At 31.8% G+C, this 68,193-nt stretch overlaps 2 protein-coding genes and 1 pseudogene across 2 annotated transcripts; all 3 read right to left on the bottom strand.

The window, feature by feature from the left end:
• Nucleotides 1-10,827: 10,827 nt before the first annotated feature.
• On the bottom strand, nt 10,828-11,670 carry LOC107929657 (putative invertase inhibitor). Its single transcript, XM_016861147.2, has one exon. It carries the CDS (start codon nt 11,631-11,633, stop codon nt 11,037-11,039), a length of 597 nt encoding a protein of 198 aa, XP_016716636.1. The 5' UTR covers nt 11,634-11,670; the 3' UTR covers nt 10,828-11,036.
• A 2,242-nt stretch (nt 11,671-13,912) lies between these two features.
• LOC107929630 (10 kDa chaperonin 1, chloroplastic) lies at nt 13,913-15,895 on the bottom strand. The gene is made up of 7 exons (XM_016861125.2): nt 15,566-15,895; nt 15,393-15,451; nt 15,249-15,299; nt 14,696-14,761; nt 14,561-14,608; nt 14,410-14,439; nt 13,913-14,132 (listed from the first exon to the last, which is right to left on the bottom strand). Exons 1-7 carry the CDS (start codon nt 15,648-15,650, stop codon nt 14,064-14,066), a joined length of 408 nt encoding a protein of 135 aa, XP_016716614.1. The 5' UTR covers nt 15,651-15,895; the 3' UTR covers nt 13,913-14,063.
• Nucleotides 15,896-49,547: 33,652 nt separating this feature from the next.
• Nucleotides 49,548-51,639, bottom strand: LOC107929652 (E3 ubiquitin-protein ligase ATL4-like; annotated as a pseudogene).
• Between the last annotated feature and the right edge of the window lie 16,554 nt (nt 51,640-68,193).

Raw genomic sequence — 68,193 nt, 5'->3', positions numbered from 1 at the left:
CGATGGATAGTGTGATGGATCTCTGACTAGCTTTCAACCCAATCAAGCTTCTGATAATCTGTAAAGTAAGAGAAAGATAATCACATAAGCAATGAATGCTTAATAAGCTCGTATAAACTTTAAACATAGCATTCCATTTCAATAATGAACATTATAGGTTAAGTATAAACCTATACCAATGCCTCAATATTTATCAAACCATAATCCTCAACTCACAATGGAATAAGTCTATCAACACCATATATTTATCATCCTAACATAGTAGGATTTCATAAGACTTGAACCCTTCCATTTATTTACTTTCCATTGCATTTACTTACTTTAACTTAAATAACAACATCAGTTCATTAATGAGCATATTGTTCATAAACTAGGTATATTCATCCATAACATACGTAAACTTTACACATACAAGTACATCTTTCAACTCATCATTCCCTTTTATTTCATCATATTTCATTTTGACTATAAACTTAGCATTTTCATTACCTTTTCATACTCGTTCTCTTTTCATAATACAAGACATAAGCATAACATCAACCATGACAACGAGCTAGTGCATTTAACATAGCTCTTTTGGAATCAACTACATTATAAACCATTTCATAAGAAATTACATACTTTAATTTATACCACCTTTTTATGTACATAAGCATATTACCAATTGAACACTTACCGTCTCAATGTATTTCATTAAGGCTAAGCATGATATAATTCAATTCAACAACACATGTTAGTTCATTTAAACATAATTCATGTGAATTTAACATGGATAACCTTTATACCTGAGCATGATTCAATTGGATTTATCACCCATCATAACATAACATGATTTTCATGTAACTCACAATTTCAATGTATTTTATACATACATGTCTTGGTTCATACTGAAAACATAACTTTCCATTCATTTTTCATGCCCATTGAATCATTTAGAATACCGTTGGATACCCAGGATAGCTCACACGAAGTGTGCTAACATATAATTGTAGTCTGTCAATTCCTTTACATATATGCTCACATGAGCTGTGGATTAGTTTGCTCACACAAGCTGTGAAAATGGGTCTACTCACACGAGCTGTGGGTTGGAACATAGCTACATGATGCTGCTCACACGAGCTGTGGAGTATCTGCAAGATATGTAAGAACTCAGCCATCAGTAGGACATTCAAGACTAGCACCTGAAACATGTAAACCCTAATGAAATTTCATTTGTATCCTATGAATTCCTAAGATTCAAATAAGGCTCTATAATCATCGTACGTCGTTGGATTTACGTTGTTTCATAACATGATAGATTGTATAATAACATATATATATATTGATTCATTTTCAATAAAATCATATAATAACATTCAATTTAATCAACATTATACACAATACAGTTCATACGAACTTATTTGGCTAAATTGCATAAATATCAAAGTATAGGGGCATTTTGGTAAATTTCTATTCTCTTTGATTTTTCACCCGATCTTGATCTAAATTAATAATTTCATTCAATATATTAATTTAGACAATAAAAAATGTATCTTATGCAATTTAGTCATTTTTTGAAATATTTACAAAATTACCCTTAAGTTTTACTTTTATTCAATTTAGTCCCTGAGCCTAAAACATGCAAATTAACCATTTTTTTTGAAATTTCACACTAGTAAAATATTCATAGCCTATATTTCAGAAATTTTTGCAAAAATTTCATATCAAAACCTTGTACTTTTACTATTTTAACAATTTAGTCCCTAATCGAAAAATTCATCAAAATTACTTAACAAAATACTTTTAAATAAAAAATAATATTTCAAATTCATAATTTAACAACTAAAATCACATATATTCATCAATGGCAACATTCAATATCTTTAACAGTTTCAAAATCAAAGGAACGGGCTACCTAGACCTAGTTGCAACATTCTTAAAAACATAAAAATCATTAAAAACGAGACTAAAATGACATACCATGCTAGCTTTTCATGTTTCTAAAATTATAATATTTAACAATGGCTTATTTCTCCATTAACAATCGGTGAAGAAGAAAATGTAAAAGATGATAAACAATTTGGTTTTATTTATTTTAATTTAATTATCAAATTATCATTTTAACCTTGGTTAATAATTAAATAAAACATAAAAGTCATGGTCATATTTGTCCACTAACTCCTTAAATGGTTTAATTACCATCTAAGTCCCTTTTCCTTTATTCCATAAGCCATTTAATCACTCAAATCAAATAGTGATCAAATTTTACATCTTTTACGATTTAGTCTTTTTTAATTAATTAACTATCAAAATGTTAAATTTCTTAACGAAACTTTAATACCACCTTAATGACGCTCCATAAATATTTATAAAAATATTTATGGCTTGATTTATAGAAACAAGGTCTCTATACCTCATTTTCTAAAACCACTTGACTTAAGGGTTTTACCACTTAAACTTAATAAATCGTTCAAATAGCATAAATTACCATATCAAAAACCCTTTTTAAAATCATATTCGACTCGTAAATATTAAATAGTAACATTTATGAACTTACTCTTCAGATTTGGTGGCCCTAAAACCACTATTTCTGACATCACCAAAAAACGGGCTATTACAAAATAACATATAATCAAACATATTAAAAATTTGAATTCTATAAGGGCCTAATTGTGAAATCTAGGTATGTAATAGGATCGAATTATAAAAACTTAAGGTTTAGAGGTTACTCATTTTGTCTTGTTTTGAAAAAAAAAACTTTTTATCTATGATAGTTGAAATGCATCTTTCACATTATTTACCTTAAGCATTAGATGTTTTTAATTCCTTATACCTGACTAATGACTCATTCGGGATCGTATCATTTTTATTAATCACTTATAGGTGACACCTAACATTTATTTCCAAAAAGACTTGGGGTTGGATAGCTTAGACAATGTATCAGTAGAACTCAAGATCTTGAAAATGTATCATTTTTGCATTTAATTACACCTTCTTGATATCATTATCATCTCATTCACTCTCTTCCTTTTGGACAATAACACCTTCGACCCTCTTCATTGGAATAGATGACCCATTTGTAATTTTCCTCCAAACTTCATAGTCGTTAGCTTGGATGAATAACTTCATTCTTGTTCTCCAATATGAGTAGTTAGTGCCATTGAATAAAGGAGGTCTCATGGTGGAATGTTCTTCTCCCAATATGGTGGAATTTTGCTCCAATACCATGAAACAAACTTCTTGACTTGTGGCTTCCATCTTGGATAACTTGAAGATCTTTTCTCTTAGTGATAAAACTGTCTCTAGAGTTCTAACTCTGATACCAATTGTTGAGATCGAGATACACCAAGAAGGGGGTGAATTGGTGTTTAAAAAGTTTTCGAGGAATAGCAAAAATCAAACAACTCAAGAAATTAGAGTGGTTCGACCTCAATTGCCTACATCCACTATCTTAGCTTTCCTCAACTAAGGATTTCCCAAATCCACTAGATTTTAACCTTTAAGGATAAGGTCTAACCTTACAAAACCCTATCTTTTCAAAGGTAAGATAGAACCACCTCCCCTTAAGGTTTTCTACCCAAAACCTTAAGTAACACCTCATAAATGATAGAAAAATAATGATGAATAAGATGATACCTCTAAAAGGTAGATAAGCAACAATTAAGCATTCTCACACAAAGTTACAACACTTGAAAGAATGATAGAAAACTTAACCCTAAAGTGTGTACAAGAAATATTTAGTGAAAGATTGAGAAAGACTGAAAATTGAGTTCATGAAGGTTAGGTACTTGTTTCTTGTCTTTGTTTTGTTCAATGAGGAGCCTTGACCTTGTATTTAAGTCCTCTAAAAACCTTTTGCACGTTTGTAGCCATTAGAAACAAATTAAAGTCGTTGCATCCATAAAACCAATATTAAATGCTGTCTACAGCTTCATTGTATCGGTAAAAGGAATCTTGTATTAGTATAAGTCTTTCCAAAATATAATTGTTAGGCTCGTTCTACCAGTAGAAGTTCTTCTGTATCGATAGAACTCTGAGGGTTTCATTTGGCATCAATAGAACTAATAAAAGTATCGGTAGAAGTGTAAGGGATGCTGAACTTTGGCTACTATCTTGACTTATTTTGGTAGAAGTCCTCAAAGTATCGATATAACTTTGGTTGTATCGATAGATCAGACCAGGATATTGGTAGATCTCCCAGGCCAAAACTACCTTGCATACTGGAGTGCGTTCTACCGATAGAAGTCTGGGTTGTATCGATAGAACCTAGAGTTCTATCCGGTAGAACTCCCAATTCTTCCAGTAGAATTCTGTAGCTTTTTCAAGATCTTTTCATCTTGAGTTCTACCGATACTTGTTCACCTATATATATAACCATCCAATTGCTGGTTGATATATGCAAAGCAAGGCATATCTTATTGAATTTCATTTAAAAAGAAGAAGAATATCTTTGGACTCTATTTTTGCTCGACATTTTAGGTGTTTATATTATAAATGGAATTAAGATTGACAATCAGCATAATGTTTTGGTGGGATACCTTCAACTTGCTTTTACAGCAAACAACTACAGATATTTCAACTTGCAATAATTTTTTCTTTCTATTGCATATGTTTCTTACGTTTCAATTGCTTGTATTGTTTTCTTGTTATCCTCATATCATTGTCACCTTTAAGCTATTGAAATTATTGAAAGGGCAAACAATTAGTAAGCACTATTTCCATTGATGCCAGTAAAAGAATAGAGAAAATTGTCTATGTTGGGGATCGATCCGTATAAGCAACAAACAAGAATGAAAAGAAAAAAGAAAAATCGGATATACAAATATTTACGTGGAAAAACTCCTCCAAAGAGGATAAAAAAACCATGGAAAAAGGAGACTTCACTAAAATGAAAAATGCAGAAAGAATAGTACAAGATAAATAAATAAAAAATAATCCCAAACCTAAAACTTGAATACAAAACTCTCCCTAAAACCCTTCTTCAAATCTCACGTAAAAGATATTTTGTTAACTCTCTAAACGGGGTTACAAAAACCTTTTAAATAGTCTAATATTAAATTCCTAATATGACTAAAATATTCCTTGATTAATCAGAGTTCAACTAGGAAAAGATAGCAGAGTTTAACTGGGAGAAGAAACTTGGTATTTGTTAGAACACGTCGCGATGTTGAGAATTGCCTCGCAGTGACATCGTCTCTACTTCATCATTTCAAACGTTGTCGCATTGTCCCAATGCTCATCGTCGTGACGTCAAGCCTATTTTGTGCCTTTTTTGGTTACTTGCCAATCGTCTTTTTAAGTGCCTACAAAGAGTCTGAGAAATGCAAAACACAGCCTACAAATCTCCATCTTGACTCGTATTTAACACGCCTTCTTTGCCAATGCCTATCATGGGCCTAACTTGATCTTTAAGGATATTACTCGAGTCCAAGAAAAACTTGAACTTTGAAACTGAAAGACTTTTTGTTTTCTAAAGTGCCAAATCAAAGTTGACTTATGTCTGCTTCCTATAAACACAATGCTCTGTCTTTCCAACTTCTACACCCAGAAGAGAACCTCTCTTATTCAAAACAGTCATACATTTTTCGCTTGTATGACTATGTCGTTTGTGCTTCAAACGATTCAACTTCAAATCTTAACAGATGAGGAAATTGTTGCTTTACCGGTCACTGTTGAACCCTGCAAAACATAAAGACTGTCAATTTTTCGACCTCTCATCAGAATATTTGTTCCTCAAGATACTTTAATTCTGTTTGACTCGATGGTGATCCTACAATCCTTCAAGTCTAAATTTCCCAAAGAGATGAGATTATTTTTCAAGTCAGGCATATGTCTAACATCTGACAATGTCCTAATGATTTCGTCATTCATTTTGATCTAAACGATGCCAAAACTGATTAATTTAAAGGGTGAATTATTCCCCATAAGTACAACTCTACCTTCAACTAGACTATATGTGGAAAATAATTCCTTGTTTGGACACATATGGAAAGAGCATCCCGAATCCCAAATCCACTCGAATGTAAGTTTAGACCTTTCAGTCGTAGACACCAACAACCAATCATCACCATTATCCTCGGCCACACTAGCATCAGCTACCTCAGCATTTTGTTCCTCATCGCTCTTAATAGCCCTCCTATTTTTATTTTTCAACTATAACATTCTGCCTTTATGTTACCTAACTTCTTGCAATAGTTACATGTTTTGTCGCGATTCCTCAACTTCGATCTTGACTTAGATTTGTTCTGACTTGAATCCTTAGACTGTTGCCTACCTCTAGCAACCAAAAGCGAGGCTTGAATACTAGACTTGCTACCCGAACCTAACTTATTATCAAGTTTTTCCTTGCTCAACAACTTTCCCTTCATATCCTCAAACGAGAGTCTCTCTTTACGATGAATCAAGGTTTCCCTAAAAGTTTTATATGAAAGGGGTAAAGAACACAACAATAGAATAGCATGATCTTCATCGTCTATATTGGCCCTCGACATTCTTCAAGCCATTCAGGAGAGTAAAAAATTCAGTGATGTTAGCTCTAATAAACTCACCTTAAGCTATACGGAATGTGTATAATTGTTGTTTCAATACCAAGCGATTTGCAAGAGACTTTGTCATATAAAGAGCTTCTAATTTTCCCCATAAGGCTACTATCTTTTTCTCTGTAAGCACCTCCTATAACATATTGTTCATGAGGAATAATTGAATTGTTGACACAACCTTCTCATCAAGATCCTCTCATTTTGATTGATTTGTATCCGCAGACTTTTGCCTTGTAACGGCCTTCTTTAACCGTACTGAACCAAAATTTTCGTCATCCAGACATGCTATAAACTAAAATTTGTGATCCTATTAAACTTCTCAATATTGTATGTAACGACTCAAAAGTCAGTGGTATTGGAAATGGTGGTTTCAGAACCCCATTTTCAGATATTTGAGTCCATAAATATTAATTATCTAATATAAAGTTCAATTAAAGTTTGGTCCTCTAATTTTGTCAACCTGATAGGTAATTAAGGTACCAGTATTTCGATCCTAAAGTCAATGGTATTAGGAAATGCAGTTTCAGGACCTCGTTTCCATAAATTGAGGCCATAAATATTGGAACCAAAAAGTACAATTGCTAGTAAAAGTACAAAGACTAAATTGTAAAACTAGTAAAAGTACAATTGCTAGAGTAATCTCTAATTAAAACATGGACAAGGGAATTAAGTGGCAATTAGACCACCATGTTATTTATAATGATAGTTTAGTGATGATTAATTGATAATTTTTATTAAATTAAATAAAACATTATAATAAAATAAAACATAAAAAATATAATATAATAAGGTTAGTGGAAGAAAACCAAAAAGCATTCTTCCATCTTTTTTCAAACTAATTAAACAGGAGAAGAAAAATTAGGGACGCACGGGTTAGGATTTTCAAAATTTCAAGCTTCAATTGGTATGTTTAATTTAGTCATTTTCTTGTATATTTTATGTTTTCAAATCTTGGGAACTCAAGCTAGCTGACCCATGTTGTATTTTTTGTTATTTTTAAGTTTGAGGATGCTACCATTGTTGAGTAATTTAAGTTTTAGGGACCAATTTGATAGATTTCAATTTTAGTATTGAAAAGGACTAAATTATTAAGCTAATTGATGATTTTGTGCAATATGGACTAAATTGCACAAAATCCAAAATATTTGGTGGAAATGAAAAATAAGAAGTCAAATTAAGCCTAGAGTGAAATTGGTATAAAAATTTGAGGTTTAATTTGAAAGTTACGTTAGTCCCGATTTCAGGGACTAAATTGAATAAAATAAAAAATTCACATAAATTAGCAATTGAATGTGAAAATGATTGTGATTTGGTGTATTTATGTTATTCTATAGCTAACATCAACTTAGATTTCTCAAAACGAAAAGGAAAAGATAAAGTCATTGACAAATAGCTTGAAGTTTACAGTTTGTGTTTCTATAACCCGAACTATTTGTAAATTGTTTCATATTGAATTTTTTGTGCATGGTAAGAACATAAGGTGAGACACTTTGTGTTTATGAGATGTATTGGATTGATTTGAATTGATTTATGTTCATGTGGACTAAATTGAACAAATGTGAAATATGTGTATATTTATATAAATAAGAAATTGAATAGATGTTGAGCTGACCAATGATATCATATGTTTGAATAAATGATGGAAACGGAAGGGTTATAATTGGAATGTTGATGTTGGATAAGTCCTCAAAAGTTTAAGTGATTGAAAGATCTATAAGAGATGCAAAATTGATACTGAAATGACAAATGGTTAGTAAATAGAAGTGATATGATGAAAAGGAATGCATATTTGTAGTATGTGTTGATATAATGTTAGACGCGTTTATTAACTATAAGAAGTTGTTGATCATATGCTTAGATATTGTTAAGTTATAATTGTTTTGATCCTAGAAAATGAGAAATGGTTAAATGACATATTAAATTGCATAACATCATGCATTTTCAACTCATGTTACTAAAATATATTATGTTATGCTATAGTGTTTGGATTATAGAAATACTACTGAGTTATACTCAACGTACGATTTTGTTTTTTGTGCACTAGTTATGTACTTCTTTATTTGATCGGCAACTTTAGCATCTAACGACAATCCTAGATTCAAGAGTTGGTGATGTATTCATTTTGGTCTAGGCATGTACTTAAGATGTCTAATGGTTATAATAAATATGGAGTATTTTGGTTGGCATTTTGGAATTTTTGTCTATAAATGTATTAGAAATAGTTATCTTGTTATCTTGTTAGGTAACTTGGATTATATGTTTAACATTTTAATGGTGGAGAAAACGATATGTTATGTGATCTGCTTTGTTTGATGCTTGGTTATGGAATGATGATTTGGTAAGCTTGGTGACTAAACATGAAATTGTTTGAATGGTCATTTGATGTTTGATTAGATGATAGTGAAAGTGTCATTTAAGGTCTATTGAAATGGTATATATATAAGTGCTCTTTTGGTTGTTCTTAAAAGGGTTGAACTTGTTGAGGTGCCTTAAAGGCATATTGGTTAGGTATTAGGTTGACTGTTAAAGTGATATTTTTGACGTGTTGGAAATGAATAGGTAAGTATTAAGTTGATGATTTTTATGTTTATAATTGTGTTTAAGAGGTACCATTTGAGCTTAGGTGATTTTGGTATGAAATAAACATTTTAAAGATGGAATTTTACCATTTCTGGACTTAATATCGATATTTTGGCATTTGGTATCGATACTTGACTAAATGAATAATTTTAAAAAAAAAATAGAATGCCAAAATGGTATCAATATTTATATAAGTATCGATACTTTTCATTACGTATCGATACCCAATAAATAAATATCGATACCAACTCTAAAATTTTGAAATTTTACAATTCAATCTCATTTCATGCTAGAATTTCACAATTAGACTCGTATAAATCTCAATTTACTATATTTTATGGTATATGAATTGTAATTATATAAACTGTTTATAAGTTTGAATTATTTGACGTAGGTTGCTCTAGCAATGAATGTGACATCCTGTTATTCAAATCTGGCGATTGGGTCGGGTAAGGTGTGTTACATTGTATCTCATTGCCATCTCTAAACGAGTTGATTGTGAACTTTGAACCAAGCTCTGATACTAGTTTGTTGGGCACCGACCATTATAAGTAAAAAATAAAAACGAAGAGAGAAAATAAAATTTGGGCATACAACTATTTACACGGAAAAATCCCTCCGAAGAGAATAAAAAACCATGAGTAAAGGAAACTTCACTAAAACGAAAAATATCATAAGAGGAGTACAAGATAAAGAAATAAAAATAATCTTGAACCCAAGACCTGATTACAAAGCTTTAAAAAATCTCCCCAAAACTCTTCATCAAATCTCAGGTAAGAGATATTCTATTAACTCTCTAAATAGGATTACACAAGCCATTTAAATAGGTGAATATTAAAGTCCTAATATGACTAAAATATTCCTAGATTAATCAGAGTTGAATTGAGAAAGATAGCAAAATTTAACTAGAAGAAACTCGGTATTTGTGGAAACACGTTGCCAAGTCGCCACGTTGAAATTCGCCTTGTCGCAACATCATCTCTGCTTCACGGTTTCAGGCATTGTCCATCGTCCCGACGCTCCTCATCGTGACGTTGAGATGACGGACCCGTTTTGGGCCTTCTCCGTTTGCTTGTCGATCGTTTTTCTAAGTGCCTACAAATAGTCCGATAAATGCGAGGCACACCCTAATGTCTAAGCACTTTGTTGTTGCAGAAGCTACAAATTTGGTAGGTATTAATTTATTATCGTTAAAGCTATCTAAAGATGGAATTGGTAGGCTTTAGCCACTGTTTCTTTTTCCTTTTATCTTTCATGTTTTATTTTATGATTCATGTTTGAGGTTGGTGGTTATTCTTTTTATCAATCTTATTTTTAAGATTCCAACATATTACCTTACCATTGCACCTTAATATTTGCTGGTATTGTTCATTTGTTTGTGATCCAACTTTTTTCGTATCTAATCTTGAATATGTAATCATAAAAAAGATCAATAATTTGAAAATTCGAATCCAAATTAACTCAGCTCAAAATGATAATAACATGGAATGATTTGAATTTGAAATAAAAAAATGAATTACCTCTAACCAAAATTAATTAAGACACGAAATTGTTTGAACTTGAAGTGTCTAAAACTTAAAATGATCAAAAATCCTAATGACCCCATTTAAAAAATTGAATTTTGAATTGGAATTACTAGTTCAAAACAACTCGAACTTATAATTACTTAAATCTAAAATGATACAACTTACTTAAAATTAAATCAATCTCAATTCTAGTTTAAGCAGGATGAAAGCACAAATATAATTCATTTATTCTTTGGATTAATGTGATCAACATTAAAACTACATCATCAAGAACACTAACTACCAGAGTATTAATTGTAAACTTCAAGACAAAAATAAATTACTAGTTACTCTTCAATCTTCAAAGTTGGCTTCAATGAAAGCTTCCCTAAAAACTTTGTCGAAGAATATTAGAAAAAACACAAAGAAACAATTAAATTGAATCACCATTCAAGCGAATCATGTTAATAATGGAAAGCGAAATAGCAGACAACATGAAGGCATCGTTGTTCCTCTTCGTCAATGGCGAAACCACGCCTTCTTTTTCCTTGAACCCATCTTCAGAAGTTGTAGTAGCATCCATCACCGAACTCACATCAATGTTAGCATCGTCGTAGTGCTTGGCCTTGTAATCTTGGAGGGCCTGTGTGGTTGTAGGGATAGCATCGGAATAAAGATCAAAGCAATCGTGCAAGCATGATCTGACGAAAGGGTCCATCTGTTTTCGGTTCTTCAACAGTTCCTTAATGTGAGACCTTGTGTTGGTTACGTTGCGGCCGAGTAGGGTGATGGAAATCTTGCCGAGTTGGCGAAGGTCGTTGGCGCAGTGGCTGTGGGGAGCTGCTTGAAGAGAGGTGACGCAGAAATTGTAGCTGAGGTTTGGGTCGCTTTGGGCGCATTTCTTGCAGGTCTTGCGTATGAGACTGTCATTGGTGGCGGTTAAGCCATGGGAGGTTGAAATAGAGACAAAGAAGAAGAAAATGCGGAGAAAGAGAGGGATGACAAAGGAAGAAGACAAGGTTTGCCTCATATCTGTTTATTAAGTTTGGTCGTAAGGTTTTGTAATCTTTGTTGCTGTTGGTCTTGGACATCATGATACTTACATATATAGCGAAGGGTGCTATTAATTTGGAATGTCAGATTTTAATATTAATTTTTTTTATAAAAATCTATTTTGTACTCGAATGAAATTTAAAATTTAATTTATTATATTTTAAAATAATAAATTTATTTGCTCGTCACGTAATTATACCAACTTTAAAAGAAATCATTATAAGCTTAGTAAATATAATTGTAAGCAAATTTTGACAAAAATAAATACTAATGACGACAACAATTGAATTGTAAATAAAATATAAGAGTGTAACTTTTAACTTTTTAAATGGTTGAATAAAATCTCAAATTTTATTAAAGTACATTTATCAACCAAGTATTTTTTTATATATAATATTTAAATTAAGCATAATTTATTATCTTTAAAATAGAAAATATTACACGCTTATATGTTTGAAGTTGTATCCTTTAAATTATCACAATAATAACAATGTTTAGTTAACTATATAATTTATATTTTGATTTTTAATAATTACCTTAAATTAAAAACATTGGTAAAAAGAAAATAGATATTTTTGGGTGGAGTAGCTGTGAATTTACATCTACATTACTTGTAAAATGGTTTCTAATACATGCTTTTGTTGGCTTCCCAAAAATGGTTACTGAAGATTAAAGAATGAGATTGCTCCAAATTATGCAAGTAGCCGCCCCCAATTAATTGGTGTTCCTACGCTATTATTACAAATCAATCCCACCTTTGCTTACAAGTAAATCCATATTGCTTTTCTTCATAATTTCTTCCACTACTATTGCCACTACGGACTTGAAGGAGGCTCATCAAGATTCAACATATTCACGCTCAAATCTTGTGTTAAATTGGCCAAGTCATCCGTTCCCTTGACCAAAAATGTGTCCCAACTTCTACTACTCACCCTTCACTGGTTAGAGTCTAAACAATCTTTAATTGGGTGATAATTCTCACTGAATCTTTTCAAAAACTGAGCCACTAGTAATGCATAAGTTCGACGATCAGCGCAATGACTTTGCAAGGCATAATCCCATTCGGACCCCCAAAGTTCCATTCTGTCAATCCAATTTTCAGCATAAAACCCCCAACCCAATTCATTGTCTCGTCTCGTAATAACCCTCCAGCAGAAGCGATTTAACTGCTCCATCAATATTCAAAATGCAAATTCCTGCATGCCATCGTTTCTAACCGAGTTCATAGCTTTGCTGATGTCACTTGCAAATTTCTGAGCATAGCTTAAGATTTGCACCACAGAGTAAGTATGACCTTGGATATTAAACTTATTTAGACACTTTCACAAGCTCTACAAGGCAGTTACAAACAAAGACACCCCTAGGCAAGAAAAAGTTTGCTAACTGAAACTTACCACAATTTTGCTGCAACCTGCAGTGAGAAAAACTCTCGTTGTCATTGTTCAACCAGGAGAGCCAGCCAAAGTTCTTTCGCTGCCAAACACTAGCAGAAAATAGGGCCTACGGACTCCACTTCTGCCCCACACATTGTGCAAGCTGCATTATCGATCATCGACTTCCGGAACCAAACTGGTTCATATTCAAACGATTCAAGAAAATCAACCACAGAAGAATCTAACACGTTCTGTACAAGTCAGCTGCCATATCCAATCGACTAGCATTTCCATATCCAATTGAGTCGCCTGTTTTGCGAGCATGGCATAAGCCGACCCACCAAAAATTTTCCATCGCTTCAAAACCCCAGCAACAAGTATCTTGAACGTGCTGATGATCATGAACCGAACGATCTCCAATCAGGCCCGCGACTCCCATTGACCCTCACTGTTAATATAGTCCACCACTCTATTTGCTCTTATCTCGGGCGCCCAAAATAAAGAATCTAATAAAAAACTCAGGTGCCAAAAAATCTTATGTTTGAAGTTAGTACAACACTTGCAAGAAAGTCTTTCAAAATTAATTTTTTTTTACCCAAAAGTTTTAGGAGTTTACATAACGTATCACTTGTAGAATGCCAAAGTTTTTAAGAAATTACATGAAGTGTCACTTTTTACATGACATACTTGTAGAACAAGAAATTACATGATGCATAACGTTTCAAGTTATTTGTTAGAACAGGAAAATATCTTCCAGAATTTGTTGAAAAATCAATAGATTCAAAATAGTTGATGGATTTCACAACTCCCATGGAGTCGAATTTTAATGATTTCATATTTTTCCCCCAAAGATTTTATGGAGGCATGTTTAAGAACACCAAGCTTTCTTAACATTTAAACAATTATTATCATCTCCAATAAGTTACTAACATAAATGTAGCAGCAGCTGAAGAACATTATAATTGCAATTAAAAACCGCTAAATTCTGAAATACAATTGATTCTTCATCTTAGAACAAAACACCAGAAAAAACTTCAATCAACTTCAGCTAACAAGTCACTCTCTTTACAAAACACATGCTTAGTATCTGTTCCCAAATCCACCTGCAAACAACACAATAGCATTTTAGAACCCTCATGTGCAGTGCACCCAACTTTTTGAAATATAACATTACTATTATGTTAGTCAAAGAAACCTACGGCCGATGAATGAACCAGAGATTATGCCTAAAAAGCCATTCATCGCTATAACAGATACCATCATTTTAATAGTTGGTCATAGTCTTACTGCTAAACTTGCAAGTTACCAGAATTTCTTTTCTAACTAGGCTGAATGTCGACATATAAGACATATTTTCATCAAAAAGGAATGCTAACTAACCTCATAAGCATTTATATCCGAGAAAAGAACCTGCATAAGTATAGGAATTCTTTTAGATTGTATTAGAAGAATAACTACATACGAAAATGGCAGTATTTTGACAGGCATCACTTAGCATAAGATTGCTCAGAAAATTCCTGAATTCGTTTACCTTCTTTCCAGTTTCCACGTTTCCTACTTCCGCACCGACCGAAACTATCTGAAGTGGAAATCATAAAATGAATTAAGACATCTCAAGCATTCATTTGAAAAGGGGAAAAAGATATTGAACAAATTGTCATCATACCTCCCCCATGAGGTACCTCTCAAACTTGACAGCTGATTTGGGCAACAAAACTCCACCAGCTGATTTCTGTGGTATAAAAATTGCAATTCATTTGCTCAACAATTGGCAACAATAGGGGGACAAAACAGAAGATATTCATCACTTGACACTAACACAAAGTAGATAATCTGTCAAAGAGAGCTAATGATTTACAAGTTTATACACCACAGCCTAGAAATGTGCATTCATCCACCAATAAGTCATCATGTAAATATACTTCTATGCTTAAAAGTGCTTCACTGAGTTAATGTCAAGAGTTAACAAGATACAAACTCACTTAATAAAACTACTTAACAATCTAAATATAGAGTAGTAAAACCAACATCAATTAAGAATAGCAACGTTATGTAACCCAATTTTCATATAAACTCAGAGAACAGGAAACAAACAATTCTCATAGTTGCATTTAAAGGAACAAGCTTGAAACTAAAGAAACCCGGATTTGGGATAACCCAACCAGTTAGAACAAGCAACTTCAGTACTAAACAGAAATGGATAAGTAACCAATATATACCTCGGGTAATTCTTGGAGACGGATAAGAACTCTGTCAGCTTGAGGAACAACCTGAAAAAAAAAAAGTAAATTTAGAACATGTGTTTACAAATACAAATTAAATCGTCTTTAGCTAACTCAGATTATGAAATTAAACAAAAATACCTTGGTGGGCTCCCATTTAGTGGCCACAGCATTGATTCTAAGTGAATTTCTTCGAGTCCCTGCTTGAAACCCAAAGTACAAAGAGAAACCGATTAGGAAAAAAAATCTAAACAATACAAAGGGAGAGATTTTGTAGAAAAGAGAGCCTAAGGCTAAGGCTAACGTAAACTAACCGGGAAGTTTGTGGGTTGAAAGAGAAGAGAAGGTAGGCTTGTTTGAAGTGAAGGTTTTGGGTAGTGCCAAAAATGTAGACGCCATGGATAAGAAAGCTGCTTTGAATCGACGATAGAATCAAAGTAAGGAAGCGTTTGGCTACACAAAGCAACTAAATCTAAAGCCCCGATTCGCTTCTTAGGGTTTTATAAGCTTACATGTCATGTTTTCGTCACATCATCCATGCCTGACCCAAGTTCTAGAGACTTCCTCACATTTTTTTTTCCTTGATGGCGAGGTAATGGAAAATTCGAAAAAAAAAATCGTTTTTTTAAATTATTTAGTAAATTATTTCGCTTTTTTTAAATTCAAAGAAATATATGTTTTTAGGAAGAGAAACCAACAATTCGTTTCAAAAAATATATCTTTTTGAAAAGCGCTTTTAATATTTTAATTCCGCTAATTTTCTATTTCACATTGTTTAAAGTTTTTAAATATATTATTTTTCAGTTTTTTTATTTTTAATTCATTTTTAACTAATAATCCTTTTATTTATATAATTAAAATAATAAATATGTAATTATATAATAAAAATATATATTATATTTCATTATGTTAAAAGTATTTTTAATTAATAACTCCTTTATTATATAAATAAATTAATAATTATATAATAAAAATATATTTTATTTTTAAAAAAATTAACTAGTTTTTTATATATATTTTTATTTATATAAAATATTTATTTTCTTCACCTAAATTGTAGGTATGATAATTTCTAATATTATAAAATTAAATAATCATTTCAAATATTATTATTTTTTATATGTAAAATATTTCAAATATCATTGTTTTTTCATCTACATTGTAAGTATGATATTTAAAATATTTTTATATGTGAAATATTTCAATTAATTATCCAAATATCATTATGTTTATATGTGAAATATTTCAAATAATTATTTCAAATACACATACAAAAATATATAATACTAAAATTTACTACACTCATGATATGAGTTGAAAAATAAATATTTCGCATATAAAAATTATATTTACTAAAAATAATGATATTTGAAATAATTAATTGATTTTATAATATTAGAATATACTATACCCACAATGTAGATAAAAACAATTATATTTGAAATATTTTATATATAAAAATAATAATATTTGAAATAATTATTTGATTTTATAATATTAGAAATCACCACACCCATAATGTAGGTGGAGAAAATAAATATTTGACATATAAATATTATATATAAAAAAGAAATATATTAAAAAAATTAGTTGATGTTTTTTAAAAAATAAAATATATTTAACATAATGATAAATATAAAAATATATATTTATTATTTTATTTATATAAATAAAAGAGTTATTAATTAAAAATATTTTTAACATAATAATATATATGTTGGGGAACCCAATTAAGTAATGAAGAAGTAAAAAAGTAACAGAAGAAATTGAGAATTTGAACAAACAAATTTAACGTGGAAAAACATTTCCAAAGAGAATAAAAAACCACAAGTACAGATAATTTTACTGTAATGGACAAAAAAAACAAAGAGTACAAAATATTGAGATAAAAACTAAACCCCTAAACCCGAAAATAAAGAACCCTCAAAATATAAACAAAATTCTCCAAAGTGTTATAAGTTCTAATCTTTAATGGGTATTTTTTCTAATGTTGGAAAAGAGTCTATTTATAAGCTAAATTTGTAGGTCGGATAATAATAAAATAATCTAAACTAATTAGAGTTCCACTGAAACAAATAAACAGAGATTATCTCTCAAATTTGATTGAAATATAAGACATACTCAACAATATATAACATATATTTTTATTATATAATTACATATTTATTATTTTATTTATATAAATAAAAGATTTATTGATTAAAAAGATGAATTGAAAATAAAAAAACCTAAAAATGGTATATTTATTAATTAAAAACATTAATTAAAAATAAAATAAAAACTTGAAACAATATGAAATAAAAAATACAAATGTTGTTAGAAAAGGAATTGAACCTGAGACTCAAGGATGGAATTATTATTATTTGACTGTATAATCAAAGAAGCTATCATGTTAAAAGAAAATGCATTTCGTAGAAAGCATTTTTAAAAAAAAACCATTTTCTCAAGATGTGTTTTCGATTTTCCTTTCAAAAAAATGACTTATTTTCTTAAATTTCGAAAAAAAAAACCTAATTAGCTAGTTAACTTTAAAAAACGGCTTTTTTTGCTAATTCTCCCCAAGGTAATATTTCTTTTAAAAGAATGTAAGGTAATATTATTTTTGTAAGATAAGTGTGATAATTGAATTTAAGTGTTACTATTTGTAATTATATAAGAGTGATATATTTGCATAATCATTGTAATTTACAGGTTCCGCTAAATTGAGTATGATTGGAGTACTTCAATTACACGTTCCAATTATTAGGAAAGTGAGAATTTTTAACACCCCGTCACCTGACCTGGCCGTTGGGTCTAAGTTATGAGATGTCACAAACCTTACCGAAGTAACCACAATCAAGTACGAGCAATTTATAGCAATCAATAGTTAAAATTCAGCTAAAACATACATTCAATATGGGGTGGAATCAATTTCGATCATGCATGAGCTTATGTAAGCTCTAAAGCTAGCTCGACATAGGGATAGGACTTAATTGCAAAGAATGCAAAATTTTAGGACAACGTCGTGACGTGAGGGAGTTTCTAGTCACAATGTGACTCATTGTTTTGGTCTCATCGCAACGACGGGGTTCCTCGTCACACCATGACCTAAACACATTCTCATCTCAACAACCTACAATTGATGTCGCAACATGACTTTCTCATCGTGACAACGTTCGAACGACGTCACTCTTTGTTTCTACAATATTCAATCTTCAAATCTACAAAATTTTACCACTTTAGTCAAAATCAAATCAATGCTAACTAGCATGCATCTTAAACTTAATTTATACATCAATTCAAATTCTCATACTCATGCCATTTTCACCTAATATACTAGACCTATTAGCAACCCTATGCTTCATGATATATACTAGAACATGACTTCATGATATATACTAAAACATGACCAAATTCATGTTAACATAAACATACCAAATACTTGTCCAATTCATATCCAAATACAAATCAAACAATCAGAACTTACCAATGATTTCATATCCAAACATTAAGATATGTATATATACACACCTTTCTACCATCAAACACTACCTACACCATAATGAAAACATATCCACCTTGACACAATTCTTACCACTTTTACTTACCAAATATGCTATCATATCTCATCAAATTTACCTATATCAAAACTTACCATTTTCAATTAGGCCTCAACTATTCACACCACAATTACATAATAGCTTGCAAATAACTACTTAATACATATAACATCTTCCAAATCAACACTCCTAACCATGACCAAAATACCAAAAACTTTCCTAGGTACATGCCATATATACAACCAAAATAAGTTCACCAAAATAGTTGAGATTGGGATTCTGAGATTGATGCTAAACTCGATACTCGAAGATTCGATAAATACCTAACCTACGCACGAAAAACAAAACAATGCGCTGAGTATAAACTTCAGTGGTATTTCTATAATTGAAAAATATAACATAATATAAATCATGTAAATTTATGAATCATTGGTCATGTTCAATATAAAGTAACAAGCCATAATATAACATTTCCTCATATTCATTATTGATGCGTGATATTCGTGACAGGTTTTAAAAATTTATAAATGAATCGTTCTTGAGACTAACTTATTATCACGATTAAGGCAAGTGTACCTATCGAACAGTAGTATAGTTCAGCAAAACCGGATTGTCGAACCTAAAGGAACTACGAGTACTAGTATTTACTTCCTTTTTATTATCTAGCCTAAAAATCAAGAGGTTTGGTTATCTAAACTAATTACTAACTAAGAATGCATAGAAAGAAAATTTGGGAAAATACTTTTTAGAAAATTCGATTGATTAAGACAATACCTAAGGAAAATTCCACCTAGACTTCACTTGTTATTTGACTCTGAATCAGATGATTTATTCATTTGACTTGATTCGTAGAAATCCCTAAGTTATATTATTATCTCTCTCGAGACTAATAACGTCTAACCCTAGGTTGAATAATTGAAATCTCTTTCTAATTAACACCCTAGAATTGCATTAACTCGATCTATAGATTCCCTTATTAGGTTTCACCCTAATCCGACAAAATCTTGTCACCCTATCTCTAGGCGCGCAATCAACTCCGCTTAATTACGACAAATTTACTCTTAGACAAGGTCTATTCCTCCTCTGAATAAGAGCGTTAACTTGAATCAATATCCTGAAATATTAAAATAAGAATTAAGAACACATAATTAAGAACAAATCAAATATTTATCATACAATTCAGACAATAATAACAAGATCCATCTTAGGTTTCATTCCCCTTAGGTATTTATGGGTTTTAGTTCATACTTATGAAGGAAAACATCTCAAAAGCATAAAGATAACAAAACATAAGAAAACCCAAAACTCCTGAAGGAACTTGAAAGGAGATATTTAGTCTTGATGATGAATCCGGCTTCTGAGATGGATCAATCGGCTTTCCTTGAGTAATTCCTTGCTTCCTACTCCACGTCCCCCTTCTAAGTGCCTCCTCAGGTGTTGAAATAGGCTTTAGAATAACTGAAAACCCTCAAAAGTTGCCTTTTTCGAATAGGATTATACTTGGGCTCGGTAGAGACACGCCCGTGTGACACCCCTGTGTGCGATTGCTCCAGCCCGTGGTCAAGGTTGTTGAATAAGAACGGGTGTGTAGTCTACCCATGTAAGTCGTGCTTCGATCCTGCCAAATGGACACAGCCGTGTGACACCCCCATGTGAGGAAATCCAGGCCGTGTTGATTTCCCACGTGGGTCTATTTTCTCCGTTTTTGGCCTGTTTCTCGCTCTTTTTACTCTTCTATGCTCACCTAAGTATAAAACATGAAATTAAAGGATTAGGAGCATCGAATTCACCAATCCTAAGGAGAAACCATCCATAAATGTGCTAAGCATGGGATAAAAATATGTATAAATTATGGTTTATCAAATACCCTTACACTTAACCATTTGCTTGTCCTCAAGCAAAATCCTCAACTCATAATTAAAATAAATTCTTCTCAATTTATAATCCCTATCAATAATATCTCAAAATAATTCACAAGTATTCATACATTGAAATTTCAACTAAAAGTACATCAAAGTTTCAAACATTCCAAGTTGAGTATTTTATCACGAAAACATAGGTGTCTCCCATTATCTAAGTGATTACCTTTGATCAAAATATCACAGAGTTTAACATCCTCACTAAATATTCACTCAAATCACTCAAGGTGTTTAAGGACATCAATTAAAGCACTCATTAGTCAATATGAAAAGTTATTACCATAGGCTTGCTTGAAAATCAAATCTCCACCACTATATATTGAGCTAATATATCAATCAAAAAGGTCTTTAAAGGGATGTAACGTGGCTTTAGTTAGGGGGTGTGGTCACAAGTTGAAGGAAAAGGTTAGAATCAAGATTGAATTAAAAAATTACCTAGCTAGAAAAATAAGTAGTCATCAGTTGAATACAAGTGAGTTTCTTCTCAGAATATGGAATTAACACTCAAGCTCAAAAACGACGAATTACTATTAATATGTGTTGAAGTATTTTTTTTAGAACAAGTCAAATGCATAGAATAACAAAACATAGCTAAGCAATTAGTTCAAATCAAATCTCGACAAAAATAGGGATCAAATTAGGGAATTTCAACAATAAAGGGTTATGGGTTAATATTGAGGGTAAATCAATTAATGGCTTGTTAGGCTCAAAGGGGTTCACTAAGGTTAATTATGAAGGTAGGCTTTTGTGGAGTGAGTGGGTTAAACCTAAGTGCCTTTATCATCTTGACATATCAAATCAAATGGTGTGGTCTTGACATGCAAAATCAAGCAAGTTCTAGAATAACAAATCAATACGACGCACTCATAATAAAAGTGAGCATGAAAGGAGTAAAATATGCTCTAAAGGCTCAAGATCTCACAAAAATTATGGCTTTTTGATGTTCAAACTTGTGAATTTCAACTCAAGATAATACATAAACTTAGGGAAACAACCTAAAAGTTTTTAATTATTCAAAAATCAACTTATCATGCTTGATTCCCTAATGTCTTAAAGTTTAAACAATCAATGCATAAATGCCTATGTTTTAATTCAAGATATATCAATAAAAATCATAACTTAATTAAAATTCATTTTAATAGTGATATGAGTGATTCACGTGAAAATAAGACAACATTCAGGGATTTCTAATGATGATATGAAAGACCCCCTACACTTAAGATGTACATTGCCCTCAATGTACAAAGATAGATATATTAAAAAATATAGATAAATAATCATAAGATAGAGAGAGAAGTGAAACTTCCGGAATGATGGATGAACTCCTTGATTTGGAGTTATAAAGAATAATCGGCTAAGGCAAATGATGAGAGTTGAGGAGGATACTCTGGTGGTGGTAGAGGTTCATTAGTTCATAAGTCATGCGCCAAAAGAATATTATATCTGGTGGTCGTTATGGACATGGTTTAGCAGGACATGGCAGTCGTGGAGAACCTTTGCCAGTGGAGTTTTTAGTTCCTATGCGATGATGAGCTTTGGAGCTTTTTATAACTGTGATAGAATCAGAAACTTTTTAGGAAATATAAGGAAGCATAATTACTCGTAATGAAATAGCCGAAACTAAAAATTATAAAAACTCAAGATAAAATAGTATTAAAAGAAAATAAAAAGTAATTTCAAAATATAAAGATAAAAATAAAATAAATAATAGGTGTTTATAGAGAAATTGGGGCACACGACCGTGGGGCACGTCTGTGTGCCTTCATTTTAGCCCGTGCGTTTCGTGGTTTTTAAATTTAGGCGCGTCTGACATTTGCCCCACGCCCGTGTTCCTTGGGCGTGTAGGCGCACACGACTGTGTCTTACTTCGTTTGCTTCTCCCACGCTAGTGTTAGGTTGACAGTGTCGACCATGGGGGCTGGGCACGGACGTGTCGAACACCCATGCTAATTTGACAGGTCCGCCCGCGATTTCACAATACGATCGTGTTGCACGCCCTTGTTGGTTTGGCAGTTTCATCCATTGCCTTATCACACAGTCGTGGCGACTTATCGCATCTCATGTTGGGGAAAAAATTTTACCTTATTTTTACATGACCGTATCGCACGGCCATATCTCCTCCTGTGGTATGTGCACGGCCTAAAGCACGCCCGTGTACCTGGCCGTGTGGATGGGGAAACCTTGTGTTTCAAGACTCAGTTAGTAGGTTAAATGTGAAAAACTAGAATTTAAATAAATCATTACTGTTAGTGCTCGGGTTGCCTCCCGGGAAGTGCTTATTTATAGTCTAAGCTTGACTTACCTCTCTGGTGTGTGATCATGGTGGCTCGAAGAGTTTACACTCCTCATCCCTACTATCAAATTTATCAATATAAGGTTTAAGACGAGTATTGTTTAACTTAAATGTGCCGAATTTGGGATGAATTACCTCGACTATACCATATGGGAAAATACTGAGTACCGTAAGAGGAATTTCTTCATTAGGTTCAGAAGTGGCAATGTGAGGATCTGCTGCATCTAGTAGTACTTTGTCCCTAACCTTTAGTTGATTTGGTGAGGTAATGAGCTTGTCCTCGCTTTGTTTATTGTGTGTTCCCGGTTTATGTGTCCGCCATTCATCTAGCTTCTCGATTTGTAACCTTTGTTCTTCATGGATTGGTTCTTTGTTGTTGCTTTGCTCATGTATGTTCTTTGAACCCATTTCCTGTAAAGAAGGTTGCACCATATAGTTAGTTTTAGCAGAATGATTTGGGCAATCACCTTCAATTTTCGATGTGTTATTCAAATTACGAGCTTGAAGGGTGATTGTTTCGTCTCCCACACGAAGTGTGAGTTCACCTGTACCAACATCAATAATGGTTCTAGCAGCCGCTAAAAAGGGTCGTCCTAAAATTGAAGGTGCGTTACTATCCTCTTCCATGTCTAGAACAACAAAGTCTACTGGATATATAAATTTATCGATCTTAACAAGAACATATTCAATGATACCCCTAGGAAATCTAATAGTTTTATCAGCCAATTGAATGCTCATCCTAGTTTGTTTGGGTTTCCCAATACCTATCTGTTTAAACATTTTTTAAGGCATAACATTAATGCTTACCCCTAAGTCAGCCAATGCATTATGAACATCTAAACTACCAATTAAATAAGGAATCGTAAAACTCCCTAAATCTTTCAATTTGTTGGGTAGCTTATTCTGTAGAATGGCTGAGCAAACTGCATTCAACTCTACATGTGACGCCGCATCCAATTTTCGTTTACTTGTTAAAAGCTCCTTTAAGAATTTGATTGCGTTTGGCATCTGCGAAAGAGCTTCAATAAACGGTAAGTTAATATGTAATTTTTTTAATAATTTAAAGAATTTACCAAATTGTTTTTCTGTGCTGTCTTTCCTTGTCACGTTTGGGTATGGCACACGAGGTTTGTATTCTTTACTTACAGGGTTCTGGTCATTGTGGTTCACCTCACCCTTACCTTTACTTACCCCAGTTTCTTACCTCGGTTCTGGTTCAGGTACAACTAACCCTTCCGCATCTTGAATGGTAATTGCATTGATTTGCTCCCTTGGGTTAGATTCAATGTTACTCGGCAGATTACCTTGTAGTCATTCAGAAATTAGTTTGGCGAGTTGGCCTATCTGAGTTTCGAGCCCTTGGATTGATGCTTGTTGATTCTTAAGGGCTATCTCGGTATTTTGGAAATGAGTTTCTGACACCGAGATAAATTTTGTCAACATCTCCTCAAGGTTCGACTTTTTTTCCTGCTGGTAAGGTAGTTGTTGAAAACTAGGAGGAAGTTGTGGCCTTTGATTTCCTTGACCGCCCCACGAAAAATTGGGATGGTTCTTCCAACCTGCATTATAAGTGTTACTATACGAGTTATTTTGGGGTCTAGAGTTATTGTTACCCATATATTGGACTTGTTCCTCCTCGATGCTAGGGTTGAAGGGTTGATATTCTGTGCATGCTCCTCCTCCATTTGAATCGCACCTCATCACTAGATGTACCTGAGTAGAACCACATAAACCGTCATTTTTTTTATTTAAGAGTTCTACTTAGTTAGATAGTATAGTAACCGCATCGAGGTTGAAAACACAGGCTGCTTTCTTCAGCTTTGTCCTCATAACTTGCCACTAATAGTTATTCAGTGACATCTTCTCAATAAATTCGTAAGCCGCCTCAGGTGTCTTATTATTGATAGTTCCACCAACGGCTGCGTCAATCATCTGCAGAGTCGAAGGGCTCAGGCCATTGTGAAATGTTTGGACCTGTAGCCAGAGTGGTAACCCATGGCGAGGGCATCTTCCCAAAAGGTCCTTATATCTCTCCCATGCATCGTAGAGTGTTTCTAAATCCATCTACACAAGAGAGGAGATATCATTACGTAATTTGGTTGTTTTAGCCGGCAAAAAATATTTTAATAAAAATTTTTCAGTCATCTGTTCCCAAGTAGTGATTGATCCTCGTGGTAATGAGTTCAACCACTGTTTAGCCTTATTCCTTAACGAAAAGGGAAACAACCAAAGGCAAATGGCGTTATCAGAAACGCCGTTAATTTTAAAAGTGTCGCAAAATTCTAAGAAATTTACCAAGTGAGCGTTGGGATCCTCGTTCTGCAAACCATCAAACTGAACAAACTGTTGGATCATTTGAATGGTGTTAGGTTTCAGTTCAAAATTGTTTGCAGCAACAACAAGCCTAACTATGCTCAATTCAGTTCCTATTAAATTAGGCTTAGCATAATCATACATAGTGCGTGGAGTAGGATTCTAATTTACTGGATCAGCAGCAATCGCAGGAGGTAGTAGATTTTGTTGGTTTTCAACCATCTCCTCGGTTGTGGTTGAAGTGTCGTCCTCTTGCTCATCCTCTGTGTATCTTAGGCTTTGCCTTATTTCTTTTCAGTTTTTGCGAACTGTGCAGTCGATCTCACCGTTAAAAAGTAGTGGTCTTGACGGGTTTCTTCTGGTCATAAACTAGAAAAACTTGTCAAAAGAAAATAAATGAAGAATTAGAAAAGAAAATAAAATTTTAAATTGCAATAAAAGTAAAATGGCTAAAGTAATAAAAATCGAGTGTTCCTAATATCCTGGTTCCTCAGCAATGGCGCCAAAAACTTGATGCGTGATATTCGTGACAGGTTTTAAAAATTTATAAACGAATCGTTCTTGAGACTAACTTATTATCACGATTAAGGCATGTGTACCTATCGAACAGTAGTATAGTCCAACAAAACTGGATTGTCGAACCCAAAGGAACTACAAGCACTAGTATTTACTTCCTTTTTAATATCTAGACTAAACATCAAGAGGTTTGGTTATCTAAACTAATTACTAACTAAGAATACATAGAAAGAAAATTTGGGAAAATACTTTTTAGAAAATTCGATTGATTAAGATAATACCTAAGGAAAATTCCACCTAGACTTCACTTGTTATTTGACTCTGAATCAGATGATTTATTCATTTGACTTGATCCGTAGAAATCCCTAAGTTATATTATTATCTCTCTCGAGACTAATAACGTCTAACCTAGGTTGAATAATTGAAATCTCTTTCTAATTAACACCCTAGAATTGTATTAACTCGATCTATGGATTCCCTTATTAGGTTTCACCTTAATCCGGTAAAATCTTGTCACCCTATCTCTAGGCGCGCAATCAACTCCGTTTAATTACGACAAATTTCCTCTTAGATAGGGTCTATTCCTCCTCTGAATAAGAGCATTAACTTGAATCAATATCCTGGAATAGTAAAACAAGAATTAAGAACACATAATTAATAACAAATCAAGTATTTATCATACAATTCAGATAATAATAACAAGACCCATCTTAGGTTTCATTCCCCTTAGGTATTTAGGGGTTTTAGTTCATACTTATGAAGGAAAACATCTCAAAAGCATAAAGATAACAAAACATAAGAAAACCCAAAATTCCTGAAGGAACTTGAAGCGAGATCTTAAATCTTGATGATGAATCCGGCTTCTAAGATGGATCAATCGGCTTTCCTTGAGTAATTCATTGCTTCCTACTCCGCGTCCCCCTTCTAAGTGCCTCCCTAGGTGTTTAAATAGGCTTTAGAATGCCTAAGAGCCCTCAAAAGTGGCCTTTTCCAAATAGGACTATACTTGGACTCGGTAGGGACACGCCCGTGTACGATTACTCCAGCTCGTGGTCAAGGCTGTTGAATAGGCACGGGCATGTAGTCTACCCGTGTAAGTCGTGCTTCGATCCTGCCAAATGTACATGGCCATGTGACACGCCCGTTTGAGAAAGTCCAGGCCGTGTTGCTTTCCCATGTAGGTCCATTTTCTCCATTTTCAGCCTGTTTCTCGTTCTTTTTACTTTCCTATGCTCACCTAGTATAAAACATGAAATTAAATGATTAGGAATATCGAATTCACGAATTCTAAGGAGAAACTATCCATAAATGTGCTAAGCATGGGATAAAAATATGTATAAATTACTGTTTATCAATTATCTTATTCGTATTCAATATACTAGCATAAGAACATAGTCCATTTCATAACACATTTAAAATTTTCCAAATGATTGATTTCCACGTCTTTCATTTTAATATACCGACCCTACAAATTTGATGAACATAATCAATCATCATTTCAAATAATCTCATGTGTCATTATAACTTTTTTCTATTTTAATTCCCTATTAACATGACTTGGACTTAGACGAATACACGGATCCAACCAATCACACCAGTTTGGCATCCAGTGCCTCATCGAAGAAATTTGAAGTATATAAATTCTGTCCTTTATTCACCAATATAACCAATGTGATTTGGCACCCAATGCCTCATCAAATCGTGGTCGAAGTAGCCCTAAAATCTTTCTATCCTATGGCATGTCAATTATATCCGACTTTGCCCGAGTAATTAATAGGGTAATAATTTATTGATTTCGTTTATAAGATGATTTCTCAATTTAATATTGTCCATTCGTCAACCAATTTATCAATTTACATGCATAACATTATAATTCATCTTAACAGAAAGCCAATTTTTTAATTAAAATAATATACAATATTTTGAAATCTATTCAATTTAGTCCTTATTACGAATAACCAAATCGAATTGAATCGTTTCAACTCAATTTACCATTTCCAACTCACCTCATGATCTAACCATGTAAAAGAAATCAATTGAAATGATTCGAATTATAGAAATAAAAATTTTAAACTCCTAGCTATTCGTCAATGACTTTATCTTTTCCCTTCCTTTTCGAGGAATCTGGGTCAACGTGTAACAGCCTAATTTTTAGTGGTGTCGGAAACAGTGATTCAAGATCACTAAATTCGATGAATGAGTTCAGAAATTTAGTAAATTAATATTTATAAGTCATGTGTGAATTTAAAAGTATTCTTGAATTAGAGAATGTTGTGATTTAAAAGAAATTATTAGGTAAACTGAGTTAAAAACGAGGTATTAAGACCTCAAATTCATAAATCGATCCATAAATATTTTTAGAAATATTTATGGAGTGTTATTGAGTTAGTATTAATTTTCATTAGGAAATTTTAATGTTTTGACAATTAATTAATTAAAAAGGTTACGAAACTTGTTAAAGTGATTAAATAGCTTAAATGTCTAATAATGAAGGATTTAAAAGGCAATTAGATCCAAATTAAACGGGCTGGATAGTATGGGCAAAGAAATAAGTAAGAAAATAAAGTAAACTAAGGGTAAAATTGAAAATTTTGCAAATTAGTTAAATAAAACAAAGACTAAATTGAAAAATCTAGAGATCTCTTCACTTTTCTTCAGCCAAAACGCCATAGGAGGTCTAAAATAAGCTGATTTTTCATAATTTTTCATCATGTTAGTTAAATTCTTGCTTTTTATTTGAATTTTTTATGTTTTTGTGACTTTTACAATTAGGTCCACCTATTGAATTCATTAGTTTTTAATTCTATGGGTGATTTTGAAAGTTTTCATGGATAATTTTTGTATGTACATGATAAATTACCATGGATTTGAAGCTTTAGTTGCATTATATGATGATTTTATTAAGTGATTTTAATAGAAAATGACTTTTAGGACCTAATTGTGAAAAAGTTTAGAATTAGGTTTTGATGTTGAAATTCTGAATACCAATGGTTGTGTAGTAGTTTAGAATGATGGAATAAAGTGTTTGTTGAGAAAATTTATTTCAATTGATGGGAAAATTAAGCAGGGACTAAATTGTAAAAATTGAAAAATTTGGGGTAAAAGTGTAATTTAAAAAATTGAAGGGCATAAATTGTGAAGTGAATTAGACTTAAATTAGATGCTAATGAATGAAAAATTTAACATTATAGATCAAGAATCTGAAGATAAACGTGGAAAAGAGAAAATTACCGATTAATCTATGAATCCCTACAACTTTTACGAATCGATTCAAGTAAGTTCATATGGTTGAATTTTATGATTAATTGCTAAAATTAGTGATTATATAATGTATTATTTCATATATTTGTTATGGAATTATGATTATTGTGATAAAATGAAAATCGAAGCTAAAGTTCAAATTGAGTAGAACGTTGGATTGAGTACAATCATACAGTGACAAGTGATGAATTGACGGATAAGTCATGGTATAACCATGGAAAAGTGTAAATGTAAGACCATATATGGGCTATGGCATTTCAGTGTAAAGTCCATAACTGAGTTATGGCACATTGAACGTAAGACCGTGGCTGGACCATGGCAGTAAGTGTACATGTATAAGACCATAATTGGGTTATGGCATCATAAGTGAAAGATCATGGCAGGGCCATAGCAATACTTATGTAAGATCATAGTTGGACTATGTCATCAAATCAATGATGTACTCAAATCCGTAAGGCGTTCTCTAATTTGACAATAAATGGTAAGTGTTATATGAATTAAAGTGATAGAATTCAATCAGTTCTGATATTAAGCTCAATCAAGTGAATTCATCATTTGAGATTGTGATTGGCAGGGAATATTAATAAAATGCTCTGTTTAGTGTTTTGTTATTATTTGTTCGGTAAGATTTATTTAAAAGCCTATGAACTTACTAAGCTTTCATAATCTTACTTTTGTGTGTTAAATGTTCATTGTAGATTAACAAGAGCTCGGAGGATTAGATCAACACATCGAGCGACAATATCCAGAATTCACTGGTAGATTTTATAAAATAACTTATTGTTTATATGGAACGTATATGATTGAATGAAATGAAAGTAAATTTGTAATATTATCATGATTAACTCCTATACATATATGTTAGTTTATGTGCATGTATTTAATAGTAGTCAATGAATGGAATTACATAGTAAGTTTATGCAAATGTATAATATGATGACACAATAGGTTTAAAACTTGATATCTGACTTGATTTGGTTGCTTGGTTGAGTTATATTGGTATAAAGAAATGTTGTATGCAGGTTGGAATTAGAATGGGTGAGAAAAGTGGCTTTAAAATGACCTATTTTCGTCCACATGGGTAAACACACAGGCGTGTGTCATGACCGTGTGTGACACATAGCTTAGTACATGGGCATGTTGTCCGGTCGTGTGTCCCCTGCACCTTAAATTTGAGAAACAAAATGCTCAGGATTGAGCATACGAGTAGAGACACGGCCGTGTGATTTGTGTCACTTGGTCGTGTGAACTACACGGCCTACCCACACGAGCGTGTGACCCCTGTACATGAGAAAAATTTTAGAAATTTTGTAAAAAATTCTTAGAGTTCCTGATAAGTCCCAACTCAATTATAATACTCAAATTGGGCCTCGATGGCCCATTTAAGGACATTATGAATAATTTTGGAAAATGAATAGTAATTGACATGAATTATCTGTAAATGTTTTATGAACTTCGGTAATATTATATAACCCTGTTCTGACGACGGTTATAGGTTAGAGGTGTTACACAACATTAGCTATGGATTAACATAAATGCACAAAACCATCAGTACACAATCAATTTTACACTCAATTACAAATTTATACAAATTTCACATTTTATTCAATTTAGTCCCTAAAATCAAGACTAACATAACTTTTAATTTAGAACTCAAAAATTCAATTCGATTTCACTATAGTCCATTTAGGATATCCTATTTCTTATTTCTACAGCAAGTTTCATAATTTATGCATTTTAGTCCCTATTGTACAGAACTATCAATTAACTTCACAATTTAGTCATTTTTTCACCTCTAAACTTAAAATCTATCAATTTAACACCTAAAACTTCAAGAAATCACCAATGATAACTTTTTAAAACTTTAAAAGTTTAACAAATTAAGATATGGGTTAGCTAGTTTAAGCTCCCATGATCTAAAAAACATAAAAATCATAAGAAAAAGACTAAATTGCACTAACCAAATTAAAGCATCAAAGTTGAACCCTTATGGCCGAAACCCTTCTTCTTCTCCTTCTAACATTCGGTTATTTGAGGAAGAAAAGAGAAAAATGATTTATCTTCATTTCTGATACATATCTTTATCATATATTTTTTATTACAAATTTTTATATTATAACATGTTTGATATAGAATGGGATGGATGAATTCGAAAGTGGATCGTAAAGTTTGTTCAAGTCATGGATTTGACTTAGGGCTTTAGATGTTCAAAAAGAAACTTGGGCTTTGATACAATCTAAAACACAATAAATCCAAATAAAATAAATAAATAACTAAGATAAAGAAATAGAATAATAAATCTAAGATTGGAACAATAAAGAAGAAAGTAAAAGCGATAGATGGAAAAGACAGAATGTGATAAGTAGAAGTCCTAAGAAGTTTTAGAAACACAAAGAATCTATAACCCCCTTTAAGTGACTCTAATTTCCCCTCCAAGATAGAAACCTTGGCAAGAAAAAGTTTGAAGATGATCCCCACAATCTGAAATGATTGTTAAAACTCTTTTAAAAGGAACTCAAGAGAAATTCTTGAAAAAATAACTCAAAGAGAATTTATTAACTCAAAAGAGAAATTGAATAATAATGAATTTAATGATTTGTGTACAATAAAACTCTAAAACTCTGAAGTAAACTAAAACTCTAATTAACCTAAATAAGAAGTAGTTTTAAACTAAACTTTCTTACTGACATAAAAGTCATAAATAACTTAAACTACTTAATAATTATTAAAATTTTAGAATAATAAAATAATAAAATAATAGTAGCTGATAAATACAATATTAGGCTCATATATAATAAAAATTAACCCTAAAAACAGAACCCAATATGATCTAAACTCGAATTAAAAGCCCAAAACTCATAATTCCCGTCATAATCACTTCCAAAAATTCTATTCACGCATTTTTTTATTAAAATAGTCATAACTTGAACACCTAAACTCGAAATGGAGTGATTCAAAGTGAGTTTCAAAGCTAAGAGATAAATCTTCGAACGCCATGGAGACGTCTCAACCCAAAAATGCTTGAATCCTATCCAAAAAGTCATTACAAGTCTGTTGATTTCCTTAAACTTGAAAATTGGCAGCTTAGATGAATGGAATTTAATAAATTTCACCCATCCGTGCATGTATCATTCCCCATTTCCTCGAAAAGATTCATCCTTGAATCTTTTTTTTGATCTAATCTTGGTTTGATTTGCTTAGCATGTGACATTGTTGTTGGGCCTTGAGGTAATGTAAGCCCATCACATCAATGGGTCTGAAATTGGGCCTTGAGATTCGCACCATTCCCCCTTCCTTAAGAAGATTTGTCCTTGAATCTTTAGTTGTAAAAAAAGAAAAAGGATTAGAATAAATGAAAAAAATATTTACCTAAGTTTTCTTGTGCACCAAAACTATCTCTAGGATCAAAGATATGATTTTGATCTCCCAAATCAACATGGATCAAGTATCTCTCCTTAAAAAACAAACCATCAACACTAAACAAAGAAATATTGAGCACATGAGTGTTCAAGTAAAAAATAACTTGTAACTTTCTTTGAATATGCATGATCATCCATAAGAATTTTCAATGATGAATCAAGAATTTTACATAGTTATAAAAATCAAGTAGTTTAATATTATTATGTAAAAATTCATATTTAAAGTTTAAGGTAGAAAATTTTGTTGTCAGATCAAATGCATGAGGTTTTTTAATAAACATGTCAAATGTAACAAAAGTGAACTATAAATACCTAGATAAACCTATAAAATCAATTGAACTTTTAGACCATTGTTTATTGAAACTTGACCAATGAGAAAGCATTTCGTAAGGAAAAAAACCAGTAGCATACTTATAAAAAACATTCAATGTATGCCTATATATTTCAATTTCTAATGTATCATTACTTTTCTTACCTTCTAGCACTTGTGGAGAATTATCAATGTTCAACTTACCTCTTCCTCACAAGTAAAATCATCTATCACTAGTAGAGTTATATAATTGAGAGTTCGTCAATAGATCCTTGAAATCCTGTAACAAAGAAACACCATTAACAAATTTTAGTTAGTGTTAGCTAAAACATATTCATTTCTCACTTTTGTATGAGTATTTTCTTGCTTTTCTTTTTCTTTTTCTACTTGAGAACTGTTAAATATGACTCATATTTTTTGTCTAATTTGAAAAATAATCTTTCAGTTAAACTCTGTTTACTTGTTTCAATCAAACACTAATTAGTTTAAATTATTTTATTATTATTTGACCTATGAATTTAGCCTATAAATAGGCTCTTTTACAACCTTAGAAAAATACACCCATTAGAGATTAGAACTCATAACACATTTAGAAAATTTTGTGTTTACATTTTGAGGGTTTTTTTTTTTGGGTTTTCGGGGCTTAGTCTTTATCTCCATCTTTTGTACTCTTCATTCTTTTCCCATTATAGTAAAATTATCTTTGCCTGTGGTTTTTTATCCTCTTTAGAGGGATTTTTCCACGTTAAATTTTTGTGTTCAATTTCTAAATTTATCCTGCTATTTTTTTTGTTCGTTGCTTAATCGGGTCGATATTAACAAGTGGTATCAGAGCTAGTTTAATTTTCATAGATCAGCTCATTCAGAGATGGCAACAACAAGGTTTGAAATTGAGAAGTTCGATGGTGAGACAAATTTCAATCTGTGGCAAGTTCGGATGATGGCAATTCTAGTTCAATCCGGTTTGAAAAAGGTTGTTACTAGGAAAAAGCCTGAGAATCTAAATAAAATAGAATGGGAAAAGCTTGATGAAAAAGCTTTGTCTGCAATCCAGTTGTGCCTCGCGAATACAGTATTGCAGGAGGTATTGATGGAGAAGACCTCATCTGCCTTGTGGAAACGATTAGAAACTCTTTATGCGACTAAGTCTCTGGCTAACAGTTTAGTATTAAAAGAATGTCTATTTACATTTCGCGTGAATGAAGGTAAGCTTCTTAGAGATCACATCAGTCAATTCATTACTCTTTTAAATGATTTAAAGAACGTTGAGGTTCATATTGATGATGAAGATCAAGCTATGCTATTATTGTGCTATTTACCTCCTTTATACAAGTCTTTCAGGGAGACCCTGATTTATGGCAGAGACAAACTCTCATTTGAAGATGTGAAGGGTCATTTGTTGAGTAGAGACAAACTCGACAATGAGCTTCATTTGGATAACAAGAAAGATAGGCAAGCTTCCGTTTTGGTAGCATCAAAGAAACGAGACAAAAGGTGTCGCTATTGTAAAAAGTTAGGTCACATCAAAGTAGATTGTTATAAACTGCGAAATAAAAGAGCTACTGAGAGTAATGAGGAAGATGTAGCTGGTGCTAATTTGGCCGATGAAAATGGTGATGATTTCTTATTAGTGTCAACAAGCAATAACTCCAAGCTCACGTCCGAGTGGATCCTAGATTCAGGATGTCATTTCCACATGTGTCCCAATAGAGAATAGTCCTCCACATACAGTTCGGTTGAAGGTGGAGTTGTGCGCATGGGAAATGATTCATCTAGTAAGGTAATTGGTATTGGTACTGTTAAAATTAAGATGCACGATGGGACAATTAGGACACTCTCAGATGTCAGGTATGTACCTAATTTACGAAAGAATCTCATCTCCTTGAGTATTTTGACTTGAAAGGATGCAAAATTAATATCAAGTCAAGCGGCATTAAAGTATCTCGTGGAGATTTTGTTTTGTTAAAAGGAAAAAGAACCGGCAGTCTTTATATTCTGGAAGGTTCTACAGTGATTGGTGAAATCGGACGTCCCTCATCCATTATGAAGTTAAAGTCAACTCGTTTGGAGTGGAGGCAACTTGGTCATAGGAGGGAAAAAGGTATGACCGTTTCATTGAAGAGAGGTTCTCTTTTGGATGCAGGTTTTGAAAACTTAAGACACTGTGTTCATGAAAATCAGACCCGGACTAGTTTTGATTTGACAGTGTGCAAGTCGAAGGCTAGAAGTCTTCCAGTTTCAAAGCACAAATTTGACTCAGTTAATTCCCTGCATAGTTTAAAATAGGCTAGTGGCAGGCTTTGACAAAGATGGCATTGTGAAACTATGAGTCAAGGTGGAGATTTGTTAAATTTGACTTCTATTTTCGGTCAAATTTGAAAAATAATCTTTCAGTTAAACTCTGTTTACTTGTTTCAAAAAAACACTGATTAGTTTATATTATTTTATTATTATTTGACCTATGAATTTAGCCTATAAATAGACTCTTTTACAACCTTAGAAAAATACACCCATTAGAGATTAGAACTCATACACATTTAGAAAATTTTGTGTTTACGTTTTGACGGTTCTTTATTTTCAGGTTTTTAGGGTTTAGTCTTTATCTCCATCTTTTGTACTCTTCATTCTTTTGCCATGATAGTAAAATTATCTTTGCTCGTGGTTTTTTATCCTCTTTGGAGGGGTTTTTCCATGTTAAATTTGTGTGTTCAATTTCTCAATTTATTCCGCTATTTTTCTTGTTCATTGCTTAATCGGGTTGATCCTAACAAGAACTCTCTAATTTTACCTCATGGATTTTCACTCCCCAAATTTGGACCATCAAGTAGACTTTTATCACTCAAGGTTTCTTTTCTCTCGGTCTTTTCAAATGATTTTTCCTCACTTCCCATATCCCCCTCACAAGTATTATGAACATTCAATTCAGTACAATATATCTCAGTGGGAGAAAATGACATTTCTATATCACATAACTCCAAGATTCGAGGGAAAAAATTCTCACTATCATATTTTTTTATCAACAAAAGTCTCGCGTTGGCACAATCACAACTATAGTGCCCATGCCCTTTGCACTTAAAACATTCAATTTCATAAGCTTTTTGTTGTTTTGGTAAAGAATTAGTATAAGTGGGTTGCTTAGAAAAAGTAGAATAAGGTTCTAAACGACCTTACTTTTCCACTCAAAATGTTTAGTGTCATCACATTTTGGCAGCAACTTATTAGTAGCATAAGGAGGTTTTGAATTCTTGAAAGTAGAATTAGAACTTGTACCTCTATAATATTGTAATGCACTAAACGGACAAGATTGACGTTGTTGAAATTGCTACTCAATCTCAACTGCTTTGTGTGCCGCATCCTCAAGATCAATGTAGGTTTGAAGATTAAGAACATTGACTATCGAAACGTTCAAGCCATCTACAAACCACACAATGGTAGTCTCTTCATCTTCTCACACATTTACTCTTTGCATAACATATCCATCTCCTTAAAGTACTCAACTCGTCCCATGTTTCAATTACCCTTTCATAGTTTCTTTAATGATTAATTCCAAGTTGAACCTACCAAATCAATGCATAATATGAAAATCCAAGGGTTGTTAATGAGACTTTTTCCTCTTCCAGGCATTTATAATAACGAAACATAAATTCAATTTTTGACTCCCACTCACAATATGCCTTAAGATCATACTTTCCACGAAATTATGGAATTGAGAACTTTGTTTTAGCAAAAGAAGGATGTCCACAATCATTATTAATGAAAGTCTCATCATTCGTGTAAGGTGCATGTTTAACATTATTTGCACGAAGACGAGGTTGGTCAACCTTATCTCCCAAATTACGATTCCGACGTTCAATTTGGGTAGTTAGACGTTTCAAATTTTTGTTGATCGTGTCTAGAATAGTTTCTCATTGCTGATCTTGAGCATCTCGAACCTCTTGATCTTTTTGCAACTTTCCAGTCATAGTATCGCAAATCATTATGAAAGCCTGAAAAGAACACAACACTCAATAAAAGAAAAATTAAGCAAACCTATTTGTTATGCACTCAGAAATAAAATCAAATTCTCAATAAGGTCTTGTGAGTTTTTCTAAAAGTGTTTAAATCAATTGATCAGACTGTGTTAGAATCAAACTAGCAAAGAAAACCTAGTAGCACTACGAGTCTAAAATCAGCTAAACACCAAAGAATTATGTTGCACGGAGGAAGAAATGTGCAACATGCTTTAACCTACTAACATAAGAAATAATAAAGTGATAGGATGCGTAAAGGAACAATAAAAAAAACAAAATCAAATTAAAACCTAAGGCTAAGAGTCAATGAAAATTGTTGAAACTCGAAAACTCGAAAAATTGTTGTAATAGCTCGTTTTTCAGCATTGTCAGAAATAGTGGTTTCAATGCTACAAATCCGATGAGTAAGTCTGTTAATATTATTATTTAATATTTATGAGTCAAATCTTTTATTATATTTGATTTTGATATGGTAATTTACATTATGTGAATGAATAATTTAGTTTAAATAGTGTCCTTAAAGTCAAGTAGGTTTAAAAAATGAGGTATTGGGACCTCGTTTCTATAAGCTAAGCCCGTAAATATTTAATAAAATATAGTGTTATTAAGGTTATATTAAAATTTAGTTAAGAAATTTTAAGGTTTAGATAGTTAATTAATTAAAAAGGATTAAATTGCAAAGGTTACAAAAGTAGGTTTCGTTGATTAAATGGATTAAATAGCTACGAAAAGGCAAACTAAAGGAACTAGATGGTAATTATACTATATATATAAGTGGTGGAAAAATATGGAATATTCTAGTTACTTTATAAGTTATAACTTAAGGTTAAATAAGTAATTAGATAAATAAAAGTTTAATTTAATAAGTCAAAATAGCATCATCTTTTCCAAATTGCTAATTTTCAAATCGAAACCCTTGTTAAGAAGATGAAGCTTTCGACCATGGATTTTTACATGCATGGCATGTTGTTGAGTCCTGTTTTTAGTGATTTTTATATTTTTGAGCTCATATTAACTTAATTTAGTTAGCTTGGGGTCAATTTGTAAAGTTATTAAATGTTTAGAATTATGTCATGGATGTAATTGATGTGTTATGAATTTAGATGATTGATTACTAAATTTGGTTGCTAAATAAACAAGTTTTGTTAAGTAATTTTTAGTGATTTTAATGTTTAGGGATTTATTTGTGAAAATGGTAAAATTCAAGGAAAACATTGTAAATTTTTATAAATATGGGCTGTTATAAGATTGGGTAAAAATCTGCTAGCATGAATTATGGTTAAAAATAGTGAAATTTCAAGTTTTGGGTTTAGGGACTAAATTGCATAAAAGTTAAAATATTAGGGATAATTTTATAATTTTGCAATAGTATGGATTATAAGCTTGAATTAAAAAGTTTAAGTTAATTGAATGGTTTAATTGATTGGAAAATTATTATTAGATCAAGAAACACTACAATTGAATTTAAATCGAGGAAAAGCTTAAGTTTCGGATTAGTTGTCAACTCTGTTTTAACAACAATTCTAATTGAGGTAAGTTCGTATTACATGTAATATGTTATATTAAATTCTTGATATTTATTTTATTCTAATAATCGCTGTGATTATAATTATTGAATGTTGGTTGTTGGTTGTTGAAAATTAATAATGAAATTGAATTGTATTAGAGATAATATATCGGACTTTGAGTCCAGCAGGCTTCATGCCAGAGATTTATATCAGGCTCTGTGCCTAGCAGGCTTTGTGACAGTGATTTATATCAGGTTCTGTGCCTAGCAGGCTCCGTGCCCATGTGTTGTATCAGGCTCTATGCCTAGCAAGTTTCGTGCCGATGATTTATGTAATATCCCGAATTAGGGCCTAATCGGAATAGTGGTTTCGTGACCACAAATCCGAGATAGAAATAATTATTTTATAATTATTTTGATGATTATGATATGATTGCATGATTGTGTGAAAATTTCGTGATGAAATTCTATGCCTAAAGTGCTTAAATTGAAAGTAGGGACTAAATCGAATAAGTTGCAAAACTTGCATTCTAGAAGTTTTTAGTATGAAATTGTTTTGGAATATTAATGAGGAGGTCTTAAATAGCAATTTGACCAATTTTAAGTTCATGGACAAAATTAGGACATGGAAGGAATTTTTGGAAAGTTTAGTAGTAAGGGTATTTTGGTCATTTAGTTATTAAAATGAATTAAAAACAAAATTAAAAGCCAATTTTTGTCCATCTTCTTCATTAGGCCGAAATTTCAAGGGTTCTCCATATCTAGGGTTTGTTTCAAGCTTCCAAGCTCCATAATAAGTGATTCCAAGCCCCGTTTTTAATGTTCTTTACGTTTTTGGAATCCCGGTAGCTCGATTAAGCTTATGTTTGCAATAATTCAACCTAGGGTTTATATTTGGAAAAATACCCATAGGTGAAATTTGTGTATTTTGATGTTTTATGATAGAATATGAGGTTTTAAATTATGTTAGACAACTTGTACTACTCGATTTTAAGCAAAAACGAGTAAAAGGGCTTAATCGGTAAAATACCTAATAGTCACAAGTACATGTTAGAGTGAGAATTTGATGTTGCCATAGAAGACAAAAGTGATCAGCATGTTGTAAAACATAAGAATAAGGAATAAAGTTTAATCCCGAGCCTAGGGGCAAAAATGTAAATATGCAAAAGTTTAGGGGCAAAATTGTAATTTTGCCAAAATTTGAGTTAAGGATTAATTTGATAATGTGAGTATTAAATGAGCTAAATGTGTTATTTTAGATCAAGAAAGACGTGGAATCGACCTCAATCGAGGAAAAGAAAAGATTGTGGACTAAATTGCAAAATCTTTGTATTTTGGTACCAAGGTAAGTTCATGTGTAAATAATGTAGCATAATTGTTATTTTTAAGTTATTGATATTAATTATGTGTTATGCTGAATTTCATTATGAAATGTATGCTTTGTGGTTAATTTCAAATAATATGTAAATTATGTGAGCTACTTGTTAAATATAATTGTTACCGAGTATTGATTTCGGCATTCTACGGAAGACGGCAAGGATAAGTGTTTGAGAAAAATCCCGTTTGAACCTTAGGAATAGATTAGGATACAAGTGACATGTCACTAGGATGGTTGAGCATCCGAACTCGTTGAGTTGAGTCCGAGTTCACTTATGGATGCGAATGTCCGAACTCGTTGAGTTGAGTCCGAGTTCGTGAGATGTAACTAGGCATCCGAACTCGTTGAGTTGAGTCCGAGTTCACTTATGGATGCGAACGCCCGAGCTCGTTGAGTTGAGTCCGAGTTCGCTTATGGGCGGGTTACATGATTGCTTGATTGAATATGTGGCACTTATATGCAAATTATCCATGTATCCGAATTATATTCCGATGTGTTCAACGGGTAAAGTTTTACTCAAATGGAGGAATACTCGAGATGAAAAGATACGTATTGGTAAGTGATGAGAAATGGATATTTTGGACAGGTATATATTTAACCTTCGAGTTGAGTGTTGATTACAACCACGATAAGGTAATAAGATGATGAAAAATGATTAAAAATGTGATAAGTGTGTTGATGATATATGCTAATGTTGATTAGTTTGATTGTTTGTTATGTTATTTATTATTTACATATGAACTTACTAAGCATTTATGCTTACTCCCTCCTTCTTACTCATTGTAGTTTTGGAAAAGCCAGTTCAGGAGTCGAGATAGGTCGAAGGCTCAGTCACACTATCCGGAAGATTTTTGGTAAATGGCTTGTAAATTTAAGTATGGCATGTATAGCAATATACTTATTTTGTGTAAATGATCTTATGATATGGTGACAGAATGGTTGAGAAAATATTTGATAATGATAAATTATGAAAATGGTAAGTTTAGATTATGTTTGATGTTAAGGAAAATTATTAAGATACTTAGTGCATAAAAACTCATAAGAGGGATGAAATTTGCCACAAACAGAATACTGCAGCAACACTGACGCGAGTTTGAAAATTTACTAAAAATCATAGAAATTGAATTTGGTGATGGACTACATATCAAATTGAATCTTATTATGTGTAGTTTCACATGAAATAAATGAAACAGGTAAAGGAATTATATGTTAGAAGATATTTGAATTTTAGTGAAACAGGGTCATAACAGTTTCTGAATCCCCTATTCCTACTTTAGAAATTTACCATAAATTGTAAAGATATAATTAGGTGGTGTATTTTATATCCTCAGAATCCTTATTGAGTCTAGTTTTAGGAGAAACAAACCTCATAGTCATATGAATTTTTTACAGAGAGAAATGTGGTTCGTAGTAAACAGAGGTCAGACCAGTCAAGTCCTGAAACAGGGGTAACTTTAACTAATAAACTGTACTAATTGTCCCAACCAAAAATTTTATAAAAAAAATTAGTAGATAGGTATATGAGTCTAGATTCAGGGAAAATTTACGAATCTTGATTTTGAGTTTCGTAACTCGAGATATGATTTTTCTTGTGACTGTGACGCAAGTAGCTTAAAAGCTATGAATGTAGAAACAAATAATCCAAAGTTCTAAAAATGTTAAATTAAGCTTAGTAACACCTCATACTCGACTCCGGCGACGGTCTCGGGCGTGGGGGCGTTACAATTTATATTAGGCTCTATGCCTAGCAAGCTTCATGCCAGTGATCTATATTAGGCTTCGTGCCGATGATTTATAGCAAGCTATCTGCCTAGCAGACATTGTACGGATGTAATTGTATCAGGCCTTGAGCCGAACATGCTTTGTTTCGGTATGATATATCAGGTAACTGGTACAGTAAATATTGTTTGAATTATCCGATGTTGTTCTATTTGGTTCAATGGGCAAGGTATTGGTTAAAAACGAAAAGGTATGTAATGAACGATGGTTTTTGAGTAATGATATAGTTTATGATGACATGTGCAATTGAAAGGAAAAGTTGGTTTAATGTAAGTGTATGAGTGATGAATTACAAAAGTGAAATGTAAAATATGTTTTACACCATGCTTTGATTGGATTTGTATATGAAATATTGCACCAAATGACCTTGTGAGGTGATGTGTATAGGAAAGGAAAATTGGTTTATGTTATAATGAAGTTATGCTTGGTTGTTTAACTTAAAATGTTTGGTAAGTTTAAGTTTCCTTGATACGAGCTTCCTAAGTACAGTTGCTTATGTTGTTGTTTTCTCTATCATACAGGCCATCAGAAAGCTTGATCGGCTGGAATCTAATCAGAGCACCATCACACTATCCATACATTATTTTAGTATTTTTGGTTGTTTTAGTTATTGGTTATAAGTGGCATGCAATAGGAGTTTATTTTATGCTAATTACCAATGTGATGTGGTTTAAGTTTACTTGCCTATATGTCTTGATGTTGGCTTATAAATGTATATGTAAGCATGAGTTTTCGTCACTTGTGAATGTCTTGTGATTTAGATGGCTTTTGGTTCATAGAAGTGTAAATGAAGTGGTTGTACGATAGATGTGTGAGGTAATTTTAAAATATGAAATTATGGCATTGAGTTTGAGTTGATTTGAATATTTACATGTGGTACTAATGAGGGTACATTGGTTGGTTGATGGAAATAGTTGTGTATGTGTATTTTGGCATGTTTTGGTCTTATTTTAGTGAATTATTGAATGGATCTAAGAGTTGGCTAATGGTATATTTGTGGCCCAAGAAAACATTTTTGGTAAACTTAATTTTTAAGATACATTTTGGTACACATGACTTGAGACACGGGCTGTCACACGGCCATGTGTCTTTTCAAGTTTTAGGTGTAGGTTCTACTCGATTTGATACAAGGCCGTGTGACCCTAGTTAGTGAGTTACATTGTTTGGGAACATAAATGTGTGGATTAGCCACACAGGCGCGTGTGTTAGACACGCGACCATATTTTTAGCCACACGAGCTGGCCTATGTCACATGGCTTGGCCACATGGTCGTGTGACCTCTGTTTTCAAATTTTTCAAGTTTTTTCTAAAATTTATGTTTTGATTCATTTTGGTCCCTGATTGCTTTTAAGTTGTTTTTAGGGCCCCAAGAGTTTGATTTAAGGCCTAAATAAGTATGTTTGTTGTGATTGGAATGAAGTATTGGTAACTATACTTAAGTTGAATTATTTGTTTGAATTTAAGGTTAAAGTTTCTGTTTTGCACAGTAACGCTCTATAACCCTAATCCGGCGATGGAGACTGGTTAGGGGTGTTACAATTGTGAAGTAACTTGACAAACTTAATTCAAGGTGTTTCCTATTTCCAAAAATCACGAAATTTAACTTGAAGCCTCCTCAAAATATAGATCTGATCTGGAAAGTTTTGGCACAAAATTCAACCCACATAATAATTTTTTATTTTTTATTTTTTCGTATTTTCTTTTTTTTGTACTTTTTCGATAACTTTTTTGTGGGAAATATTTTTTATATTCTAAAATAGTGCCAAGAAATAGTATGTAAAATTTTAGATCATTTAAAAAATATTTACCTACTAAAAAATATTTTTTTCGAAAACTGTCTAGGTAAAAAAAATTTATTTTGAGGTTGTTTGTTGGAAATCAATTTTATAAGAATACATAAAACGCCCGAATCTGATACCAAATGATATGAAATGGGGCGGATGAATGTGAAAGTAGATCGTAAAGTTTATTCAAATCGTGGATTTTACTTAGGACTTTAAATGTTAGGAAAGAAACTTGGATTTTGACACAACTTGAAATACAATCAAAGCCAAGTCAAACAAAACAAATAAATAACTAATATAAATAAATAGAATAATAAGTCAAAGATTTGAACAATAAAGAAGAAAATAAAGACGATAGATGGAAACGACAGAACGTGATATGTAGAAGTCCTAAGAAGCCTTGGAAACACGAAGAATCCACAACCCCCTTCAAATGGCTCGAATTTCCCCTCCAAGATAGAAACATTGGCAAAAAAAAAAGTTTGAAGATGATCCCCACAATCTGAAGAGATTGTTAGAACTATTCTAAAAGAAACTCAAGAGAAATTCTTGAAAGAAAAACTCAAATAGAATTTATTAAGTCAAATAGAATTTATTAAGTCAAAGAGAATTTATTAACTCAAAAAGGAAATTTAATAATAATGAATTGAATGATTTGTGTACAATGCAAAGGCCTATATATATAGGTTAGCTAAATAAATTTAAATAAAACTCTTAAGTACGCTAGAACTCTAATTAATCTAAACAAGAAATAGTTTTAAACTAAACTTTTCTTGTTGACATAAAACTCCTAAATAACTTAAATTACTTAATAATTATTAAAATTTTAGAATAAAAAAATAATAATAGCTAATAAATACAATGTTGGGCTCATATATAATAAAAATTAAGCCTAAAAATGAAACACAATATGATTTAAACTCGAATTAAAAGTCTAAAACTCGTAATTCCCGTCATAATCACGTCCAGAAATTCTGTTCGCATTGTCTTTATTAAAACGGTCATAACTTGAGCTCCCGAACTCAAAATTGAGTAATTCAAAGTGAGTTTCAAAGCTAAGAGATAACTTTTTGAACCATGAAGACATCTCAACCTAGAAATGTCTGGAACCCATCCAAAAGGTTGTCGGAAGTCTGTTAATTTTCTCAAACTTGAAAATTGGTAATTTTCTCAAACTTGAAAATTGGCATCTTCAATGAATGGAATTTAATAAATTTCACCGCATCCATGCATATATTAATATTTAATTATAATTATAATTTTTATAATATATATTATACTTTAGTGCTCATTGTTCCCTTATCATATCTAAAGTGGTTTAATTGTCACTTTAGGCGTAATTTTTTTTAGTTTAAAAACTTTTAGTAATTAAACTTTCACCATTTTTATAATTTAATCCTTTTTTTATTTAATTAATCACTAATTCAATAAATCGTCTATCCAAAATTAAATTCACCTATAATATAACTCCATTAATATTTAATAAAAATAAAAATAAATAAGGACTTGGTTAACGGAAACGGGGTCCCGAAATCGCATTTTCTGACACCATTGATTTTGGGGTCATTACAGAGTTGGAGTAATTACCGGGCTAATTACTCCTAAATCCAATTATACTATGACCTTCTAAACTCCTACGGTATTTAACTTTAAGAAATTATTTTTTTACAAGTTTAAGTTCTAAAAATTATATTATAAGTATGAGCACATATAAATGTTTGGAATGGTTATGACAAAAAAAATCTATAGTTGTATTATAAATATTAAAAAGTTATATTATAAAAATAATTTGTGTTAATTTGTAAAGTTATAAAAAAAGGTATATTATTAAATCCTAAAATTTTTTAAAGTCATCATCAAAAAGTATATTGTGAATACTAACTTACATCTTATAAAAGTGTTATAAAAAGTACTACTTTATACTTATTTATAAAAAAGTTATAGCTAAAAAGTATGAATATAACATATTTGCGTGTCAATGCTATATATTATAAAAAATTTAACATATTTACAAATAAAGAGTTATATTTTTTTTGTCTAACTTATTTATAAGAAATAAATTTTGTCAAAAAATTATATTTGTTATGGTATTCATTATTACCGACCCACTACCCAGTTACTCGCTCGGGTTCCCGCCCATTGCCTACATTGTTCGCACCCTAAGTTCACACGTGAGGTGTTCCCGTCTTTTAGTAAGCTCATATGATGTGGGTTCGCACTACCATGCAAGTGAACCCACACATAGAAATCACGTGTTAATCCTAGAGTAGGGTACGTGTTGGCATGCATGGGGACCTACCTATGACATCACAATCCATGAACAGTAACCGTATCATATAAATATAGAATTTCAATCTTCAGATAATCAGAAAACCAAGATGACTCACCCTAACGAGAATTTCTCCAGCAGTTTCCCATAAGACCAGGCAGGAGGTCCTGGCACTGACAATCAACCTAGTGAAATGAACATTTTTGCTGGTTGGTTTGCTGACTGACCAGAAAATCTAGGAAACTCAGGCCAAGCAGGTGCCTCAAATTCTTTCAATCTTAATGCTCCCTCTGGTTAGGGACTGTCATTTCCCTCTAATTAGGGAGCGTTGCCATAACAACTGTTTGGTTTACAAGAGTATTTGAGGTTGATGAAGGAACAAATAACTCAAAAAAGTGTCAAGTTTAGCAAGTATTTCAGTAAGAGCTGCTAAGACAGAACAAAGAACTGAGAAGAGAGATGCAATTTGACAACTCTGATCTTCTGGACCATGTCACGCCTTTTCAGAAGGAGGTTGTGGGAAGACATGTAAAGCCATGGCAGGATGAGATAGATGATTTGCGTAGAGATGTTCGAGTGTTACACTCTTATGTAGAATACATGAATTGGTTGTTTTGTTCTAACAACCCTTTATCTCCAAAAATAGCAATTCTGAGCTTGCCATTTGAGTTCAAAGTGCTGAAAGAGATGTTTGAAGGCAAGAGGGATCCTAGAGCCCATCTCATGCAGTATAATGATTATATAAATGTATTAGGGACCTCAAATACGACGAAATGTAAAGCTTTCTCAACGATTCCCAGAGGAAGTGCAAAGGATTGGTATTTATCCTTGCCCAGGGCTCCTTAATGTCACTTTTTGCTAAAACATATTGACAAAATCATTTAAATCTGAAACTAAACAAAAAATATTTTATCCAAAAAAATCAATTAAATAGAAGTAAATCAGATGGAGGAAATTCAAAAAATAATAATAAAAGAAAGAATATGATTTTGCAGAAAACTTAAAGAAGCCTGCGTTGTAGTTAGCAAATCGAATTTCTCATACCATCAATTTTTTTGTTGAATAAGTTTAATTAAATAAATAATTTAAAATTAATTCAACCATTAGTTCAATAAATTTTTTATTTAATTCAACCAGTGTCTTATGTTAGTTTAATATCTCAACCCAATTCCTAATTCAACTACTTCGATTCTAAAGCAATGATAGCTAGTGAAAGTGGAGGGATTCTTTACATTAATAATAAAAAAATTATAAAAAATTGGGTGAAAAATAAATTGTTTGCTAGAATGGATTTTTTTGAACAGTAGATGCGGTATCCATGAGTAAAACGATATCACATACAAAAAATAATACTTTAATAAAAATAAATAAAAAATAACATTTTAATTATAAAAGGGTGTCTGCCAACCAAAGGGCCGCGCTCCTTTTTCACCTGCCTTTCACTTTTATTTTCTTTTATATTTTTTTAAAACAAATTTTATATTTTATTAGTTTTATATTTATATTTTATAATTTACTTATTAATAAAAAATTTGTTAAGTTGTTAATTTTATAAATTTATAATATTTTATAATTATAAATTTTGGAATATTTAAAATAATTACCAAATTGATAAATTTTTCATAAAATTGACATAAAAACATTAGGGTAACTACCTATATAATCACTCAAGTTTTTAATGAGTTATTATTTTGGGCACCAAAATTTTTAATATTTATAAGAAAATAGTTAAGTTGTTTTATTTTTTAAATTTTATTTTTTAAAATATTTTATAATTATATTTTTAATATTTAGAATAATAACCGCTGAGGGGGAAATGTAATGACTTTTTAAAAATAGAATCAACTAGATAGAATGTGTAAAATATTAGGGGCTAAATTTTTTATTATACTAATTAAAAGATCACATTGACATTATGTTTAGTAATCTAAATAGAAACTCGCTGAAAAACTTGAATGACTATTTAAGTAATTTATCCTAATGTTTTTATGTTAATTTTACTAAAAATTTATCAATTTGGTCATTATTTTAAATATTCAAATATTTATAATTATAAAATATTAATAAAATTATAGAATTATGAAAATAAAACAACTTGGATATTTTTTATTAAATAAAATAAAATTATAAAAACTATAAAATATAAACATAAAACTAATAAAATATAAAAAATTGTTTTTAAAATTATAAAATAAAAAGTAAAGGGCAGGTAAAAAAGGGTGTTACGTCCGTGGTTGGCGACACCCTTTCATAATTAAAATATTGTTTTTAACTATTATTTTAATTATTTTATTATTTATAAATGGTGTCCCCTAACACATTAATGCAACCATTTTTTGTTGTTCAAAAAAAATCTATCCTTGTAAACAATCTAATTTTCACCCATTTTCGCTATTATTTTTTTTGGTATTACTAATTAAAAAACCGAAAAGATGAGAGTTGAGACTTGAGAGTCAAGAAGAAGAAAAGTTAGGAGGAAATTCAATTTTGAGATGGGGATGCAAAAATCTAACACTAAATTATGTCATTTTTTTTTATTTTAGCAAAGGCACGCTTTGAATTTTTTAAGGATTTTTATATTTCGGGTAGTGTTAAAGAGATTGACAAGTGTATAAAATATTAAATAAATAAATATTTTAAAAAAATAAAAATATATCAATTTTTTAAAATTATTTGTGGAATAAAAAAATACACTACTAATATACTAAATATTGACTTTTTTTTTAAATTTAATAGTGAAATTGAAATTTTTGGAGAAATTTTTTTGCCTCAGCAGAATGAAAAAAAACTAAAACTTTTAGTCAAGTAAAATGAGGTGTTGTGACATCTAATGAACTATTTTCTCAACCAAACAAACAAGGCCTTTGTTATTAACTAATGTATTTAAAGATGTGTTGAAAAAAATAATATTCTTATTAAATATGGCACAAAAATGTTACATATGTCGTGGGCCTCTTTTTAAGAATATTAAAACTCTCACTCCAAAGTCTAAACTAAGGGTGTTCATGGCTCCAGCTCCAGCTGCACTTAGTTGGCGGGCCAGACTCATCTCATTTTGAGCAATATTTTCAACCTCGGAACGTTTTCATTTAATTTATTTGATTGTTTAAAAATAATCTTATAATAATATTTATATATCTCTTACAATTAAATATAAATAAATAATAATAATTTGAAATCGAAATAAATCCTTCTAATCTAAACCCACCCTAATTGTAGAATTAAGAATCAAACTCAAAAACTTAGTAACATTATCAACATTTAATTGTTTATGATTTAAAATGAAGATAGCAGATGGATTTGGAAATTATAAAACCAACGATAATTTAATTAATTAGGTCATTAACGTTGAACAAACGCGACCAAAATTACTTAATATATATACCTACTAAAATTAATGTTCGAGTGGTAGCAACAGAAACAATTACAGGTAAACCTGAAAGAAAGCACATTCTCACCTACACACTGTATGCACTAATGTATATTGCTGAGGTGGTGTTGTATTCCATGGAAAAAAAATCCTAAATAAATGCCAAAAGAAATTAGCTCAACCCTTAACCACTTAGCAGTTACAGTGGGATCCACTCTATTTTGTAATGATATGATCTGATCTTTGTTTGTTTCTGTGTGTGTACTGACATGTGCGCATAACATTGCATGACAAATACAAAAAAAAAAAAAAACAACCAGCACGCACTCTCGTTTTCTATTGGGTTTGGTTTTATTACACATTTTGTCTTTAAACTTATTCGGCTCATCATATTTAAACAAGCCTTTCAAAAATAACTAAATTTGTACTAAGAGCCCCCAAATTTTGCTACTTCAAGTATTTCTTTGCCTTTTTTCCAATGACTCCACTAAAAAGAGGGGATGACAAAAGTTTATGCTTCTACTCTAATAAATAAAATTATTAATGGTGGTTTTTAGCATGTTAGTTAATCGTAAAAACACAAAAAGCAAACAATAGTTACCAAAATCTCTAGACTAAAACCATGAATATCATGAATGGTTGAGGTGGAACTGTTAACCATACAATATTAAAAAACAAATACATTATATATATATGTAGCTACGAATGGTTGAGGTGGAACTGTTAACCATACAATATTAAAAAACAAATACATTATATATATATATATGTAGCTACGACATCGTTTCGGTGCAAACAAATTTTATCATGACTATAAGTAGTTATAACATAAAAATGACCCCCTGTAAAAATTTAATTATACTCCAATATTTAATCCCTCCAGTTTTCCAATGTCAATTGTTAAAAAAGGCATTTTTAAAGCGGATAAAATGGTAAAAAAAACAGCTTCACCTGGCTGCATGCTGCACTGCTCTAAAATGTTTTGCAATGTCCACTCCATTTCTCAATTCTCTCTGTCGTTTGATCTATTAGAAATAAAGTGGACTAAGCAAAAAAATAGGGTGGAGTAATCGTACCGAAAAGCCGTAAATGAAGAAATGCCAAGTGCCCGTAAGGTCAAGCCTGGTATTTACCTTTTATACCCCCGAGAACCAGCGAAACATTTCGCTGATCTCCTCGCCGAAACGATTGGCTTCCAAGTCGTAATCTCCATCGGCACCGGATATGTCGCTTCGGCCGCTGCTCCCGGTGACTAACCTTCCTGAGCTACGAAATGACATGGCACGAGATGATAACGAAAAAGAGAGCCTGTCCACGTACTCCTTAAGCCGACTTCTTCCGTTAGCAACCTCCGCGGCGAGGCTCGCTTCAGATATTGCCTCAGCTCGTCCAACCTCTTCTTTATCGGACATATTTCTCTGGTGTATTTGGTTCCTATTCAGCTGCGATTCTTCCTCGACAATGTAATCGAAGGATCCAATGGAATAAGACCGTCTCTGATCACCGGAGTCAGAGCCTGTTTTCCGCTGACTGTGGGTAGAAATGGAATAAGACTTAAGGAGTACGTCGACATAGAGACGAGCGACAAAGAGGACAAGTCTGGTTTGTAGTGAGCCAAGCATCAATGCATTGAGCGTGGAACGCGTGGCAACAGAGAGGAAGCAGCCGAAGTTGATCCAACGGTTCAAACTTCGACAAGCAAACGGCACAATCTCCAGAAACCGTTGAGCCGTTGTTGGAGCGGCGAGTAATGGAAGAGAAGGTAAACATAGGGAGAGAATCTAGGAACGAAGGCGCCGGCGATTGTTCAGGAGTGACACGGTGGCTGGCGGAGGCGGTGATATTGGAGGCAGAAGAACGAAAGACACGACTCAAGCATCGGCGATTGAGGTGGCGAAGGAGGAGATAAAGAGAGACGGAGAGAAGCACAGTTATAGAAAGAATCAAAATTATGACAATAACACTCGGCTTCACATTGTCGATCGACGAGGAAGAATGCGAGCGGTCACTAGTGTTATAATTTTCGTCGAAGTTAACAGCCCCTCCTCCCACAACGCCATAAAACAAAGGCGGCGGCGGCGAAGCCATCAGAGACTTGATACGAAGGAACAGAAGAGAAATGATGTGTTCAAGTGGAGGAGGAGGAGGAAGATCACGTGCATGTCACATGGAAGAAACAAATTGTACGGAGAGGGGTCTGAAAAGTGAAAAGCGTGGCGAGATGAGATTATGATTTTTTATTTTTTTTTGGTGGGGGGGGGGGGGGGGAAGGGCGTGAATGCCTTGAAGGGGGTACTTAAATGGAGGAAGGGAGTATTAAAAAGAGTCATTCATTTTGAACAGCTAAAATGAATTTTAAGGAAAGGAAGGGCAAGGATGAGTAAATGCTATGGCGCAGATTTTAAAGAGGCAGACAGCGGCAACGCTGAGTCGTGACTTATCGTCGACTCACTCGAATCCGATCCTCAGACTCAGGGCAGCACAAAAACCCTCAACATCCCCAGTCACAATTAAAGACACCGCAACTTCAATAATTGCTGTTGAAATAAAATAATATAAAAGGCATATATGTTATTATTCCTGAATTAATCCAGCATAACTCAATTAAGAACCGGACGTATTAGTATTAGACTATTTTCTATCATTTTATATTTTTCCTTAATATATTAATATGGTAGTATTTTCCCACCAAAAAAGAAAATGATAGTTGTGGGCATACTACCACATTTTTTTTGGCACCATTAAAAATTCATGTAAATTTTTATAAATCATATTTAAAAAAATTAAAAATAAATAAGACACATTGTAAATTCTCAATCATGATTGGGGAGTTTAATTTTTACACCGTTAGTATACTAGGTTTAAGCAGAGGCGATTCTAGGGGGCTGGCATGGGCCTCGGTCCCCCTAAAATAAAAAATTACCATTTAGACTCTTTAATTTTTTAAAAAAATTTTAAATTAGTAAAGATAAAATTACACTTTGGCCTTTTAAAAATTATAAAAATTTAATTTAATCTTTTAAAAATTATAAAGATATAGACTATAAAAAATTAAAATTTCATTCGACCCTCTTAAAAAATTATTCTGGCTTCACAACAAACGTTTGTTTTTGTTTTTTAAATTGTTCATATTCATACCGATAGAATCTCAATTTAATTAGCATATAGATTGTTGTGGGTAGAAATGGGAGGTCAACTTCACTACATTCACTACATGGGCATAATTACTATTATATTTCTCCACTTTTGGGGTGGATTAATGAATCCAATAGCCATAAAGTAAAACCTTAATATTTATATATAATCCTTAAAATTTGGATAATAATTGTTTTTTAATTAAGCAAGCAAAGTCAAATTTATATTTATTTGAAAATCACGTGGATGTAGATTAGTGCATATGTTATCCAGATAAAAAGTATACGAATTTCGTAAAGCATAACGTATTGACATTTGTCATGTGATCTCAAGTCTCTGCCTTTATCTTATAACTTAGTTGTATTTATTGTTTTTCTTTTCTTAATTTCATTCCATTGGTTGACTTTACCTTGATGAAAACTCATGTATTTGTGCATAAAAATAAATTCAAAATGGTGCTTATAAAAGTTATAGAAATCTTTAAATAGATAAATAAATATAAAACATAATCAACTACAAACTTTTAAAAAAAAATTATTTTAACATTTAATTTTTTTATCTATTTTAACTTTTAAATTTATATTTTTGTCAAATCACCTTGAATAGATGGAAACATTTACTAACATGGCATACATATGGATTGCCACGTAAGTGACATGCCAACATTTAATTATTTTTTAAAATTTAAAAATATTTTTATAATTAATATAATTTTTTAAAATAGTTTATATATATATTTTTAAAAATTTAAATGTCAAAAAAAGTTAAAAAAAGTTAGATAATTTGATAAAAAAATAAGCTTAAGGGCTAAAAAAAATAAAAATTAAAATAAAGGACTAAAATAACATTCTTTTTAAAGTTAAAGAACCAAATAAATCATTATACCTAAATATAATTTGGTAGTACACTATAAACAAAGGGAAAACTAGGGCGGCCAACATATACCAAAGCAATATAAAATGAAAGCATGACCTCATTATCATTCTAAAATAATGCAGGGTCTTATCACCATAAGTATCGTTACTTTCATAATATGTATGTATGAAGTGGGAAAGGAATGTTGGTGTGGTGTTAAAGTTGATTTATGGGAAATGAAGCTGCCCAAAGATGCATAATTTATATTTCCTACCTAACTGGATCTGTCTTAAAAGTAAAAAACCAAGATGTAAATTAAGCTTCATCTTGATTTTAGATCATCTAACATCATTTATTACAATCAAGTACGTGTAAGGAATTCATGCTACAATATATATACTTGTTAGATAAACTAGTTCCTTCTTGCAACTCAGTTTCATCTGTTTAAACTACGTCAAGGTTTTGATTTGCAGCAAACTCAAGTTTCCATTTCTTATTTTGAAAGGCAAAGGTAAAATAAGTTCCATATACCATTAAAATCTTTTGATTCACAGGTCTGGATGGTTAGCCTAACTAAAGTCTCGAAGTCAATCAAACATATATAAAAGAAGGTAGATAATGGATAAGAACAGCGGTGGGATTGAATGACGGGTAAAATGAGTGTGTTACATGGAGATGATGGACAGCATTAGATGAGATCATGGGCAAGGTTGGGTTGATGTAAAATTTTATATCTGTTTTTTAAGTTTACGTTTAGTTCGAAAAATGAAGTTAAAATTTTATCCAAGTTCGGTTCAAATTAAAAATGTTAAACACGAGATCAATTTGACCTACACAAGTTAATTTTTTATATAAAAATAAATTTTAAAAATATAATACATCAAATACACTAAAAATATTAAAATAAATGTTTCCTAACAAATTGAAAATGCATTAAAAAAATTTTATACTTAAATAAAATTAGAGTCGTTTATAGCCCGATTAGAAGGCCCACTTGAAAAATGAGAGGATTTTAGCAAAAATATAAGCTCGAAAAATGGGCTTGAGCAAAAACTAAGGCCCGTTTAGAAAATGAGTTGAGCTTTAACTAAGTTTTTTTTTTGCCCGAGCCCAACCCAAATTTGCAATAAAAAAAGTTTCAGCTGTTTTGCTGTTGTTTTCCTACTTTTTGCCATTATTTTGCTACCATTATACTATTATGTTATTACTATTTTGTTGTTAATGATTGAATATTATATAACACTTGTTTTATTGTTACTTTTGCTACTATTTTAGAGGCATCTGCTTGTTAAGTTACATTTATCTTAGTGTTATTTAAATATAAAGACTTTTTTTAAATTTATTTTCAATTTGTAGGGAAATATTATTTTAATATTTTTAATGTATTTGGTGTATTATATTTTACAAATTTTTATATAAAAAAATTTTAAAAAATTAATACGGACAGGTCGGGCTCGGGTTTTATCATTTTTATATGGGTCGAGCTTAAGTAAAAATTTAGGCTCATTTTTTAGGCTCAAGCCTAAAATTTTGTAAGGCCCGACCCACAAATGACTCTAAATAATACTAAAATAGTTGCAACTTAGCAAGCAAGTGCCTATAAAATAATAGTAAAATTAATAATAAAACAAGAAGTATACAATGCCCAAACAATAACAATAAAATAATAGCAAAATAACAACAAACAACAGTAGAAAAAAAAAGTTTTAAGCTAATTCGGGTTAGGTTCAAATTAAAAAATCTTACCTGAGGCCTGACTTGTTTAGAAAATGGGCATTATTTTTTGTACAAGCTTATTTTTTGAATATATATTTTTACCTAAACTCTTCTATTTTTCAAGTGAGCCTTCAAGTTTGGACAGATAACCAAAGGCTAGACAACACACAGCCTTGTAATTACATTGGACTAAAATTAAAAAAAAAATTAACGGACTCTACCCATCTCTTTTTAATTTTATATTCTTCGAATTTTAATTAAATTTGCAATTGAAATTTTGTTACCATTTGATTGAAAAGAATGGGTAAATCCCATTCAGTTCATAGGATGATATTTTATTTGATTTAAACAAGTTTATGAGAGTGGAGTTATAGTCTTAAAATCACCAATGATTAACATTTAACATTTGATGTTCTCATTTAAACAAATTTCTTAATAATGAATAACATTTGTGTCGATTCAGTTCTTTTATATGTCAACATGGAATCCATTTTATTGTGAAAACCGATTAATCGAACTAAACTGCTCAAGTTTTTTTTGAGATTTATTTAGGACCAAAAAATTATAAAATTTATCATTACTCAAATGTTATCGAATTCTTTTATTATTTGATTCTAAAAACAAAAGAAAAAAAGAAAAAAAATGTATTGTCGGTATTTTTAATTAAACATGTATTATAGGTGAAAACTATAGTGAGAACTTTTAAAATGTGAACCATGAAAATTAAAATGATCTTAATCATTAGATCAAAATAAATGGTTCTAAGTATCAGATTTCGTATTTATCTTATCTTATTTAAATAAAACAAGCAACACTTAATCTTCCCTTTTCTTTTTTCTTTTCGCCGTGTATTTGAAGTCTTAGTGTGAAAAAAATTAAATAATCTTTATTTTCATATTTAAATTTTTTTAAATAATCTTTATTTTCATATTCAACTTTTTTTTAGAAAAAAATTGGAATGGAAAGTAATAGATTAGGGTTATTAAGATTAATCAATTTGATAGGAAATTTGATGACAAAAGTTAAGGGCCAGATGGAAGGCTTATCGGGGCTGGGTCAGGATCTAATGGTACAAGACTAAGAGGATAACCCAATTGAAGCCGTAGAGAGGAAAAAGAGGTTGATATCAATGGATCCTTCTGCTAATGTCTCGGGTTTTTCGGATGCTTCAGTGACAACTGATGGGTGTCTTCAAACTCATCACACGAGATTATCGACGGCCACCAAAGAGTGGGCTTATCGGTCACAATGAAACTCATGAGTTGGAATGTCTGTGGGTTGGGGAGTCTGCGGGCAATTCAAAGACTTCAACATATGCTAAAGCTTAATCATCCCCAAGTTGTCTTCTTTATGGAGACAAAACTAGATGCGCGAAGAATGAAAATAGTGCATAAGAAGTGCGGGTTTTATTATGGGATTGACGTACCAGTCGAGGGAATTAAGGTGCTTTGCCTCAGACGGAAAGCGAATGTGAAAATAAGTTTAAGGAGTTTCTCAAAGCATCATATTGATGTGAAGATAAAAGATGACACAAATGGGGGTAAATGGAGAATGATAGGTTTTTATAGCTCTCTTGATGTTAGATTTCGAACCAATGTTTGGGACCTTTTAAAGTGATTGAGTCAGGATCAAAGTTTGCCCTAGATGGTGTGTAGGGGATTTCAATGAGATCTTATATTCTTTTGAAAAAAGGGTGGGTTACCTTAGAGCGAAGGATGTATGAAGGAATTCTGAGATGTTTTAGTATATTGTCAACTGGAAGATCTGGGATACGAAGGTTATTAGTTCACATAGGAATAGGGGAATTTGGTGGGAAACAATATTAGAGAGAGATTGGATAGGGGGTGGCAAATTCGACTTGTTGGTTGAAATTACCTAATTTTTTGTTGCGGCACTTGACACATTCTATGTCTGATCATTATCCTCTACTCCTAGATACGGATCAAGAAGATAAACGTAAGTCTCAACATAGATTCCAATTTGAATCTGGGTGGACTTTAGAAGAGTCATATGAACCCAAAATTTGTAGGTTGTGGGCTACTAATGTTGGGAATGTACCAGAATGTTTGACGATTTTATGCTCAAGAATGCAAAAAATGGTCTAATCGACTGAAAAGAAAAAATAGGGAAAGGATAAGTATGCTCCAGAGATGAGTGGGTTATCTAAATCTGAGAGATAAGGATGATATGAATCTTTCAGAGCTTCAGGATGTAAAAGTGTTTCTTAACATGGAAATAGATAATAAAAAACTTTATTGGGGATAGAGAGCAAGAGAAAATTGGTTAAAACTGGGTGATCGGAATACGATAATTTTTTTTATCATTTTGCGACTCAACAACGTTGTGTGAATCGAATAAAAATTCTTCTTATGGAGGAGGGATGAATAACCATGGATAAAAAGGAAATACGAGGTATTGTTAATGAATACTTCTCTATTCTGTTTTCATCACAGTGCTTGGGTAATTCGGATCATATTTTGGAAGTATTTAATCAATGTATTAAAGAGGAGCAAAACAGGATCTTAACAGTAAGCTATGAATGAGATGAGATTTATGCGGCTTTAAAGGAAATGAATCCAACAAAAGCTTCAAGACCTAATGGCTTACTTACCGTGTTTTTCCAAAAATATTGGCATACTGTGGGCCAAGACATTGGTGCATTTTGTCTCAAGGTTCTTAATGGAGGTACATCTCTAAACAAGATTAATCGTACTCATATCGTGCTCATTCCAAAGATAACAAACCCGACCAAGTTGGTACACTTTCAACCTATTAGTTTAGGTTTGGTTCTTTTTAAAATTATATCTAAGACAGTGGTTAATTGATTCCAGAAGGTTTTGAATAAATGTATTGACGAGGCACAAAGTCCTTTTGTTCTGAGATGATTAATTACATAAAATATTCTATTAGCTTTTGAGCTTTTGAATTCTTTCAAACAAAAAAGAATTGGGCAAAAAGGTTTGTTTGCTTTGAAGCTTGATATGAGCAAAGCCTATGATAGGGTGGAATGAGTCTTTTTGGAAAAAGTAATGCTAAAGATGGGCTTCTCGGTAGGATGGGTTGAGTTTATTAAGTAATGTATAAGCATAGTATCTTATTCAGTAGTACTTAATGGGGAATCAAGAGATGTTATCACACCGACTAGGGGATTAAGGAAAGGGGACCCTTTTAGTTTTAATCTTTTTTTTTATATACAGTGAGGGACTTTCATCACACATGTGACTAGCAGAAAATGATGGTTTACTAAAAAAGGCAAAAATCTATCGTCAATGGCCACAAATTTCTCATTTAGTTTTTGCAAATTACTGCATTCTCTTTGGGGAGACAATGAATGAGGAAGCTCGAGTTCTAAAACAGATCCTATAGGAATATGAAGTAAGTTCAGGTCAGTGTGTTAATTTTGAAAAATCTGTGATTTTTTATAGCTTAATGTTTATCAGTAATTAAGAATGAATATTTTGGAATATTTAGGGGTTCGATCTTCCTCCGATCAGAAGAAATATTTGGGTATTCCTAATATGGTAGGGCAAAATAAAAAGAAAGCTTTCCAATTATTAAAAGATCATGTGTCAAGCCAGATTAACAATTGATGTATTAAACCTCTATCACGGGTGTAATGAGGTTTTCATTAAGAGTGTTTTTCTAGCTATTCCCATATATGCGATGTCTTGTTTTCTTTTACCAAACTCTTTATGCTCGGAGTTGGAACGCACCATAAGTCGATTCTGGTGGCAAAAACATGAGGGGGAAGGGGGATTCATTGGTGTGAATAGTCAAGCTTGTGTGATCTTAAAGAGAATAGCGGAATGGGCTTTCGTGATTTAACAAAGTTTAATGTTGCACTTCTTGCTAAATAGGGGTGGCATTTGATAAATAATCCGAATACTTTGTTGGGAAAATTGTTAAAAGTTAAGTATTATCCTGAATTAAATTTCATGGGATCGAGCTTAGGATCTTACCCATCTTATACCTGGAAGAGTACATGGGCAGCAAAAGGTCTGCTCCAAATGGGATTAGGTTGGCGGGTTAGACTTGAACATAAATAAAGATTTGGGCTGATGCGTAGGTTTCTGGATTAGATGGACATAATATACAATCAAATGTTAGTGGGCTAAATATAATGGGGTTTCAAACTTAATAGAGCAACAAACTAGACAGTGGAAATCACAGCTAATTACTAGTGCATTCAGTGTTGAGGAAGCTAAAAAGATCTTGTGTATTCCATTAGCACAGTCCTCTCAAGAGGATAGGATTGTATGGCGAGGCGAATCAACAAGGGAGTTATTGGTCAGAAGTGGGTACAATATTCTGTTACAAGAATCAAGTTTTCCGAGGTCTAGCGAGCTACAAAATAATTACACACCACTTTACAATAAACTATGGCAACTTGACTTGCCTGAGAAAATAAAAATCACAAATTGGCTGATTTTTTGCCATTATATCCCTAATTTCTATAATCTCTACAATAGAAGGTTGGTGGGCTCGCTAGTTTGCCCAAAGTGCTCAAATAGTATTGAGAGCCTTGAGCATTCGTTCCATGATTGTTTCATTGCAACAGAAGTTTGGGAGGAATTACATATTCATTGGCCACAAGAGATATCAGATTTTCTGTTTCAAGATTGGCTATACTCTATGTTCTTTACTTTTTCTAATCGTGTGTGTACGGTGATGGTGTGTACACTTTGGTTCTTATGGTCAACAAGAAATGAGGAAATTTATAACTAAGTTACTTATCAAGCCTAGGAATTAGTGAGGAAAATTGAAGCTTATATTGAGGAGATAGATGCTCTACGACTGAAAGCACCAGTCAACATGACCTAATTTGAGAGATGGAGACCTCCAAAAAATTCCTCCATAAAAATAAATTATGATGCAACTCTTTAAATTTAGTTATTGAAGCCATGTTTAGTGATTGTAGTGAGAAATCTTAGGGTTACGTTATTGTTTCAACAACAATCATCAATCAAAATATACCTACTAAGTTTGCTATAGAGGCCCTTGTATGCCTTCAGGTAGATCATTTGGCCATAGATATAGGATTTCAAGATGTTTTGGTAGAAGGTGATGCTCTTACGGTGGTCAAGATATTGCGGAATAATAGTCCCGATGGTTCATGCATTAGTGCATACATCACAAATTTAAAATATTTGAGCAAGAATCTTAGAAAGTGTCTTTAATCATACACCAAGGAAAGGAAATAACGTGGCTCATCTATTAGGTTTAAAAAGGGAATAGAACACTTTTGTCCTTAGAAGAGTATCAAAGTTTGCAATAAAGGTGTAAACTTGAAATTATATAGGTTTTTATATACGTTTTTGCCACCTTTTTACTTAATAAATGTGTTTATCTTGAGTAATTGTTATTAAAACAAGTGTTTACTTAATTAGTAATATTGGGCATGAATTTATAAAGTATGTGAAATTTGCTTAATTGCATTATTTTTGTACATATTTTATATTATTTCATGTTAATTTATTAATATGTGATTTTTCACTATGTAGGAGGACTATTGAAGATGTGATTAATATGAATGAAACATGGACATGCACAAATCAATTCATGTGGATGACAAGACCATGCAAGCTAATTTGACCCAGTAAAATATGTATTATAAGATAGACATGTCTGATTAATTATTAGACTAAGAAATCGTCCAACAAAAGGGAATTAAAGCCCAGTTTCAGCACAAGTAGATGGCTGCCCAAAAGCAAGCTTTGGGGTATTTAATTGAAGGTCCTTACAGTTGGAAAATAATCAGAAATCAGCCCAACAACTTTGTTGTTGAAACTGTCTACCCTATGGCTATTAATAGCCTTAGTTTACATTCAAAATGAGAAGACTAAGTCACCCCATTTTCCATGAATTGTGGCCGACCATATGTGAGAGAAAAATAAGGAATTTAAATTCTATTTTTAGCAAACTCTACCCCTTACCTTCACCTATAAATACTATGCACCTTGTAACGCCCTTAATGCATAACCATTGCCGGAATAGGTTAAAAGGCATTACCGGACTTATAACTCAGTTCAAAATAATCATTTAACTGATAACATCTTATCTCAGTCCATATCATTCATTCACATTCAATATGTACTTAAACCAAGCATACAAAGCTTTAATCATGTATTTAGGACTAAATCGATAATATATTAAAACTTTGGAAACTTAGAAAAATTTCAACATTTCAAATGCCACAGGCCAGTGTGAATAGGCCGTGTGAAGCACACGGCTGGTAGACACGCCCGTGTCTTAGACCGTGTGGAAACATGGCATACATACTGACTTGCACCATACTACCGATGACACACCCATGTGCCAGGCTGTGGGAAAATTAGGGAGGTTACTGACTTGGGTCACATGACCTGCCACACGCCCATGTGCCAGCCCATTTACCACACACGGCCAGTAGACACGGCCGTGTGTCTAGGCCGTGTCAAACTTATAGGGTATATTGACTTTAATTCGAAAGGGTACCCAGGGGACACACAGCCGTGCAGCGTGACTGTGTGTCGCACACGGCTGAGACATACGCTCATGTCCCTGCCCGTGTGGACAAAAATAGGCTATTTGCAAAGCCATTTTGTAACCTTAAAAACACAAGCATTTACAAGCATAATTGATCACATTTTCTCAGCTCAATAGGCATCTAAAATATTCATTTCAATACACATTATAAGCCATATCAAACCTACCAATTACATATCCAAATACCTGTTTAACAACATGCATAATCCATTCATTTAACAATTACATATTAGGACTTTACATAATTTCATTCAATCATTCATTGCCCAAAACACACCATAATTGAGCACTTGAATTCAACCAAAACATAACATCAAAATAAGCCAAATCACATGGCTTACTTATACACAAAATATACCAAAGTCATGATATTAAGTAACATAACTATCATTCTTTAAACTAGCTTATACATACCATATTTACAAATTCACAAGTTCAAAAGTACCAATCAGAAATTGGATAGTGTGATGTGCAACTTCGACTTGTCCGAAACGAGTGAGCTAACGAGCCTCTATAAAACATAGAAAAAGAAACAGAGTAAGCTTTATAGCTTAGTAAGCCCGTATAATTCAGAATTAAACTTACCATTCAAACATAATCAAAGCAACATTAAAATGCCAAAAATTCAATTAACCAACACCTAATCACAATTATCCATCACATGTTAGTCATTTGACAAATACATGAAACCATTCATTAATACAACACTTTGCATCATTCCAAAATTCACATATCATATATATATAACATTAGTAACATTTATAATCTGTAACTTATCCGTATAAATAGTATTTAAGCCCGTTGAATCTATTAGAACTTCAAAGGATACTTGAGTGAACAATGTCAATAATTCGTCACTTCATTAACATATATGCTCTTTCGAGCCATAATCGATAAGCTCCGCCTGAGCTGATGAACAGTAAGCTCTATTGAGCTGAATCAGTAAGCTCTATTGAGTTGAAACGGTAAACTCTATTGAGCTGAACAGTAAGCTAATACGAGCTGAAACGGTAGGCTCTATTGAGCTGAACAGTAAGCTCATACGAGCTGATATATCGGTAAGCTTATACGAGCTGTGGTGAGTCCGCAACAAATGCAGGAGCTCGATCAAAACGGTAATTCCAGTAACATGTCACTTGTATCCAATGAATTCATATGGTTCAATCAGGGCTCGGTAACATATACAATATATCAATATAGCATTCATACTTCAAGTATTTCAATTATACATATTCATTTTAATAATTACAAGTAGAGAAAAGTTCGATTCTAGTTATACGAACTTACCTTAAGTTGCTCGGATGAAAACTATTGTCTATTAACCAACCTTTCTTTTTCACCGATCTAGTTCTGGTATTTGCTTATCTTGATCTAAATAATATCAAATTAACTTATTCAAACTTTCATTCAATTTAATTTACCCTAAAACATTCATTTTGGCTAATTTACAATTTTACCCCTAGACTTTTGACTACTTTGCAATTTAGTCCTTAACACATAAAAATGCAAAATTACACAATTAAACCATAATCCCATGATAGATGAATTTCATAGGGACTTGTAGCAGCCCATTTATTTCATTATTTCATACTTTTAACCACCACATTTTACAATTTCACAATTTAATCCTTATTTTACATTTTTGTCAAAAATCACTTTATAAAACTTGTATATCTATCATTAAACGTTCATAATATTTTATTAAACATTAAAATACTAAATCATTCAATAATTAAATCTTTCAAAATCTATAACAGTTTCAAAAATGAAGGTACAGGCTAGCTAGATTAAGCTGCAACGAGCTCAAAAACGTAGAAATCATCAAAAACTGAGTCAAAACCGTACCTTAATTGACAAAGGAAGCTTGGCCGAATGTCTAGCCCTAAAAATGGTTGTTTTATTTCTAAATTTTTGGCAAGAATATGAATGGAAAGAAAATTTTGGTTTTTTTTATTGATTTTAACTTTAATTACCAATTTACTAATTTAGCCTTTAAAAATATTTAAAACTACACCATTTGCCATGCTATCATCATCTACTAACCATAATTAGCCTATTTATCACTTAAGGACCTTTAATTTAAAGTTCTATAGCTATTTGACACTTTTAGCTAATAGAACACCAGTTTTACGCTTTACGCGATTTAGTCCTTTTTACTGAATTAAGCATTTAAACAGTAAAATTCCGTAACGAAAATTTCACATAATAATCCTATCATGCTGTTAATCTTATTAAAACAATAAAATAAATATTTTGACTTCATATTTGTGGTCCCAAAACTACTGTTTTGATTTGACCTAAAAATGGGTTGTTACACACCTATCCTTCATCCCTCAACACTCATCTCTCGTTCATCATTCTCTCTCATTTACCTCTTCCTTTCCTTTGCATAGCCACCATCTCCCTTTCCTTACTTTAGCCAACATAAGCTTTGTCAAAAGCATTCTTTGGCAGACCACCTTGAAACCGTTAGGAAAGAAGCATCGATCAGAACAAATGAGCGCATAGTCAGAATAGATCCAAAAGGCTACTGAACTGAATAGAGTTTACTCTTTCCTCTTGTTATTTATTTTAATTAATTTTGCTTTGAGTTTTTTTTTTTACATCAATTATGGTATTTTAAATCCTATTTGCTAGGATGATTATGTTAATTTAATAAGATTTATTTGATTCATGTTTAAAATGTTTGTGCCTCAGTCGATCATATTTTCAATTAAAATCAAGATGTATTTCATTCATACATGATTGGGTGCATTCAGATTAGCTGAACAATCCTAACCAGACGACAACTAGTAGACACATAATTGAAAAGTGCAATGCTCAATTTAGATAATTAAACCTGACTAAGTTGAGGTTCATGATATCTTTAGTTAGCTCTATATCTTGCATAGTTTTTAGTGTGATTAAACTGTTGCAAACGTAAATGCCCTTGTGACCTTGCATAAATACTAAAAAACCCTTAGTTTAATATGATCAGTAAAATGCATATTTCACTAAGTAAAATATATGAAATGACTTAATTTCGTTTCCAAACTAATGAAAGATTGAGTTACCATGGAATGTTTCTTGAACATTGTTAAGCATGATGAAAATGAACTAAGTAGATTAATATAATTATCCTAGCCTATTTTGTGTTGATTGTTTTTGTTGCTAAAGCCATTCTTTCATACATTTAGATAATTTGCATTTAGATTAAAATTGCATAGGGATTAGTCTTTACATCTAATTAATTTCACTTAGTCTAAACATCACCATTCAAATTATTGTATTTTTATACCAAATTGTTAATTTATAATCTTAAAAATAATCGATTAATATACGTAGTCCTTGTGGAGACGATAACTCATTTTACTTATTAGTTGAACGATTGTTTACACTTGAACAAATCACGTTACAAGAGGCAATGGAGAAGGATCAATGGGGGGTAACCCTACTAGATAAACCTTGACTTGTGTAAACTGATGCCAGTTATAGCTTTACATCAAACTGAGTTTGATGGTGAAGGATCAGAGAAGGTGGTGAAGGGTTTGGAAAGAAAGGAGAAATGAAGGCTAAGGGTCACAGAAAACCGTTTTAATTTCTAGAGAAAATAAAAATATGATTTCTTGAAAGGGTCCAATTAGTAGATGGGGTTAAATTAAGGTTAGGTAAGTAGTGGCCTAGTTTGGTTAGGTTTGTTTTTAATTTTTTAGCACTGGTGGTCTTTTATTGTTTGTTTTTTAATAAATAATAACTTCAGCTGGTTAATTGTTCAAAAAAAAGATTAATCAATTTGAGTATTAGGTATTTTTGTTCTTAATATTACAAATTGATTAATCTTTTTATAAAGGAAATTGATTAATCCTAATATATTGCTTTCCATTCCAATTTTTATTAATCCTAATATATTGCTTTCCATTCCAATTTTTTTCTAAAAAATAAAATAAAATAAAATAAATATGAAAGAAAATATTATCTACAAATTTTTTCACATTGATACATTAATTACATAGTGCAAAGAAAAAAAGAAAAGAAAGATCGAGTGTTGTTGGTTTTATTTCAATATGGTAAGATAAACATAAAATCTAAGGCTTAAAACCATTTATTTTAATTAAATGGTAAGATCATTTTTGTGACACTCTTATACCCGACCCGACTCTTGGAACCCAATATAGGAATATTACATTTGGTGCCAAAGTAGTGTTATCAAAACTAGGTAATTTAAAACATTAACAATAGTATTTTAACTTATCCGGCTTAATATTTATTACTTTGAACATTTTGGATCATTATTTGTTATCTGATTATGTTGGAAAATGAATTAAATATGATTTTTAATCAAAATAGGGGGCAAGTATCAATACCAGAACATAAAGTGTCAGTACCTAACACAAGGTATTTATACCCCTGACAAGTACTGATACCTAAATCAACTAATGCAATTGAAGTTTTTTTAGTAGATATCAATACCTATAGTCAAGGTATCGATACCTGATCGATACCTGATCTTGGGTATCAATACCAAAAAGAGGCATCGATACCAAATTAGCATTATGTTTCGAAAAATTTTAATTTCAAGGCCTAAGTATCGATACTTAAACCCTTGGTATAGATACCTTGGGTCAATTTTGGTCAAAATCAATTGGAAATTTTACTAAAAGCCCCTTGCAATGAGTTCAAACCATTTCAAACACTTTTAAACCATTTCAAAGTAGTCCAAAACTTACTAAAGCAACCTCATTCATATCCACACACATCAACTCTTGAAACCTCATTTTGAACATACTAAGATTTCATATAAACATACTAAATTACACACTTTAAGCCTATGTACATGCCATTCAATTACAAAACATAAAACTAGACTCTTATCTAAGCCCGGTGATATGATGGGATGAGTTGGTCTTGGACCACTTCTAACTTCTCTTTTCGACTTCAACCTATGCATTAAAAGAAAATGCGTTAAACTAAAATAGCTTAGTAAGTACTACAAGAATTTAATCATAAATCACTTATCATATTGCAAAATTAATATACTTACATATGCTCTTAACATTAATCATACTTATTCAAATTATACTTACCAATTTGTATTTCATTCACAAGGCCCACAGTAGATCGATTAGAACAATTATGACATACGAAATAGAATTGAATATCGCCAAAGCGAATAACAGAACACTACCGAAGCGGATGACAAAACACCTCTGAAGCGGGTGACAGAACACTGCCGAAGTGGATTAATAGTAAGCACTGTATATATTCCTTAATGGCATGCTACTAATATCCTAATAGTTCTTATCTCGTCTACTTGGGGTCAACATCAACTATGTAACTTTCAATTTTTACAATTTAGTCCTTAGACTTATAGTTCCACATACAACTTCCATTTACAATCACATCTTTACCACACACATAGTTATCTTAACACATATAATTCACCATCCCACTTTTATTTTCATTTACATTATTATAACATATTTTACTATTTTTAAAATTTAGTTATTTTTATTACTATTGCACATATATATCTAAGATTTGAGCATCTAATTAACAAATCCTATTATTAATATATAAGAAAATGGGGATTAAATCCTTGTAGTATTTACAACCAAGGCTTGAATGATGAGTTTTTTTCTTCCTTCACTCCTTAGCTACACCTTTTCCTTTTTTTTTTCAATTTGGTCATCTCCTTTCTTCTCTTTTACTTCAATTTTCGTAACAAATACATAATATATTCTTGTTAAAATCATGATCGCATAACATATTCATGCTCAAATAATGGAGAATAACATGAACATCATGAAAATTTTCCATCTCTTACCTTGAGTTCTTGATATCACAAACTAAACCTAATTTTCTCTCTCCTTTTAGATAGATATTGACTCTCTTTTTGTGAAACTAAGGTTACTAGCTTACTCTTCTACTGATTTGAGTAGGAAAACATGAAAAAAATTTGAATGAATAAGCTTTTGGAGAATTTAAAAATGGAGAAAATGACTTAAATGGAATAAAAATCAAAAGATGAGATGGAGAGAATAGGTAGGCGACAGTTTGGCTTCTTAAAGAAGGATGAGAGTTTTTCATATTTTCTCCAAAATTCTACACTATTCTACTAAAATATCCCATGAATTTAATTAAAAATGGTTAATTTGCTATCTAGTTCTTAAGCTAACATATTTACAATTAACCCCTAACCATTATGTATCATAATATCTTATTTAACTAATTATTATTTTACCTTTCCTTATCTCTAGAAATTCCATGTATGAATAATATCTTGTTTGGTAAAAATTCCTCTTTCCTTGTTTTTCTACCAAGTCTATGTTAGTAACTTAACTTTTAATTTTCACTCTTTTGCCCCACTACTTTTCATTTTCCTATAATTTAGTCAATACTCCAAGTTAACTTTTCCCGTTTCAAGAACACTCCAAACCCTCAACTGGTTCCAACTAAATTCCACACTATCAGATTGATATTCCTAATAAATTTATTTAAAAAATACCTTTAATTTTCTCAGCCCTACTTGCTACTGTACCTTAAGGATGTTACAATTTTGGTTGTCATGATTCTCATTTTAAAAGTTCTCATTATAGTTGCCACCATGCATTGTATTTTATATTTATTTTGATTTAAGGTTGACTTATATTTGGAAGAGTTTTGATAAAAATATTAGCCTTAAAATAGGTTTGAGTAATAAAAAAAAGACATATCTAAAATTCAGTTTAGGCTTAATATTAAAGTTTGAGCCTAACTCAATTTGCTTCTAAGTTTATAATAACTTTTTTTCTTTTTTTTTTAAATATATATTATGCAAATTATATCATATGAACAAAATTTTGTGGGATAGGGTGGTAAGGAGCTTAATTCCTTATAAGCAAAGTTTGGAATTCAAATATTATGAATGAAGAAAATAATGCTAGAGGGATTTGCCATTGTTTAAAGGTTTGATTAGGTTCCGTTGTTTAAGGGTTTGATTAGGTTTGACTTCACATCTAGGCATTGCTTTTCAAATTGGTTTTTTAAAAAAAAAGCTTTTTTACTTATAAGCAAGGTTTAAACAAT

Source organism: Gossypium hirsutum, chromosome A08 (genome assembly GCF_007990345.1).
Source record: "Gossypium hirsutum isolate 1008001.06 chromosome A08, Gossypium_hirsutum_v2.1, whole genome shotgun sequence".
NCBI classification, from domain to species: Eukaryota; Viridiplantae; Streptophyta; class Magnoliopsida; order Malvales; family Malvaceae; genus Gossypium; species Gossypium hirsutum.
This window is presented reverse-complemented; position numbering and strand designations above follow the sequence as displayed.

What these genes read in the sequence shown, in the direction of transcription:
- LOC107929657 (XM_016861147.2), bottom strand. Translation starts at nt 11,633, where the DNA reads ATGAGGCAAACCTTGTCTTCTTCCTTTGTCATCCCTCTCTTTCTCCGC.
- LOC107929630 (XM_016861125.2), bottom strand. Translation starts at nt 15,650, where the DNA reads ATGGCGTCTACATTTTTGGCACTACCCAAAACCTTCACTTCAAACAAG. An exon ending in TTCAACCCACAAACTTCCCG is followed by an intron (nt 15,452 to 15,565) that starts GTTAGTTTACGT and finishes GGTTTCAAGCAG; the next exon opens with GGACTCGAAGAAATTCACTT. An exon ending in CGGATATAAATGCTTATGAG is followed by an intron (nt 14,133 to 14,409) that starts GTTAGTTAGCAT and finishes TGTTGTTTGCAG; the next exon opens with GTGGATTTGGGAACAGATAC.